Below are 72,089 nucleotides of genomic sequence, written 5' to 3'. Positions count from 1 at the left end.
AACCAATGCCGTCTGGGCCACGCTGGAGCAATCAGAAGTAGGATTCCTCCTTCTTGCTTGAACTTCCTTATTACTCTGGGCAGGAGTGACACCGGCAGCCGAAAGTTCCATGGAATTGCCAGTGCATCCACGAACGCTGCTTGAGGATCCCTTGTCCTTGCTCCGAAGACCGGAACCTTGTGATTGTGTCGAGATGCCATCAGGTCCACATCTGGAAGGCCCCACTTGTCCAGGAGTTGAAACACTTCTGGATGGAGGCTCCACTCTCCGGCGTGTACGTCCTGACTACTAAGAAAGTCCGCTTCCCAGTTTAGGACACCCGGAATGAACACTGCCGATATGGCTGGCAGATGGCGTTCCGCCCACTGAAGAATCCGTGATACTTCCCTCAATGCCATGAGGCTTCGAGTGCCGCCTTGATGATTGATGTACGCCACTGTGGTGGCATTGTCCGACTGTACTTGAACAGGTCTGTTCTATATTAAATGCTGGGCCAAGTTCAATGAGTTGAACACCGCCCACAATTCCAGAATGTTTATCGGGAGGAAAGACTCCTCCTTGGTCCACCGACCCTGAAGAGAGTGTTGCTACAACACCGTGCCCCAACCTCTCAGACTGGCATCCGTCGTCAGAAGGACCCAGTTGAAGATCCAGAAGGGACGACCCCTGCTCAATCGTTGGTCCTGAAGCCACCAGCTCAGTGACAGACGGACCTCCGGAGACAAGGAGATCATTTGAGACCTGATCCGGTGAGGCCGGCCATACCACTTGGCAAGAATCAGCTTCTGCAGAGGGTGGGAATGGAATTGAGCATACTCCACCATGTCGAAAGCCAACACAATGAGACCTAGCACTTGCATTGCTGAATGTATCGACACTTGCAGACGAGATAAGAAGCATTGAATCCTGTCCTGAAGCTTCAGGACTGTCTCCTGAGACAAGAACAACTGCTGATTGTGAGTGTCCAACAACGCCCCAGGTGCACCATGCTCTGAGCAGGGACCAGGGAAAATTTCTTCCAGTTGATGAGCTACCCGTGGGCTTGCAGAAACTGGATAGTCAGATCCAAATTGCGTAGGAAAATTTCTAGGGAATTTGCAAGGATCAACAAGTCGTCCAGGTCCAGGATCCTGAGACCTTGACGGCGGAGTACAGCCGTCATTACCGCCATGACCTTGGTGAAGACTCACGGAGCCGTGGTCAAACCAAAAGGTAACGCCCGAAATTGGTAATGGGGGTTGCCAACCGCAAACCTCAGGTACTGCTGATGCGACACTGCAATGGGAATATGCAGGTAAGCATCCTGTATGTCAAGGGAGACCATATAATCCCCAGGTTCCAAGGCCAGAACATACAAAACTTGGAGACCCTCACAAATTTGTTCAAGGACTTGAGGTTGAGAATGGGCCGGGATGACCCATTCGGTTTCAGGACTAGGAACAGCTGTGAATAGCGGTGAATAGTACCCCTTGCCTCTCTGAGCCAGGAGGGACTGTACCCCGAATGCAGTTTTTGCCTTCACCTGATCCGAAGGGACGTCTGTCAGGCAAAATCAATGAGGGGGACGCTTCTTGAAGGATACGCCGTAACCTCGAGTGACGACTTCCCGTACCCAGGCATCGGAAGTGGTCCTCAACCATTCCTGGGTATACCCTAGAAGTCGGGCCCCCCATCCTGGGATCCCCCAGAGGGAGGCCCGCCCCATCATGCGGCAGGCTTGTCAGTTTTGGAAGCAGGCTGACAGGCAGCCCAGGCCCGTTTGGGTTTGGGCTTATTGGGTTTGGAAGTGCGAACCTGTTTCGGGTACGCCTGACCTTTTGCTTTCCCTGAAGGACGAAAGGAGCGAAATGGAGTACTCTTAGCCTTCGGCACCGAAGGAGCAGTACTAGGTAGACATGCTGTTTTAGCAGAAGCTAAGTCAGTCACTATCTTGTTGAGGTCTTCTTCGAAAAGAATGTCTCCCTTAAAAGGGAGTACCTCTAGGGTTTTCTTAGAGTCCAGATCCACAGACCAGGACCGTAACCAGAGAATCTGGAGAGCCAAAATGGACGTAGTAGAAGCTTTGGCCGCCAGAATACCGGCATCAGATGCCGCCTCCTTAATGTAATGAGAAGCTGTGACAGAATAAGATAGACATTGTCTAGCATGATCAGAAGCGTTGGAAGGCAACTTCGCCTCCAGCTCCTGAGCCCACGCTTTAACAGCCTCTGCAGCCCATGTCGCTGCAATGGTGGGCCTATGCGCAGCACCAGTTAGGGTGTAAATTGCCTTTAAACAACCCTCCACACGCTTATCCGTCGGTTCTTTCAGAGACGTGACGGTAGTTACCGGCAGAGCTGAGGACACCACCAGCCGCGCCAACTGCGAATCCACTGGCGGGGTTGTTTCCCAATTTTTACTTAGCTCCGCTGCGAGTGGGTAGCGAGCCAGCATCTTCTTGTGAGGCGTGAATTTCTTTCCTGGATTTTCCCAGGACTCCTGATGTATGTCAACTAAATTGTCAGAATGAGGTAAAACTTGTTTAACCACTGTCTGACGTTTAAACCTGTCCGGTTTCTTAGGGGCAGCATCAGGCTCCGGGTCATCTGTAATTTTAAGAATGGTCCTGATAGCCTCCAACAAGTCAAGAACATCCACCTGTGAAACAGATTCCCCATCAGAAGCGTCGGGATCAGAATCTGTGGAGTTAGTATAAATGCCATCCACATCAGACGAGGAGTCTGGGACGTTGGTGGATTGTGAGGAAGTAATAGCCCGCTTAGAGGACCCCTTGGTCTTAGGCGGGCGAGGGTTAGACTTTTGAGTAGTCAGTGATTGGTTCAATTGCTGTAACTGAGCAGACAGTTGATCTGCCCATGGCGGGGACCATAAGCGGTTGTACCGGCACAGAAGGTCCCATAGGGGGCGTTAGTCTAGTTACCAGCGTATTCAATAGCGTGGAGAAGGTAGCCCAAGGTGGGTAAATTTGAACCCCAGTTGCTACAGTCCCACTTGGGGGTAAGGATTCCCCAGAACCTGAACCCTCAGCTGCTATTTTTTCCTCAAATGTGTCTGCAGCATCACCACCACGCAATGTGGGATCAGCCCCAGCACCATTGCCTTTGTAGCTGACATATCCGAAAGCTCAATGCAAGGCAACACAGTACAATATCAGCAGCACAATAACTGACAAGAACCCCCTGTGTAGTGTATCAGCACAAACAGGGAATTCAAGAGGTATATCGTGACTAAAAATCACAGAGAAAAATACACACTGAGTATATCCTGTGAACTACCTATATTAATTGATAAACCTGACGCACTTAGCCCCCTCAGGTTACAGAATGTAGGGATAGCAATCTGAGTGAGATACACGAAATGGAGGTCACACAGCAGCTATACACACACACACACACACACACACACACACACACACACACACACACACAGTCACATTGTACAATGCAGAAATTATGACATGCAATAAAACTGCACTGGAGTAGCAATACACAGTAGTACTATGTATAGCTATACACTCAATAGATATAACGATGCACAGTAAAGACTGGATGTATATCACAGGGTACTTGTACTACATAACCCTGACTAAATGCACTCTTTCTTAACTAACACTGTCAGCAGACATGTAGAATACTTAAGTGTCCTGTAAAATGCTGACATGCAGGTGGCTTTACAGAGGAGGATTTGCCCAAACAGTCCCAGGATCAGCTCAGCTTGTCATAATGGCGCCCAAACGCTGACAGGGAGTGAGGGAGAGAGAGAGATGCAGCTCCAGGGCGGGAACATTTACTCTAAATGGCGCCCTGGGACTGGGGGAGGGGCTACAGGTCAAAGCCTTAGCTTCACCACCGGGTACTGTGGGCTTATATAAATGGTTTATGAGAGAAAACCGACCTGTGCCCTTGCCTTGGTGGTCTAGTGGGGTCCCTGTACTACCACAGTGTCCACGCCAGCACGCGCGGCATCGCAATTTACAGTGGGTCCCGCCGGGGGGACCCACTTACCTCCTCCCTGAGTGCGGCCACGCAATCCAGGAGAACAGCGGTTGTGTGTGACTAACAGGAAGAAAACCGGAGTCTCCGCTGTAAGTACCTGGCAACCAGGGTGCGGGAGTTTACAGCGCCGCTGGGGGAGGTGATGGAGCTGCAGCAGGAGTTGTCTGACTGACATCTAACACAGACAATGCCTCTGCTGCAGCCCTTGAAGTCTTAATTTTTCTTTTAAAAGATTCTTCTCAGGGCTGGAGCAGCCCCCCTGTTGTATGCCTGCTTACTGCATGGCACCAACTACAAAACGGAGTTCCTGTGCATGGAGGCAGGGTTATAGAGGAGGCGGCGCTAGACATTCTGGGAAGGTCAAAGCTTTGAGCCTGTTGGTGCCTCGGATCAAGATCTTACTCTACACCCCAATGTCATTCCCTGTGGAGCGCAGTGTACCCCGCAGCAGAAATGTCCCTAATAGCCTCAATCACAAGTTGCATCCCCTTAGCAAGGGATGCATCTCCCCCTGCATATCCCCATCACCGTCCCCTGTATCAGAGTCGGTATCTGTGTCAGCGTGCATTATCTGGGCAATAGCACGCTTTTTAGGGTATACCAGTGGGGTCTTAGATGAGGTAGTGGGAGCTGAACATGACAAAATCTCAACAGACTTTCTCTGACGTCCTAGTGGATGCTGGGAACTCCGTAAGGACCATGGGGATTAGCGGCTCCGCAGGAGACTGGGCACAAAAGTAAAGCTTTAGGACTACCTGGTGTGCACTGGCTCCTCCCCCTATGACCCTCCTCCAAGCCTCAGTTAGATTTTTGTGCCCGGCCGAGAAGGGTGCACACTAGGGGCTCTCCTGAGCTTCTTAGTGAAAGTTTAGTTTTAGGTTTTTTATTCTCAGTGAGACCTGCTGGCAACTGGCTCACTGCATCGAGGGACTAAGGGGAGAAGAAGCGAACTCACCTGCGTGCAGAGTGGATTGGGCTTCTTAGGCTACTGGACACCATTAGCTCCAGAGGGACCGAACACAGGCCCAGCCTCGGAGCTCGGTCCCAGAGCCGCGCCGCCGGCCCCCTTACAGAGCCAGAAGCAAGAAGAGGTCCGGAAAAATCGGCGGCAGAAGACATCCTGTCTTCACCAAGGTAGCGCACAGCACTGCAGCTGTGCGCCATTGCTCCTCAGCACACTTCACACTTCGGTCACTGAGGGTGCAGGGCGCTAGGGGGGGGCGCCCTGAGCAGCAATAAAAACACCTTGGCTGGCGAAAATACATCACATATAGCCCCCAGGGCTATATGGATGAATTTTAACCCCTGCCAGATTCCACAGAAAAACGGGAGAAAAGGCCGCCGAGAAGGGGGCGGAGCCTATCTCCTCAGCACACTGGCGCCATTTTCTCTCACAGCTCCGTTGGAGGGAAGCTCCCTGGCTCTCCCCTGCAGTTACTACACTACAGAAAGGGGTTAAAAAAGAGAGGGGGGCACTAATTAGGCGCAGTATAACAATACAGCAGCTATAAGGGGAAAAACACTTATATAAGGTTATCCCTATATATATATATATATATAGCGCTCTGGTGTGTGCTGGCATACTCTCCCTCTGTCTCCCCAAAGGGCTAGTGGGGTCCTGTCCTCTATCAGAGCATTCCCTGTGTGTGTGCTGTGTGTCGGTACGTTGTGTCGACATGTATGAGGAGGAAAATGAGGTGGAGGCGGAGCAATTGCCTGTAACAGAGATGTCACCCCCTAGGGAGTCGACACCTGAGTGGATGAGCTTATGGAAGGAATTATGTGATAGTGTCAGCTCTTTACAAAAGATTGATGACATGAGACAGCCGGCGACTCAGTCTGTGCCTGTCCAGGTGTCTCAAAAGCCATCTGGGGCTCTAAAACGCCCGTTACCGCAGATGGCAGATACAGACGCCGACACGGATACTGACTCCAGTGTCGACGATTAAGAGACGAATGTGACTTCCAGTAGGGCCACACGTTACATGATTGAGGCTATGGAAAATGTTTTTACACATTTCTGATAATACCAGTACCACTAAAATGGGTATTATGTTGGGTGAGAAAAAACTGCCTGTAGTTTTTCCTGCATCTGAGGAATTAAATGAAGTGTGTGATGATGCGTGGGTTTCCCCCGATAAAAAACTGATAATTCCTAAAAAGTTATTGGCATCATACCCTTTCCCGCCAGAGGATAGGGCACGTTGGGAAACACCCCTTAGGGTGAATAAAGCGCTCACACGCTTGTCTAAACAGGTGGCACTACCGTCCCCGGATACGGCCGCCCTTAAGGAACCTACTGACAGAAAGCAGTAAAATATCCTAAAATGTATATACACTCACACGGGTGTGATACTGCGACCAGCAATCGCCTCAGCCTGGATGTGCAGTGCTGGGGTGGCTTGGTCGGATTCCCTGACTGACAATATTGATACGCTAGATAGGGACAGTATATTACTAACTATAGAGCATTTAAAAGATGCATTTCTATATATGCGTGATGCACAGAGGGATATTCGCCGACTGGCATCAAGAGTAGTGCGCTGTCCATTTCTGCCAGAAGAAGGTTATGGACAAGACAGTGGTCAGGTGATGCTGATTCCAAAAGGCATATGGAAGTATCGCCTTATAAAAGGGAGGAGTTATTTGGGGTAGGTCTAACAGACCTGGTGGCCACGGCAACGGCTGGAAAATCCACATTTTTACCCCAGGTAGCTTCTCAACCTAAGAAGACGCCGTATTATCAGGCGCAGTCCTTTCGGCCCCATAAAGCGGGCAAAAGGCGCCTCATTTCTGCCCCGTGGCAGAGGGAGAGGAAAAAAGGCTGCAGCAAACAGCCAATTTCCACAAAAGCCCTCTCCCGCCTCCGCAAAGTCCTCAGCATGACGCTGGGGCTTTACAAGCGGTCTCAGGCACGGTGGGGGCCCGTCTCAAGAAATTCGAGACGTCTTCCCCTCGCAGTTTCATAAAGTCTGCTTTACCGACGTCTCCCTCAGACAGGGAGACAGTATTGCAAGCCATTCACTGGCTGTATTCCCAGCAGGTGATAATCAAGGCACCCCTCCTGCAACAGGGAAAGGGGTACTATTCCACACTATTTGTGGTACCGAAGCCGGACGGCTCGGTGAGACCAATTTTAAATCTAAAATCCTTGAACACTTACATACAAAGGTTCAAATTCAAGATGGAGTCACTCAGAGCAGTGATTGCAAACCTGGATATATGGTCTCTCTGGACAGCAAGGATGCTTACCTACATGTCCCAATTTACCCTTCTCCAAGGGTACCTTTGGTTTGTGGTACAGAACTGTCACTATCAGTTTCAGACGCTGCCGTTTGGATGGTCCACGGCACCACGGGTCTTTACCAAGGTAATGGCCGAAATGATGATACTCCTTCGAAAGAAGGGAGTTTTTAGTTATCCCTTACTTGGACGATCTCCTGATAAGGGCAAGATCCAGGGAACAGTTGGAAGTCGGGGTAGCACTATCTCAGATAGTGCTGCGGTAGCACGGTTGGATTCTCAATATTCCAAAATCGCAGCTGATCCTGACGACACGCCATCTTTTCCTAGGGATGATCCTGGACACAGTCCAGAAAAAGGTGTTTTCTCCCGGAGGAGAAAGCCAGGGAGTTATCCGAACTAGTCAGAAACCTCCTAAAACCAGGCCAAGTGTCAGTGCATCAGTGCACAAGGGTCCTGGGAAAAATGGTGGCTTCCTACGAAGCAATTCCATTTGGCAGATTCCACGCAAGAACTTTCCAGTGGGATCTGCTGGACAAATGGTCCGGATCGCATCTTCAGATGCATCAGCGGATAACCCTGTCACCAAAGACAGGGGTGTCTCTCCTGTGGTGGTTGCAGAGTGCTCATCTTCTAGAGGGCCGCAGATTCAGCATTCAGGACTGGGTCCTGGTGACCACGGATGCCAGCCTGCGAGGCTGGAGAGCAGTCACACAGGGAAGAAATTTCCAGGGCTTGTGGTCAAGCCTGGAGACATCACTTCACATAAATAATTTGGAGATAAGGGCCATTTACAATGCCCTAAGCCAAGCAAGACCTCTGCTTCAAGGTCAGCCGGTGCTGATCCAGTCGGACAACATCACGGCAGTCGCCCACGTAAACAGACAGGGCGGCACAAGAAGCAGGAGGGCAATGGCAGAAGCTGCAAGGATTTTTCGCTGGGCGGAAAATCATGTGATAGCACTGTCAGCAGTGTTCATTCCGGGAGTGGACAACTGGGAAGCAGACTTCCTCAGCAGGCACGACCTCCACCCGGGAGAGTGGGGACTTCACCCAGAAGTCTTCCACATGATTGTAAACCATTGGGAAAAACCAAAGGTGGACATGATGGCGTCCCGCCTAAACAAAAAATTGGACAGGTATTGCTCCAGGTCAAGGGACCCTCAGGCAATAGCTGTGGACGCTCTGGTAACACCGTGGGTGTACCAGTCAGTGTATGTGTTCCCTCCTCTTCCTCTCATACCAAAAGTACTGAGAATTATAAGACGGAGGGGAGTAAGAACTATACTCGTGGCTCCGGATTGGCCAAGAAGGACTTGGTACCCGGAACTTCAAGAGATGCTCACGGAGGACCCGTGGCCTCTACCTCTAAGAAGGGACCTGCTCCAGCAAGGACCCTGTCTATTCCAAGACTTACCGCGGCTGCGTTTGACGGCAGGGCGGTTGAACGCCGGATCCTGAAGGAAAAAGGCATTCCGGATGACGTCATCCCTACCCTGATCAAGCCAGGAAGGATGTAACCGCAAAGCATTATCACCGCATTTGGCGAAAATATGTTGCGGGGTGCGAGGCCAGTAAGGCCCCGATGGAGGAATTTTCAACTAGGTCGATTCCTGCATTTCCTGTAAACAGGAGTGTCTATGGGCCTAAAATTGGGGTCCATTAAGGTTCAAATTTCGGCCCTGTCAATTTTCTTCCAGAAAGAACTAGTTTCAGTTCCTGAAGTTCAGACGTTTGTAAAAGGGGTACTGCATATACAGCCTCCTTTTGTGCCTCCAGTGGCACCTTGGGATCTCAATGTAGTTTTGGGGTTCCTAAAGTCACATTGGTTGAACCACTTGAATCTGTGGAGTTAAAATATCTCACATGGAAAGTGGTCATGTTGTTGGCCCTGGCCTCAGCCAGGCGCGTGTCAGAATTGGCGGGCTTTATCCTGTAAGCCCTTATCTGATCTTCCATTCAGACAGGGCGGAATTGAGGACTCGTCCTCATTTTCTCCCTAAGGTGGTTTCAGTGTTTCATCTGAACCAACCTATTGTGGTACCTGCGGCTACTAGTGACTTGGAGGACTCCAAGTTGTTGGACGTAGTCAGGGCCTTGAAAATATATGTTTCCAGGACGGCTGGAGTCAGAAAATCTGACTCGCTGTTTATCCTGTATGCACCCAACAAGCTGGGTGCTCCTGCTTCTAAGCAGACTATTGCTCGTTGGATTTGTAGTACAATTCAGCCTGCACATTCTGTGGCAGGCCTGCCACAGCCAAAATCTGTAAAAGCCCATTCCACAAGGAAGGGGGGCTCATCTTGGGCGGCTGCAGCACCGAATGAGCAAACACAAGGTCCTCCTCAGCCAGGGTATCAAACTTGTAGAACTTTGCAAAAGTGTTTGAACCTGACCAAGTATCAGCTCGGCATAGTTGCAATGCCGAGACCCCTTGGGCAGCCGCCCAAGAAGAGCCCACCTTCCTAGTGGAATGGGCTTTAACTGATTTTGGCAGCGGCAATCCAGCCGCAGAATGAGCCTGCTGAATCGTGTTACAGATCCAGCTAGCAATAGTTTGCTTTGAAGCAGGAGCACCCAGCTTGTTGGATGCATACAGGATAAACAGCGACTCCGTTTTCCTGACTCTAGCCGTTCTGGCTACATAAACCTTCAAAGCCCTGACCACATCCAGTAACTCGGAATCCTCCAAGTCACGAGTAGCCACAGGCACCACAATAGGTTGGTTCATATGAAAAGATGACACCACTTTTGGCAGAAATTGTGGACGGGTCCGCAATTCTGCTCTATCTATATGGAAAACCAGATAGGGGCTTTTATGTGACAAAGCCGCTAAATCTGACACACGCCTAGCCGAAGCCAAGGATAATAGCATGACCACCTTCCACGTGAGATATTTTAACTCCACCGTTTTAAGTGGTTCAAACCAGTGTGATTTCAGTAAAATCAACACCACGTTAAGATCCCAAGGTGCCACTGGAGGCACAAAAGGAGGCTGAATATGCAGCACTCCCTTTACAACGTCTGAACTTCTGGTAGAGAAGCCAACTCTTTTTGAAAGAAAATGGATAGGGCCGAATTCTGGACCTTAATTGAGCCAAATTTTAGGCCCAAATTCACTCCTGACTGTAGGAAGTGAAGGAAATGGCCCAGCTGGAATTCCTCTGTAGGAGCATTCCTGGCCTCACACCAAGAAACATATTTTCGCCATATACGGTGATAATGTTTAGCTGTCACGTCCTTCCTAGCCTTTATCAGCGTAGGAATGACCTCGTCCGGAATGCCCTTTTCTGCTAGGATTCGGCGTTCAACCGCCATGCCGTCAAACGCAGCCGCGGTAAGACTTGGAACAGACAGGGCCCCTGTTGCAACAGGTCCTGTCTTAGAGGAAGAGGCCACGGGTCCTCTGTGAGCATTTCTTGCAGATCTGGATACCAGGTCCTTCGTGGCCAATCTGGAACAATGAGGATTGTTCTCACTCCTTCTTTTCTTATTATCCTCAGCACCTTGGGAATGAGAGGAAGAGGAGGAAATACATAGACCGACTGGAACACCCACGATGTCACCAGGGCATCTACCGCTATTGCCTGAGGGTCTCTTGACCTGGCGCAATACCTCTGTAGTTTTTTGTTGAGGCGGGATGCCATCATGTCCACCTGTGGCAGTTCCCACCGATATGTGATCTGTGTGAAGACTTCCTGATGAAGTCCCCACTCTCCCGGGTGGAGGTCGTGTCTGCTGAGGAAGTCTGCTTCCCAGTTGTCCACTCCCTGGATGAACACTGCTGACAGAGCGCTTATGCCATCGCCACTCTGCTCCTTGTGCCGCCTTGGCGGTTCACCTGAGCCACTGCGGTGATGTAGTCTGACTGAATCAGAACCAGTTGGTCGCGAAGCAAGTGCTCCGCTTGACGTAGGACGTTGTCTACGGCCCTTAGTTCCAGGATGTTGATGTGAAGGCAAGTCTCTTGACTTGACCACAGACCTTGGAATTTTCTTCCCTGTGTGACTGCTCCCCACCCTCGGAGGCTAGCGTCCGTAGTCACCAGGACCCAGTCCTGAATTCCGAATCTGCGTCCCTCTAGAAGGTGAGAACTCTGCAGCCACCACAGGAGTGACACCCCGGCCCTGGGGGACAGGGTGATTAACCGATGCATCTGAAGATGTGATCCGGACCACTTGTCCAGTAAGTCCCATTGGAAGGTCCTCGCATGGAACCTGCCGAAGGGAATGGCCTCGTATGAGGCCACCATCCTTCCCAGGACTCGAGTGAAGTGATGCACTGACACCTGTTTTGGTTTTAATAGATTCCTGACCAGTGTCATGAGCTCCTGGGCTCTCTCTATCGGGAGATAAACCCTTTTCTGGTCTGTGTCCAGAATCATGCCTAGGAAAGGCAGATGAGCCGTAGGAACCAACTGCGACTTTGGAATATATAGAATCCAGCCGTGTTGCCGTTACACTTCCAGAGAAAGTGATACGCTGTTCAGCAACTGCTCTCTTGATCTCGCTTTTATGAGATCGTCCAAGTACGGGATAATTGTGACACCTTGCTTCCTCAGGAGCACCATCATTTCCGCCATTACCTTGGTGAAGATTCTCGGGGCCGTGGAGAGACCAAACGGCAACGTCTGAAATTGGTAATGACAATCCTGTACCGCAAATCTGAGGTACGCCTGATGAGGTGGATAAATGGGGACATGAAGGTATGCATCCTTTATGTCCAGAGACACCATAAAATCTCCCCCTTTCAGGCTTGCGATGACCGCTCTTAGCGATTCCATCTTGAACTTGAACCTTTTCAGGTATATGTTCAGGGATTTTAAATTCAATATGGGTCTGACCGAACCGTCCGGTTTCGGGACTACAAACATGGTCGAATAATAACCCCTTTCCTTGTTGAAGGAGGAGAACCTTGACCACCACCTGTTGAAGATACAATTTGTGAATTGCAGTTAACACTATTTCCCTCTCGTGGGGGGAAGCCGGCAGGGCCGTCGGTGAAGGGGCATCTCCTCAAAGTCCAGCTTGTATCCCTGAGACACAATATCTATTGCCCAGGGATCCAACAGGGAGTGAACCCACTTGTGGCTGAACCTACGAAGACGTGCCCCCACCGGGCCTAGCTCCGCCTGTGGAGCCCCAGCGACATGCGGTGGATTTTGTAGAGGCCGGGGAGGACTTCTGTTCCTGGGAACTAGCTGTGTTGTGCAGCTTCTTTCCTCTGCCCCTGCCTCTGGCAAGAAAGGACGCACCTCGGACTTTCTTGTTTCTTTGTGTTCGAAAGGCTGCATTTGATAATGTCGTGCTTTCCTAGGCTGTACAGGAATATAAGGCAAAATATCAGAATTACCAGCTATAGCTGTGGAGACCAGGTCCGAGATCCCTTCTCCACACAATCCTCAGCCTTCCATATGCCTCTTAAGTCGGCATCACCTGTCCATTGCATATTCTACAGGACACGTCAAGCAGAAATCGACATAGCGTTGACTCTAGAACCCAGTAGACTAATGTCTCTTTGGGCATGTTTTATATATATATATCTCTTAAGACAGCATCTTGAATATATATATCTCTATATATACATATATATATATATATATATACATACTAGGGTCTCAATCTCTGCTGATAAGGTACCTGTCCACGCTGCTACAGTGCTATAAACCCATGCCGACACAATCGCCGGTCTGAGTAGTGTACCAGAATGTGCACGCTATCTGCAGGATCCCTGAGGATAGCTGTTAAGTCAGGGCTACCTTTTGGGCAAACGTGACACCCTAGGGGAAGATTCCCATCGTATCCTGGCCCTAGTAGGGAAAGGATACTCCCTGAGAATTCTTTGTGGGAAACTGCAGTCTCTTGTCTGGAGATTCCCGCTCTTTTTCATCATGAGAGGAGGGAAATTTACCTCAGCTTTCTTCCCCTTAAACATGTGTACCCTGCTTTCTGGAATCAGTATGATCCTGGTTGTTGTTCAATATCTCCAGGTAATAAATTATTATTAGCACGGATTGCGGCAGCTTCAAAAAAGACCATACTGTCTCAGTGGATACACAAAACCCCTATACCCATAACTCTTCTACTCCCTAGACTGACATATCTTTACCAAATGGACTGGATAGAATGCTCTCTTAGAGCGGAATCCAACTCTTCCAAGTTCTTTGCGATATGGCTGCTCTATGTGGTTACTCTGCCACAACCAATTCGTGATAGCATGCGTAAAATAGTTAAATATACTACATGGTACAATACAGAGATACTTACGAGGGGATCACCGCCCTTCTAACCTTAACTTTATTGTTTTCATGATCACCTTTTTGTTTGGCTTACTTATACTGTCAATGTCACAGAGAGACTGCCGTCTCCTACTATGTGTTTTGTGATACCCTCTATATCCTTTTAATGTCATTCCTTAACTATTGTACGTGATTGCTCTTGAACAAATGTAATATCGTACATTCCTGCACATCCTTAGCTCTGATATTGTCATTGATAATGTTATTGCTGTGCAGTTATCGTGAAAAATGTGTGTGTTACACCTATTTTTTCTTCTTCCCCTAATAAACATATTTAAAAAAAAACCAAAACATGTGTACCCTTGTGTCAGGGACAGATGAGTCATCAGTGATATGCAAATCATCTTTTATTACAATAATCATATATTGAATACTTTTCTGCCATTTTGGCTGTAACTTTGCATTATCGTAGTCGACACTGGAGTCAGACTCCGTGTCGATATCAGTGTCTATTATTTTGGATAGTGATCATTGAGAGACTCTGAAGGTCTCTGCGACATAGGGACAGACATGGGTAGATTCCCTGTCTGTTGTCTAATCTTTTGTGCAATAAATTCACCTTAGCACTTAATTACACATATCCAAACAGGTGTCAGCGTTGTCGACGGAGACACCCCTCACACACACATTTGCTCCATCTCCTCCTTAGGGGAGCCTTTTACCTCAGACATGTCGACACACACGTACCGACACACCACACACTCAGGGAATGCTCATCTGAAGACAATTCCCCCATAAGGCCCTTTGGGGAGACAGAGAGAGAGTATGCCAGCACACACCCAAGCGCTATTAACCCAGGAATAACACAGTAACTTAATGTTAACCCAGTAGCTGTTGTTTATATTGATTTTTGCGCCTAATTATGTGCCCCCCCCTCTCTTTTTACCCTCTTCTACCGTGTAACTGCAGGGGAGAGGCTGGGGAGCTTTCTCTCAGCGGTGCTGTGGAGAAAAAACATGGCGCTGGTGAGTGCTGAGGAAGAAGCCCCGCCCCCTTGACGGCGGGCTTCTGTCCCACTTAAATATACATTAACTTGGCGGGGGCTCATACATATATACAGTGCCCAACTGTATATATGCTAAACTTTTGCCAAAGAGGTCCCAATTGCTGCCCAGGGCGCCACCCCCCCTGCGCCCTTACAGTGACCGGAGTATGTGAGGTGTGTGTGGGAGCAATGGCGCACAGCTGCAGTGCTGTGCGCACACTCAGTGAAGACAGGAGTCTTCTGCCGCCGATTTCGAAGTCTTCTTGCTTCTTATGCTCACCCGGCTTCTGTCTTCCGGCTCTGCGAGGGGGACGGCGGCGCGGCTCAGGGATCGGACGACGAGGGTGAGATCCTGTGTACGATCCCTCTGGAGCTAATGGTGTCCAGTAGCCTAAGAAGCAGGACCTATCTTCAGAGAGTAGGGCTGCTTCTCTCCCCTCAGTCCCACGATGCAGGGAGTCTGTTGCCAGCAGAGCTCCCTGAAAATAAAAAACCTAACAAAATACTTTCTTACAGCAAGCTCAGGAGAGCTCACTGAACAGCACCCAGCTCGTCCGGGCACCGATTCAAACTGAGGTCTGGAGGAGGGACATAGAGGGAGGAGCCAGAGCACACCAGAATCTAAATTCTTTCTTAAAGTGCCCATGTCTCCTGCGGAGCCCGTCTATTCCCCATGGTCCTTACGGAGTCCCCAGCATCCACTAGGACGTTAGAGAAATAGATTCCGTTCAACATCCCAAATAAAAGAATTGGCAAACGAGGGTGCCACAGAAGATCCCATGGCACATCCCGTCTGCTGTCTGAAATAATGACTATTGACATAAAAAAATTATGTGTGAGCGTGAACTTAAGCAAATCCAGAAAGAAGTCTATGTCAGGTCCTGTATACAATGCATTCCCAGTGATCAGATGTCTGACCGCCTGTTGCCCTGCGCTATGAGGAATGCACCTATACAGGCTTGTGACATCAATAGTTGCCATGGTGATATCAGAAGGTACCTTGTCAATTAACAAAAATTTCCTTAAAAGCATACTGGAGTCCTGGAGTATGGTGAGTATACATATGGGGGTATAGTTACTAAGGTCTCGATTTTGACCGATTTGGTGTTTTTTCGTCAAAGTGTCATCTCGGGAATTTACTAAACTAAAATCTCGGCAGTGATGAGGGCATTCGTATTTTTTTGGAAGTCAAAGAAAAAAAATACGAATGAATACATCATCGGTCAAATACGCCTGTTATTTGATACAACTCGGTAATTTACTAAAAATTCTAATTCACAAACACTGCCGGCAATAGCCAAACATTGCCGTGAAAAAATACAAATCGTAAAAAAAAAGCAGTTTTAAAATAGACCTGCTTTTTTTTACCGTGTTCTGATAGGCATCCGTGCATGTTTATCAGTGGGAAGAGGTGTGAAAGGGTTAAAAATCAGAAAAAACATTGCGTGGGGTCCCCCCTCCTAAGCATAACCAGCTCGGGCTCTTTGAGCCGGTCCTGGTTGTAAAAATATGGGGGGGGGAAATTGACTGGGGATCCCCCATATTTGAACAACCAGCACCGGGCTCTGCGCCTGGTCCTGGTGCCAAAAATACGGGGGACAAAAAGCGTAGGGGTACCCCGTATTTTTAACACCAGCACCGGGCTCCACTAGTCAGAGAGATAATGCCACAGCTGGGGGACACTTTTATATAGGTCCCTGCGGCCCTGGCATTAAATCACTAACTAATCACCCCTGGCTGGGGTACCCTGGAGGAGTGGGAACCCCTTAAATCAAGGGGTCCCCCCCCTCCAGCCACCCATGGGCCAGGGGTGTAGCCCGAGGCTGTCCCCCCCCCCCCCCCCATCCAAGGGCGGCAGATGGGGGGCTGATAGCCAAGTGTAAAAAATAAGATTTTACTTACCGGTAAATCTATTTCTCGTAGTCCGTAGTGGATGCTGGGGACTCCGTAAGGACCATGGGGATAGACGGGCTCCGCAGGAGACATGGGCACTTTAAGAAAGAATTTAAGTTCTGGTGTGCACTGGCTCCTCCCTCTATGCCCCTCCTCCAGACCTCAGTTAGAGAAACTGTGCCCAGAAGAGCTGACAGTACAAGGAAAGGATTTCGGTAATCCAGGGCAAGATTCATACCAGCCACACCAATCACACCGTATAACATGTGATAACAACCAGTTAACAGTATGACAAATAACAGAGCATCAGGTCCAACCCTGATGCAACCATAACGTAACCCTTATTGAAGCAATAACTATATACAAGTATTGCAGAAGTAGTCCGCACTTGGGACGGGCGCCCAGCATCCACTACGGACTACGAGAAATAGATTTACCGGTAAGTAAAATCTTATTTTTTCTAACGTCCTAGTGGATGCTGGGGACTCCGTAAGGACCATGGGGATTATACCAGAGCTCCCAAACGGGCGGGAGAGTGCGGATGACTCTGCAGCACCGATTGAGCAAACACAAGGTTCTCCTCAGCCAGAGTATCAAACTTGTAGAACTTTGCAAAAGTGTTTGAACCTGACCAAGTAGCCAGTCGGCAAAGCTGTAATGCCGAGACCCCTCGGGCAGCCGCCCAAGAAGAGCCCACCTTCCTAGTGGAATGGGCCTTAACTGATTTTGGCAGCGGCAATCCAGCCGCAGAATGAGCCTGCTGAATCGTGTTACAGACCCAGCGAGCAATAGTTTGCTTTGAAGCAGGAGCACCAAGCTTGTTGGAAGCATACAGGATAAACAAAGACTCTGTTTTCCTGACCCTAGCCGTTCTGGCTACATAAACCTTCAAAGCCCTGACCACATCAAGTAACTCGGAATCCTCCAAGTCAGTAGTAGCCACAGGCACCACAAAAGGTTGGTTTATATGAAAGGATGAAACCACTTTTGGCAGAAATTGTGGACGGGTCCGCAATTCTGCTCTATCCGCATGAAAAACCAGATAGGGGCTTTTATGTGACAAAGCCGCCAACTCTGACATACACCTAGCCGAAGCCAAGGCTAATAGCATGACCACCTTCCACGTGAGATATTTCAACGCCACCGTTTTGAGTGGTTCAAACCAGTGGGATTTCAGGAAACTCAACACCACGTTAAGATCCCAAGGTGCCACTGGAGGCACAAAAGGGGGCTGAATATGCAGCACTCCCTTTACAACGTCTGAACTTCAGGTAGAGAAGCCAACTCTTTTTGAAAGAAAATGGATAGGGCCGAAATCTGGACCTTAATGGAACCCAATTTTAGGCCCAAAGTCACTCCGGACTGTAGGAAGTGAAGGAAACGGCCCAGCTGGAATTCCTCCATAGGAGCATTCCTGGCCTCACACCAAGCAACATATTTTCGCCATATACGGTGGTAATGTTGAGCTGTCACGTCCTTCCTAGCCTTTATCAGCGTAGGAATGACCTCATCCGGAATGCCTTTCTCTGCTAGGATCCGGCGTTCAACCGCTATGCCGTCAAACGCAGCCGCGGTAAGTCTTGGAACAGACAGGGCCCCTGTTGCAACAAGTCCTGTCTTAGAGGAAGAGGCCACGGGTCCTCTGTGAGCATTTCTTGCAGATCTGGATACCAAGTCCTTCGTGGCCAATCTGGAACAATGAGTATTGTTCTCACTCCTCTTTTTCTTATTATCCTCAGCACCTTGGGTATGAGAGGAAGAGGAGGAAACACATAGACCGACTGGAACACCCACGGTGTCACCAGGGCGTCTACAGCTACCGCCTGAAGGTCTCTTGACCTGGCGCAATACCTCTGTAGTTTTTTGTTGAGGCGGGATGCCATCATGTCCACCTGTGGCAGTTCCCACCGACTTGTAATCTGTGCGAAGACTTCCTGATGAAGTCCCCACTCTCCCGGGTGGAGGTCGTGTCTGCTGAGGAAGTCTGCTTCCCAGTTGTCCACTCCCGGGATGAACACTGCTGACAGTGCGCTTACGTGATTCTCCGCCCAGCGAAGAATTCTGGTGGCTTCCGCCATCGCCACTCTGCTCCTTGTGCCGCCTTGGCGGTTTACATGAGCCACTGCGGTGATGTTGTCTGACTGAATCAGAACCGGTTGGTCGCGAAGCAGGGTCTCCGCTTGACGTAGGGCGTTGTATATGGCCCTTAATTCCAGGATGTTGATGTGAAGGCAAGTCTCTTGACTTGACCACAGACCTTGGAAATTTCTTCCCTGTGTGACTGCACCCCAACCTCGGAGGCTTGCGTCCGTGGTCACCAGGACCCAGTCCTGAATGCCGAATCTGCGGCCCTCGAGAAGGTGAGAACTCTGCAGCCACCACAGGAGTGACACCCCGGCCCTGGGGGATAGGGTGATTAACCGATGCATCTGAAGATGTGATCCGGACCACTTGTCCAGTAAGTCCCATTGAAAAGTCCTCGCATGGAACCTGCCGAAGGGAATGGCCTCGTATGATGCCACCATCTTTCCCAGGACACGAGTGCAGTGATGCACTGACACCTGTTTTGGTTTTAATAGGTTCCTGACCAGTGTCATGAGTTCCTGAGCTTTCTCCATCGGGAGATAAACCCTTTTCTGGTCTGTGTCCAGAATCATGCCCAGGAAAGGCAGACGAGTCGTAGGAACCAACTGCGACTTTGGAATATTTAGAATCCAGCCGTGTTGCCGTAACACTTCCAGAGAAAGTGCTACGCTGATCAGCAACTGCTCTCTTGATCTCCCTTTTATGAGGAGATCGTCCAAGTATGGGATAATTGTGACTCCTTGCTTCCGCAGGAGCACCATCATTTCCGCCATTACCTTGGTAAATATTCTCGGTGCCGTGGAGAGACCAAACGGCAACGTCTGAAATTGGTAATGACAATCCTGTACCGCAAATCTGAGGTACGCCTGATGAGGTGGATAAATGGGGACATGAAGGTATGCATCCTTTATGTCCAGAGATACCATAAAATCCCCCCCTTCCAGGCTTGCGATGACCGCTCTCAGCGATTCCATCTTGAACTTGAACCTTTTCAGGTATATGTTCAGGGATTTTAAATTCAATATGGGTCTGACCGAACCGTCCGGTTTCGGGACTACAAACATGGTCGAATAATAACCCCTTCCTTGTTGAAGGAGGGGAACCTTGACCACCACCTGTTGAAGATACAATTTGTGAATTGCAGTTAACACTATTTTCCTCTCGTGGGGGGAAGCTGGCAGGGCCGATTTGAGGTATCGGTGAGGGGGCATCTCCTCGAATTCCAGCTTGTATCCCTGAGACACAATCTCTATTGCCCAGGGATCCAACTGGGAGTGAACCCACTTGTGGCTGAAATTTCGAAGACGTGCCCCCACCGGGCCTAGCTCCGCTTGCGGAGCCCCAGCGTCATGCGGTGGATTTTGTAGAGGCCGGGGAGGACTTCTGTTCCTGGAACTAGCTGTGTTGTGCAGCTTCTTTCCTCTGCCCCTGCCTCTGGCATGAAAGGACGCACCTCGGACTTTCTTGTTTTTCTGTGATCGAAAGGACTGCATTTGATAATACGGTGCTCTCTTAGGCTGTGAGGAAACATATGGCAAAAAATTTGACTTTCCAGCAGTAGCTGTGGAGACCAGGTCCGAGAGAACCTCCCCAAACAATTCCTCACCCTTGTAAGGTAAAACCTCCATATGCCTTTTTGAGTCGGCACCTGTCCATTGCCGAGTCCACAGGACCCTTCTGGCAGAAATTGACATAGCATTTATTCTAGAACCCAGTAGACTAATGTCTCTTTGAGCATCTCTCATATATAGGACAGAGTCTTTAATATGCCCCACGGTCAACAATATAGTATCCTTGTCTAAGGTATCAATTTCCTCAGACACGGTATCCGTCCATGCTGCTACAGCACTACACACCCAGGCCGACGCGATCGCCGGCCTCAGTAAGGTACCTGAATGTGTATAAATGGACTTCAGGGTAACCTCCTGTTTGCGATCCGCAGCATTTTTGAGGGTAGCCGTATCCTGTGACGGCAGGGCTACCTTCTTGGATAAGCGTGTTAAAGCTTTGTCCACCTTAGGGGAGGATTCCCAGCGTAACCTGTCGTTGGCGGGAAAGGATACGCCATAAGAATCCTTTTGGAAATCTGCAGTTTTTTATCTGGAGATTCCCAAGCCTTTTCACATAACTCAGTTAGCTCGTGTGAGGGGGGAAAGGTTACCTCCGGTTTCTTTTCCCCATACATATGTACCTCTTGTCAGGGACTGGGATTTCCTCTGTGATGTACAACACATCCTTAATTGCTATAATCATATAACGGATGGATTTAGCCAATTATGGCTGTAACTTTGCATCATCGTAATCGACACTGGAGTCAGAATCCATGTCGGTATCTGTGTCAACAATTTGGGATAGTGGGCGCTTCTGAGACCCTGACGGCCTCTGCGACGTAGGACCAGGCACGGGTTTTCTAACCTTTTATGCAAGGAATTAACATTATCATTTAAAACCTTCCACATATCCATCCAATCAGGTGTCAGCGCCGTCGGCGGAGACACCACATTCACTTGCTCCCGCTCTGCTTCCACATAGCCTTCCTCATCAGACATGTCGACACAAGCGTACCGACACACCACACACACACAGGGAATGCCCTTTTTGAGGACAGTTCCCCCACAAGGCCCTTAGGAGAGACAGAGAGTATGCCAGCACACACCCCAGCGCTATCAACCCAGGAATAATAAGAATTTACTTACCGATAATTCTATTTCTCGGAGTCCGTAGTGGATGCTGGGGTTCCTGAAAGGACCATGGGGAATAGCGGCTCCGCAGGAGACAGGGCACAAAAAGTAAAGCTTTACGATCAGGTGGTGTGTACTGGCTCCTCCCCCTATGACCCTCCTCCAAGCCTCAGTTAGGATACTGTGCCCGGACGAGCGTACACAATAAGGAAGGATTTTGAATCCCGGGTAAGACTCATACCAGCCACACCAATCACACTGTACAACCTGTGATCTGAACCCAGTTAACAGCATGATAACAGCGGAGCCTCTGAAAAGATGGCTCACAACAATAATAACCCGATTTTTGTAACTATGTACAAGTAATGCAGATAATCCGCACTTGGGATGGGCGCCCAGCATCCACTACGGACTCCGAGAAATAGAATTATCGGTAAGTAAATTCTTATTTTCTCTATCGTCCTAGTGGATGCTGGGGTTCCTGAAAGGACCATGGGGATTATACCAAAGCTCCCCAACGGGCGGGAGAGTGCGGATGACTCTGCAGCACCGAATGAGAGAACTCCAGGTCCTCCTTAGCCAGGGTATCAAATTTGTAGGATTTTACAAACGTGTTTGCCCCTGACTAAATAGCCGCTCGGCAAAGTTGTAAAGCCGAGACCCCTCGGGCAGCCGCCCAAGATGAGCCCACCTTCCTTGTGGAATGGGCATTTACATATTTTGGCTGTGGCAGGCCTGCCACAGAATGTGCAAGCTGAATTGTATTACACATCCAACTAGCAATAGTCTGCTTAGAAGCAAGAGCACCCAGTTTGTTGGGTGCATACAGGATAACAGCAAGTCAGTTTTCCTGACTCCAGCCGTCCTGGAACCTATATTTTCAGGGCCCTGACAACATCCAGCAACTTGGAGTCCTCCAAGTCCCCAGTAGGCGCAAGGCACCACAATAAGCTGGTTCAGGTGAAACACTGACACCACCTTAGGGAGAGAACTGGGGACGAGTCCGCAGCTCTGCCCTGTCCAAATGGACAAACAGATATGGCTTTTTTGAGAAAAAAACCACCAATTTGACACTCGCCTGGTCCAGGCCAGGGCCAAGAGCATGGTCACTTTTCATGTGAGATGCTTCAAATCCACAGATTTGACTGGTTTTAAACCAATGTGATTTGAGGAATCCCAGAACTACGTTGAGATCCCACAGTGCCACTGGAGGCACCAAAGGGGGTTGTATATGCAATACTCCCTTGACAAACTTCTGGACTTCAGGAACTGAAGCCAATTCTTTCTGGAAGAAAATCGACAGGGCCGAAATTTGAACCTTAATGGACCCCAATTTGAGGCCCATAGACACTCCTGTTTGCAGGAAATGCAGGAATCGACCGAGTTGAAATTTCTTCGTGGGGCCTTTCTGGCCTCACACCACGCAACATATTTTTGCCACATGTGGTGATAATGTTGTGCGGTCACCTCCTCTCTGGCTTTGACCAGGGTAGGAATGACCTCTTCCGGAATGCCTTTTTCCCTTAGGATCCGGCGTTCCACCGCCGTGCCGTCAAACGCAGCTGCGGTAAGTCTTGGAACAGACATGGTACTTGCTGAAACAAGTCCCTTCTTAGCGGCAGAGGCCATAAATCCTCTGTGAGCATCTCTTGAAGTTCCGGGTACCAAGTCCTTCTTGGCCAATCCGGAGCCATGAGTATAGTTCTTACTCCTCTACGTCTTATAATTCTCAGTACCTTAGGTATGAGAAGCAGAGGATGGAACACATACACCGACTGGTACACCCACGGAGTTACCAGAACGTCCACAGCTATTGCCTGAGGGTCTCTTAACCTGGCGCAATACCTGTCCCGTTTTTTGTTCAGACGGGACGCCATCATGTCCACCTTTGGTATTTCCCAACGGTTTACAATCATGTGGAAAACTTCCCGATGAAGTTTCCACTCTGCCGGGTGGAGGTCGTGCCTGCTGAGGAAGTCTGCTTCCCAGTTTCCATTCCCGGAATGAAACACTGCTGACAGTGCTATCACATGATTTTCCGCCCAGCGAAAAGTCCTTGCAGTTTTTGCCATTGCCCTCCTGCTTCTTGTGCCGCCCTGTCTATTTACGTGGGCGACTGCCGTGATGTTTTCCCCACTGGATTAATACCGGCTGACCTTGAAGCAGAGGTCTTGCTAAGCTTAGAGCATTATAAATTTACCCTTAGCTCCAGTATATTTATGTGGAGAAAAGTCTCCAGACTTGATCACACTCCCTGGAAATTTTTTCCTTGTGTGACTGCTCCCCAGCCTCTCGGGCTGGCCTCCGTGGTCACCAGCATCCAATCCTGAATGCCGAATCTGCGGCCCTCTAGAAGATGAGCACTCTGTAACCACCACAGGAGAGACACCCTTGTCCTTGGATATAGGGTTATCCGCTGATGCATCTGAAGATGCGATCCGGACCATTTGTCCAGCAGATCCCACTGAAAAGTTCTTGCGTGAAATCTGCCGAATGGAATTGCTTCGTAGGAAGCCACCATTTTTACCAGGACCCTTGTGCAATGATGCACTGACACTTTTCCTGGTTTTAGGAGGTTCTTGACTAGCTCGGATAACTCCCTGGCTTTCTCTTCCGGGAGAAACACCTTTTTCTGGACTGTGTCCAGAATCATCCCTAGGCACAGCAGATGTGTCGTCAGGATCAGCTGCGATTTTGGAATATTTAGAATCCACCCGTGCTGTTGTAGCAGTATCCGAGATAGTGCTACTCCGACCTCCAACTGTTCCCTGGACTTTGCCCTTATCAGGAGATCGTCCAAGTAAGGGGTAATTAAGACGCCTTTTCTTCGAAGAAGAATCATCATTTCGGCCATTACCTTGGTAAAGACCCGGGGTGCCGTGGACAATCCAAACGGCAGCGTCTGAAACTGATAGTGACAGTTCTATACCACGAACCTGAGGTACCCTTAGTGAGAAGGGCAAATTTGGGACATGGAGGTAAGCATCCCTGATGTCCCGGGACACTATATAGTCCCCTTCTTCCTGGTTCGTTATCACTGCTCTGAGTGACTCCATCTTGATTTGAACCTTTGTTAAGTGTTCAAATTTTTTAGATTTAGAATAGGTCTCACCTAGCCTTCTGGCTTCAGTACCACAATATAGTGTGGAATAATACCCCTTTCCTTGTTGTAGGAGGGGTAATTTGATTATCACCTGCTGGGAATACAGCTTGTGAATTTTTTCCCATACTGCCTCCTTGTCGGAGGGAGACCTTGGTAAAGCAGACTTCAGGAGCCTGCGAGGGGGAAACGTTTCGACATTCCAATCTGTACCCCTGGGATACTACTTGTAGGATCCAGGGGTCCTGTACGGTCCCAGCGTCATGCTGAGAGCTTGGCAGAAGCGGTGGAAGGCTTCTGTTCCTGGGAATGGGCTGCCTGCTGCAGTCTTCTTCCCTTTCCTCTATCCCTGGGCAAATATGACTCTTATAGGGACGAAAGGACTGAGGCTGAAAAGACGGTGTCTTTTTCTGCAGGGATGTGACTTAGGGTAAAAACGGTGGATTTTCCAGCAGTTGCCGTGGCCACCAGGTCCGATGGACCGACCCCAAATAACTCCTCCCCTTTATACGGCAATACTTCCATGTGCCGTTTGGAATCTGCATCACCTGACCACTGTCGTGTCCATAAACATCTTCTGGCAGATATGGACATCGCACTTACTCTTGATGCCAGAGTGCAAATATCCCTCTGTGCATCTCGCATATATAGAAATGCATCCTTTAAATGCTCTATAGTCAATAAAATACTGTCCCTGTCAAGGGTATCAATATTTTTAGTCAGGGAATCCGACCAAGCCACCCCAGCTCTGCACATCCAGGCTGAGGCGATCGCTGGTCGCAGTATAACACCAGTATGTGTGTATATACTTTTTATGATATTTTCCAGCCTCCTGTCAGCTGGCTCCTTGAGGACGGCCCTATCTATAGACGGTACCGCCACTTGTTTTGATAAGCGTGTGAGCGCCTTATCCACCCTAAGGGGTGTTTCCCAACGCGCCCTAACTTCTGGCGGGAAAGGGTATACCGCCAATAATTTTCTATCGGGGGGATCCCACGCATCATCACACACTTCATTTAATTTATCTGATTCAGGAAAAACTACGGTAGTTTTTTCACATCCCACATAATACCCTCTTTTGTGGTACTTGTAGTATCAGAAATATGTAACCCCTCCTTCATTGCCCTTAACGTGTGGCCCTAATAAGGAATACGTTTGTTTATTCACCGTCGACACTGGATTCAGTGTCCGTGTCTGTGTCGACCGACTAAAATAAACGGGCGTTTTAAAAACCCCTGACGGTGTTTTTGAGACGTCTGGACCGGTACTAATTGTTTGTCGGCCGTCTCATGTCGTCAACCGACCTTGCAGCGTGTTGACATTATCACGTAATTCCCTAAATAAGCCATCCATTCCGGTGTCGACTCCCTAGAGAGTGACATCACCATTACAGGCAATTGCTCCGCCTCCTCACCAACATCGTCCTCATACATGTCGACACACACGTACCGACACACAGCACACACACAGGGAATGCTCTGATAGAGGACAGGACCCACTAGCCCTTTGGAGAGACAGAGGGAGAGTTTGCCAGCACACACCAAAAACGCTATAATTATATAGGGACAACCTTATATAAGTGTTTTCCCTTATAGCATCTTTTTTATATATTTCTAACGCCAAATTAGTGCCCCCCCTCTCTGTTTTAACCCTGTTTCTGTAGTGCAGTGCAGGGGAGAGCCTGGGAGCCTTCCCTCCAGCCTTTCTGTGAGGGAAAATGGCGCTGTGTGCTGAGGAGATAGGCCCCGCCCCTTTTTCGGCGGGCTCGTCTCCCGCTCTTTAACGGATTCTGGCAGGGGTTAAATATCTCCATATAGCCCCCGGAGGCTATATGTGAGGTATTTTTTGCCAAAAATAGGTTTACATTTGCCTCCCAGGGCGCCCCCCTCCCAGCGCCCTGCACCCTCAGTGACTGCCGTGTGAAGTGTGCTGAGAGGAAATGGCGCACAGCTGCAGTGCTGTGCGCTACCTTAAGAAGACTGAGGAGTCTTCTGCCGCCGATTCTGGACCTTCTTCTCGTTTCAGCATCTGCAAGAGGGCCGGCGGCGAGGCTCCGGTGACCATCCAGGCTGTACCTGTGATCGTCCCTCTGGAGCTAATGTCCAGTAGCCAAAGAAGCCAATCCATCCTGCACGCAGGTGAGTTCACTTCTTCTCCCCTAAGTCCCTCGTTGTAGTGATCCTGTTGCCAGCAGGACTCACTGTAAAATAAAAAACCTAAGCTAAACTTTTCTAAGCAGCTCTTTAGGAGAGCCACCTAGATTGCACCCTTCTCGGCCGGGCACAAAAATCTAACTGAGGCTTGGAGGAGGGTCATAGGGGGAGGAGCCAGTACACACCACCTGATCGTAAAGCTTTACTTTTTGTGCCCTGTCTCCTGCGGAGCCGCTATTCCCCATGGTCCTTTCAGGAACCCCAGCATCCACTAGGACGATAGAGAAAACACAGTAACTTAATGTTAACCCAGTAGCTGCTGTTTTATATTGATTTTTGTGCCTAATTATGTGCCCCCCCTCCCTTTTTACCCTCTTCTACCGTGTATCTGCAGGGAAGAGCCTGGGGAGCTTCCTCTCAGCGGAGCTGTGGAGAAAAAATGGCGCTGGTGAGTGCTGAGGAAGAAGCTCCGCGCCCTCGGCGGCGGGCTTCTGTCCCGCTTAAATATGCAATTTTTGCCGGGGGCTCATACATATATACAGTGCCCAGCTGTATATATGTTAAACTTTTGCCAAAAGAGGTCCCAAATGCTGCCCAGGGCGCGCCCCCCCCCCCCCCCCCCCCCCCTGCACCCAAACAGTGACCGGAGTATGTGATGTGTGTGGGAGCAATGGCGCACAGCTGCAGTGCTGTGCGTTACCTCAGTGAAGAATGGAGTCTTCTGCCGCCTGTGAAGTCTTCTTTGCTTCTCATACTCACCCGGCTTCTGTCTTCCGGCTCTGCGAGGAGGGCGGCGGCGCGGCTCTGGGATCGGACGGTGAGATCCTGCGTACGATCCCTCTGGAGCTAATGGTGTCCAGTAGCCTAAGAAGCAGGACCTAGCTTCAGAGAGTAAGGCTGCTTCTCTCCCCACAGTCCCACGATGCAGGGAGTCTGTTGCCAGCAGAGCTCCCTGAAAATAAAAAACCTAACAAAATACTTTCTCTTAGCAATCTCAGGAGAGCTCACTGAAAAGCACCCAGCTCGTCTGGGCACAGTATCAAACTGAGGTCTGAAGGAGGGGCATAGAGGGAGGAGCCAGTGCACACCAGAACCTAAATTCTTTCTTAAAGTGCCCATGTCTCCTGCGGAGCCCGTCTATCCCCATGGTCCTTACGGAGTCCCCAGCATCCATTAGGACGTTAGAGAAATAAGAATATTGTTTTTTTGTAGCAGTACTACAAGTCCCAGCAAGCCTCCCCCGCAAGCTGGTACTTGAAGAACCACAAGTACCAACATGCGGTGGAAAAACGGGCCCGCTGGTACCTGTAGTACTACTACAAAAAAAATACCCAACAAAAAACAGAACACACACACCGTGACAGCAAAACTTTATTACATACATGCACACCTACATACACACATACTTACCTATGTTCACACGAGGCTCGGTCCACTTCTCCATTTAGAATCCACGAGGTGCCTGTGAATAAAATTATACTCACACAATCCAGTGTAGCTTCTGTCCTCTTTGTAATCCACGTACTTGGCAAAAAAACAAACCGTAAAACCCGAACCACGCACTGAAAGGGTCCCATGTGCCTTTCCCCGACTGGCGGGACCCCCCGTGACTCCTGTCAAAGAGGGTCCCTTCAGCCAATCAGGGAGCGCCACGTCGTGGCACTCTCCTGATTGTCTGTGCGCTCCTGAGCTGTCAGTCAGGCTGCGCACCGAAGATACAATGTAGCGCATAGGCGCTCCATTGTATCCAATGGTGGGAACTTTGCGGTCAGCGGTTGACCGCGAGTAACCACCCTCTGTTGTTTTCGGGGGTAAAATTTGTGGCCCAAGACTAGTTAACCCTTGCAAAACTACAGCTACTTATTCAAAATGGCAATTTATAAAATGGTGTTTGTGCCCACTTTGCCAGTGTATTTCATGCCCAAAACAGCATTGGGCCAAGCAAAATACAAGTGGGTCATATGTAAGTGATCACCCTCTGTTGATTTCATGCGTCAAATTTGTGGCCCAAGAATGGTTAACCCTTGCAAAACCACAGCTACTTATTCAAAATGGTACATTATGGTGTTTGTGCCCACTTTGCCAGTGTATTTCATGCCCAAACCAGCGTTGGGCCAGGTAAATACAAGTGGGTCACATGCAAGTGACCACCCTCTGTTGTTTTTGGGGGTCAAATTTGTGGCTCAAGACTAGTTAACCCTTGCAAAACTACAGCTACTTATTCAAAATGGCAATTTATAAAATGGTGTTTGTGCCCACTTTTCCAGTGTATTTCATGCCCAAAACAGCGTTGGGCCAAGCAAAATACAAGTGGGTCATATGTAAGTGACCACCCTCTGTTGATTTCAGGTGTCAAATTTGTGGCCCAAGACTGGGTAACCCTTGCAAAACTACAGCTACTTATTCAAAATGGTAAATGATGGTGTTTGTGCCCACTTTGCCAGTGTATTTCATGCCCAAACCAGCGTTGGGCCAGGCAAAATACAAGTGGGTCACATGTAAGTGACCACCCTCTGTTGTTTTTAGGGGTCAAATTTGTGGCCCAAGACTAGTTAACCCTTGCAAATTTACAGCTACTTATTCAAAATGGTAAAATATGGTGTGTGTGCCCACTTTGCCAGTGTATTTCATGCCCAAACCAGCGTTGGGCCAAGCAAAATACAAGTGGGTCATATGTAAGTGACGACTCTCGGTTGATTTCAGGAGTAAAATTTGTGACCCAAGACTCATTAACCCTTGCAAAACTAAATTTTCTGAATAAGAAGCTGGAGCTCGAATAAGAAGTGAATAAGAAGCTCGCCGAATAAGAAGCTAACTTCAGCATCGTTACAAAAACTAAATTATATAAACGCAGATCTTTAACGCTAGGCGTGCACTGGACTGGGGAATGGCACGCAAGCCTAGGCCCTACACCAGGGGTGGCCAGACTTTTGGAGTCGGTGATCTACTTTGAAAGCTGAAAAGCTTTTGTGATCTACTCATGCGGGACAATTTTGCGTGCCGCAGGCGCGCGCCACAAAAAGGGGTGTGGTATAACAAAAAGGGGGCGTGGTATAAAAGGGGCGTATCCTTGCTGCACTGGGTGTTATGACTGTCTAGCACTAAATCACTCATTGGCCCCCCCACAGGTAAAAACCTCAAACACATATGCCCCCACAGTGCCATGTGCCCACAGTGCCAGATATACTTACTTTAGCTGGCTGGATCCCCGCTGGCTGGACCCTGCTCCCGCTTCCTGCTGCCACTGACTGGATCAACCCAGATCCAGCAGGCGCACAGGCTCCTCACATCGCGTTCCCAATCACGCATTGCGCGGCTGACGTCATCCGCGCAGTGCATCATTGGGAACGCTCCGGGCAGAGGCAGCAGGTTACACTTGGATCGCGATCTACCGGTGAGAGCTCCGCGATCTACCGGTAGATCGCGATCGACGATTGGGCCGCCTCTGCCCTACACACTTGCCGACATCACTGCACGATATGAACGATCTCGTTCATTAATGAACGAGATAACGTTCATATCGTGCAATGTGGTGGCACCAGCGATGAACGATGCGCGGCCCCGCGCTCGTTCATCGCTGGTGCCCCGTCGACTGTGCATGCAGGCCAATATGGACGAACTCGTCCATATTTGCCTGCATTTCAAGTGACTGAGGGAGTGAAGTAACTGCACTCCCCCGGTCACTGTCCCCCCGCCGACGGGTCGCCCGTATCCGCCGTCGGGCAGCTCGGCAGGCGGAACGGCCAATGTGTAGGGCCCAATGACGATAGACTCCTGCCCGGCAATGGAGGCAGTACAAGATCGATTCTCTCGATCGTGTCACAACAGTTCAATTCTGCCGCCGCCGCCCCTTGTTTAGCGCTGAGCTGTCACATGGTGCGGGGACGTAACGCCCCGGCCCAGTCACATGATCACCATGTCATCAAACGTCCTTTAATCCCTTGGAAACTGGCATTTACCGTTCTAGACAGGTAATATTCTGTGTATAATCTGCTGCTGCTGCACCTGATACAGAGATGGTAGAAAATAATAAGGATGCACAGTATACAGTCATTGGTGGTTACTAATTGGTATAGTCAGACCACTGGTTTATAATTATAGCTATTGTGTACTGTAGGTTTTGTGCTATAGAACAAATCATGTTTTTCTCTGTAATGTGTACTGTACAGCTGTTTCTCTTCTTGTGATACCTGTGATGCTTGTGCTCAGAAAGACAGCAGCCTGCACAGTATACACAGTGGCTGTAGCAGCAGGTTTGCTATGGAACACAATGCAGAATGGAGGGAATAGTTGTGGCTATGGCATTGAATATGTGATAAGATCAAGAAAGAAAACATATACTAATAAAATGTAATGTTACAAAATGTCTTTAATGCTGATTCATGTTTACAAAATGTTGAAATTACAGTTCTGTGCTAAATGTAAACAAAAAATATTATTGCAGGGTAGGCTGGGTGCAGTGTCACGCAGATCTAACAATACAATGCAATTCCAACATTAAATGTCACTATACTAAGGGGTACATTTAACAACAAGTGATATCTCGTTATCACCCGTTACGAATGTAAAATGGTGCTCCGGCCAATCTGCTCCTTTTTAAAAATGACAGGAGCAGTGTTGCCAGAGCACCATATAACAAAAATATCAGTCATTGTTAAATCTGCCTCTAGTAATCAGGAATGTTGTGTATGGATTTGCCTCTTGTGATCTTGATGATTAAATAGTAATTAAGTAGTTTAGGATATAGCGCTTAAAAAGCATAAATCACTCAGATGCAATAAGTTGTTAATGTTGTGAAGATGCGCAATACAGAGTCGCAGATTTCACACTATGCCCTGTAGGTAGATGAGAGAGGACCGACTGTTCATATGATGTTTTCCAGAAAAAAAAACCCTAAAACTAGTTGTCAATTTTTAAGTGATCAGAATGAACCTTTTATTAATTAATGCATATCCTAAAAATATTTACATTATTATATAGGTACTCAGCACTGTCATTATATCATTATGATGGCTTCTCTTTGTATCAGTAAGCAGCAGTTTACACACCATGAAATAATTCGAATACATGCATGTTACAAACATTCAAGTTACACTATCAACTTCATATTCCCAATTCCTATAACAAAACATTTATTATACATTAGACAGTAAATAAGAACATCCATACTGTTCATTTTTATCTGGTACATTTGACATTGGATTGTCTAAAGATCCTCCAGTTAATATTACATCAAGGTGACTTTTAAGACATTAAAGAGATATAATATTTTCAAGGAGCTGTGTACATATTTTCTTTCATTTCTCCATTTTAAGTTACCTATAGCCATTAAGCTATATATGGCCAAGAATAGCTATATATACCTTTATACAAGCTGACTTATTTGTGTTAGGGTGTATACACACTAGACGATGTGCCCCTCCGTGAGCGACATCACCTAGTGTGTCCCCCTCCCGGGCTGGGCCGTCGAACGTGGGAATATACACCGTGCGATATCACACAGTGACGTCATGCTGCGGTCGGCTCATACATGCAGTTTTGGAAGATGAGTCCAAATTGAGCTGCATGTACGCCCGACACCGAGGGTCGTTAACGACCCGCGGGGCTGCACATCGGGTGTGGTATTGAAAGTCGACAGTAACTAGGTCGACAATGTCTAGGTCAACCACTATTGGTCGACAGTAACTATGTCGACAGGGTGTCTAGGTCGACAGGGTCTTTAGGTCGACATGTTCTAGGTCGACAGGTCAAAAGGTCGACATGAGTTTTTAATGTTATTTTGGTGTCGTTTTCTTCGTAGAGTGACCGGGAACCCCAATTAGTGCACCGCGTCCCCTCGCATGGCTCGCTTCGCTCGCCATGCTTCGGGCATGGTGCCTTCACTCCGCTACGGCTTCGCTCGGCACAGATTACCGTTCCAATCGTAGTCCACGTTAAGTATGAAAAGGTTCAAAAAAAGAAAAAAATTGTGAAAAACTCATGTCGACCTTTTGACCTGTCGACCTAGAACATGTCGACCTAAAGACCCTGTCGACCTAGTTACTGTCGACCAATAGTGGTCGACCTAGACATTGTCGACCTAGTTACTGTCGACTTTCAGTCCGGATCCCCTGCACATCGGCCATCATCCGCTGCATACACACTGGGCAATATAATAAACGATATCGCTCAGGAGGAGGAAAATTATCAATATTGTTTAGTATATCGCTAAGTGTGTGTGCACCTTTAGTGTGTTTTAGAATCATTCAGAAACTTTATGAATAATCTTGTCTTTTCAAATCCATGTGTAACAACTGTTAACTGTTGTGGAACTTTGCTTTAGTAAGGTATACTCATACCATAAGCTGGCTGCACATGTAATTGATTGAGCCACTATGGGGAATTTGGGTAAATGCTATTAAAAATTATTGGTTCATCTTTCTTCGTGGGTTATGGCAATCGCCCAATGTTTTACAGTGGCTGCTTACGTTAAACAAACTATAATTAGCACAGTTAATGAGATGTGCTATTTGTTAGATCATGGGTCTTTAACCTGCGGCCCTCCAGCTGCTGTGGAACTATACATCCCAGCATGCCCTGACTCAGTTTTAGCATGCCTTAATAGCAACATTGTTGCAGGGCATGCTGGGATGTGTAGTTCAACAGCAGCTGGAGGGCCGCAGGTCGAAGACCCATGTTTAGATAATTGATAATGGTCTGTGTCTGTGATTCTCTTGCAACCATATTAACAACTCCCAGTATAAGTTTCTGCAGCCACACTGGGCAGTGATCCTGTTATGCAGTTTTTAGGCATAGAGACCTGAACGGTGAGAGGGTAGGCAGAGTTAGTATTGTGCCCCACTGTCTTCTTTACTGTACATAGAGTAAACCAGGCTGTATTCATTACCACAGGGATTCAATAAAGCAAGATACATGCAAGTAGGGCTCTGGGAAAAATTAGATAGAAAACGGGGTATCTTGAATAAGTGTTATCTCAGGTAAAGAGTTCGGTACATTGACAATATTGACATGGTTGTAATGTCGACATGTTCATGATGTTGGACTTGCTAGTTTATTGACATTGTTAGAATGTCGACATACTGTTTTTTTGTTTTTTTTCTATCCTAACAGTAACCCTAACCCATATGGAAATGTCAACAATCTGTCAATGTCAATATAGTGAAGGCGTCAATATTAATGAAGTTTACTTTTTTCTTCCATGTCAACATCATGCTTTCGACTTGTTCAACATTGACATAATGACTGCATACCCAGGTATCTATGAAAACAGATGTAGCTGCGTACACCCTTTCTGTGGCGTGGCTGCGCGGTCACACGTGCCGTGGCATACCGCAGGTCAAAGAGCTACGCTGGATTGCATCTATTTGCAGCCCCATGTATTCCATGCATACTAGTCGCAGGCACATTAGCAGCGCAAGCTTTGCCGCAAATAGGATGCATTGCAGCAAAGCAGAGCGTGTGTACATCTGTATACAAATGAGTAACATTACTATACAAAACTGTTACCACTGCATCAGAACATTTTTGTGTACTGCATCTAAATTTAAAGTCACAGGACAACTATTTTTCCCAAAGTAGAAATGTGAAGAGTTGACTTTATATTTCTGTTCTGGAATCTGTTTTAGAATGTCAGCAAAGGGCATAAAAGAATTAGGGAGTATAACATTGCCTTCACATGAGACACAATAATAGTAGTCATCGGCATAGCTTACTCTCTATGTCAGGTTTAGCCAAATACCAGTATCTACTATTGTCAGCAGTTAGAGATTTACACAACTATCATCGTCTTGTTGTAGTTAAAATATTATATTCAAGTTCTGTGAATCAAAAAAATCTGTTTTTATTTTGGTAACCTCCAGTTTCCCATAGCCATGATTCTTAACCTGCAGATATCAGATCATGAGGTGTAACAGGAAAAAGAATTAACCCTTAAAATAATGTTTTTAAAGTTGTTTGAAATATCTAAAATTATACTTGAATGTGTCATAATTGAATACTGTCCAGTTTTGGTGTTCTGTTGTGTTTTGTTAAAGAACTAAAAATGACTTTTGTAGTTGTGGTTAGTCTATATTGTGCAGTAATTCATTTCCAGTCTGTATTTTACTGGGTAAAAGGAAAGATATGTGAAAAGTGATTTTTTGCTTCCTAATTATTATAAATATCATAAAGTTTCTTAATTGTTTTATGGCTGATGCCTAGTGCTAATATTGGTACATAAATTTTTATTTTAACCTCTACTTATTTATTTCCAGATACCTACAAACCCTGAATATTGTTCTGAAAAAAAGAGATTCCAATAAAAGAAAATGTATTGTATCGATCAGATTAAGGAACATAAAAAGAGCCTCTAATTACTGGGTAAATTTATGTAGAGAATGTAAAGGACGTAACATTAATTTTTATTCTCTTGTACTAAACACCACTACCTTCTCCTTGAGAAATAAACTACCCTCAATTTTCTCTTATGTCCTAGGGGATACTGGGAATCCATTTAGTACCATGGGGTATAGACGGGTCCACTAGGAGCCATGGGCACTATAGAAGTTTGATTGTGTGTGCTGGCTCCTTCCTCTATGCCCTTCCTACCAGACTCAGTTTAGAACATAGGTTCTCAAACTCGGTCCTCAGGACCCCACACAGTGCATGTTTTGCAGATAACCCAGCAGGTGCACAGGTGTATTAATTACTCACTGACACATTTTAAAAGGTCTACATGTGGAGCTAATTATTGTGGTTCTGCGAGGAGACCTGCAAAACATGCACTGTGTGGGGTCCTGAGGACCGAGTTTGAGAACCTGTGGTTTAGAAAATGTGCTCGGAGAAGCCGATCACATCTCTGGAAGCTCCTGAAGAGTTTTCTGCATTTATTTCAAAAGTTTGTTACTTTCAGGCAGGTCTGGATGGCACCAGCCTGCCTGCTTCGTGGGACTTGGGGGGGAACGGCCCAACTCCATTAAGGGTTAATGGTCCCGTTCCCTGCTGACAAGACGCTAGCTCTTGAGGGAACTATTTGCAAGCCCCACCACGGCGAGCGTACATTTCCGCAGCACGCCGCCACACCTAACAGAGCCAGAAGAATGAAGAGTGGTGAGTACTAAGCAACAGCTCCTCCAGAGAGACTCCAGATTACCTCAGCAGTACCAGGGAGTCATAGCAGGGGGGGAGCAATTTCTAGTGTACTAAGTCCCTAATCTAGTACTTAGTCTGCGACCCAGCTAAGCTTGGCATTATCGATAAGGGCGCCGTGTGCTGGTTCCATAATCTCTGTGTCTCTCTGGAAGGGCTCTTTGTGGATTAATTGTGCATTTAACCTTTTCTTGTGTGTGTGCTGTCACTACTGCAGTATGCCAGGCAAAGAGTGTATTTCATGTAAGGCACAGTGTTCCTCTTCTCCAGGGCGTACACTAGTGTGTACTCAGTGTAGTATCCCTTCTCAGGCTAGTGGGGCAGAACCAGAATGGCTGGACAGCATTAGGGTAATGATTTCCACCATTTCCACAAAACTATCTCGCAATGAGAAGGAGACACAATACTTAAGGCAGTCTATGGCTGAGTTTATGAAAAAGGACTCAGTAGCCAGACCTACGTCTCAGTCCTCTACCATTTGTCCGCAAAAACGTACTTTGGCCCATATCCTGCATTCTGACTCTGATGATGAAGGATACGGTTTGGAGGTGAGTAGGTAAGAAGAAAAACCCACTCTAAGAAGGCTTTCTTTGTGGTGCACTCTTTTATTGACTTTTGTTAATTTTTGGATATACATTTTAGTATAAATTAGTACTCTGATGATGAAGGGTCAGAAGTGGAGGAAGGTGAGATAGGAGAGGGTACTCTGTCGCAGGGTGTAGAGGCTCTCATTGAGGCTATCAAAGAAGTCATAAATATCCCTGATAAGGTGACAGAGGAATGTGAGGAATCTTGCTTTAATATAAAGAAGAAATCCTTAGCCACTTTTCCTGTGTCAAAGAAACTAAATACCCTGTTTGAAGAACCATGGGTAAATCCAGATAAGAAATTTCAAATCCCTAGACATTTGTTATCACCTTTTCCTACTGAGTATCGGAAAAAATGGGAAAGTCCACCAATAGTGGATGCGTCAGTCTCTCACGTAAAATTGTATTGCCTGTCCCTGGTGCAGCCTCCCTAAAAGATGTGGCTGATCGTAAGATTGAGACTACACTCAAATCTTTGTATACTGCTGCTGGGGTGGCTGTGTGGATTCTGAACCTACCAAAATCTCACCTGGAACCAACGCAGAGGCTTTATTTCCTGGGAATTATACTGGACACAGAGTCTCAGAAAGTGTTCCTTCCCTTGGAAAAGGCAATGGTAATCCAGTCAATGATTCGGGCCGTCTTGAAGCCGACCCGGATCTCAGTACATACGCCTTCTGGGGAAAATGGTGGCTTCTTACGAAGTATGGAAGGTTTCATGCATGGCCCTTCCAGATGGATCTGTTGGACAAGTGGTCTGGATTGCATCTTCACATGCACCAGAGGATCCGCCGGTCGCCAATAGCCAGGATCTCCCTCCTGTGGTGGCTACAAACTTTTCACCTAGTCGAGGGTCGGAGGTTTGGGATTCAGAGTTGGATTATGCTAAACACGGACACAAGCCTCAGAGGTTGGGGCGCAGTCACCCAGGGGGTACAGTTTCAGGGAAGATGGTCAAGTCAGGAAATAATCCTTCCAATAAACATCCTGGAACTCAGGGCTATCTACAACGCCCTTCTGCAGGCCTCATCTCTTCTTCAGAATCAGGCCATTCAGGTCCTGTCGGACAATGTGACGGCGGTGATGTACATAAACTGACAGGGCGGAACGAAAAGCAGAGCCGCAATGTCAGAGGTGTCAAGCAAGAATTCTCCTCTGGGTGGAAAAACACGTTGTGGCGTTATCGGCGATCTTCATTCCGGGAGTAGACAACTGGAAAGCAGACTTCCTCAGCAGACACGACCTACACCCGGGGGAATGGGGCCTCCACCCGGAGGAGTTCCGGAGGTTGACACATCGGTGGGGCTAGCCACAAATCGACATAATGGCTTCTCGACTCAACAAGAAGCTCAAGCAGTATTGTTCCAGATCGAGAGACCCCCAAGCAGTGGCGGTAGACGCTCTGACAACTCCATGGGTCTACCGAATGGTGTACGTGTTTGTCATGCCGCCGTCGCGGCCGCCGTACTTGCCTCTCCGGGGGTGCTGGCTCTCCGGGCGGCCGTCCTTTCTGGCGGTCTCCGGCACCCGGCGCTCGTAGTGTGGACGTCGCGGGTGCGCCCGGCGTCCACTGGGGTACGGGTGACGTCATCGGCGCTTCCCCAATCAGGTGCTGGCGGGAAGTACAAATTCAGACGCCGGGCAGAGCTCCGGCGCCTGAGTATCATCGTTACTGCTGCTGTAGTTGTGATCTCCAGAGCTCCCGTATCCCTGTGGCGTCAGCGCTTCCAGACGAACCTCCAGCACCTCCGTGCCTCCAAGCACCTCTGTGCCTCCAGCACCTCCGTGCCTCCAAGCACCTCCGTGCCTCCAAGCACCTCCGTGCCTCCAGCACCTCCGTGCCTCCAAGCACCTCCGTGCCTCCAAGCACCTCCGTGCCTCCAGCACCTCCGTGCCTCCAAGCACCTCCGTGCCTCCAGCACCTCCGTGCCTCCAAGCACCTCCGTGCCTCCAAGCACCTCCGTGCCTCCAAGCACCTCAGCGTCTCCAAGCGCTTCAGCGCCTTCAAGCACCTCAATGCCTCTAGCACCTCATTGCCTCTAGCACCTCATTGCCTCTAGCACCTCAGCATCGCTCTCAGTGAGCTTATGGTATTCTTCACCAATTCATCAGCACCTTTGCAAGTCTTGTCTTTCAGGAGACCTTCAAGCGTCCACCCGTGCCTTCTGCCTACCGTCCTAATCCTGCATGAGGAAAACCTACATTCGGCCATCTCTACTCTGCGACCCAGTGACGGTTCCTCTTCCCGGTCACCGGATGAAACCCCGAGTCCACAACACTTCCAAACCAGGTCAGTGATAGTGTTTCCTCCACTTCCTCTGATCCCAAGAATTCTAAAAAGAATAAAGAGGGAAAAGGTTCAAGCAATCCTCATTGCTCCGGACTGGCCTCAAAGGGCCTGGTATGCGGATCTTCTCGAGATGCTGATCGAAGATCCGTGGCCTCTGTATCTTCGAGAGGATCTTCTACAACAGGGCCCATTCATCTGTCAAGACTTACCATGGCTACGTTTAATGGCATGTCGGTTGAACGGCTGAGTCTAGCCAGGAGAGGGATTCCTGACAAGGTCATCCCAACTATGATCCAAGCCAGAAAGGGGGTAACGTCAAAACATTACCATCATATCTGGAAGAAATATGTCTCATGGTGTGAGAGCAGACAATATTCTGTGGTGGAATTTCATCTGGGACGTTTCCTGCATTTTCTGAAGTCGGGAGTGGAGGGGGCCTACGTCTAGGCTCCATAAAAGTTCAGATTTCGGCCTTGTCTATTTTCTTTCAGAAACAATTGGCTTCTCTCCCTGAGGTCCAGACATTCTTGAAAGGTGTTCTGCACATCCAACCACCCTTTGTGCCTCTCACGGCACCTTAGGATCTCAATTTGGTGCTGCAGTTCCTCCAATTGGACTGGTTTGAACCGTTACGGGAGATTGACGTAAAGTACCTTACGTGGAAGACCGTCACACTGTTGGCCTTGGCTTCCGCAAGACGTATGTCGGAGCTAGGGGCGTTATCTTTCAAAAACCCCTACTTAATTATCCATGAGGACAGAGCTGAACTCAGAAATCGTCAGCAATTTCTTCCTAAGGTGGTGTCCGCATTTCACACCAACCAACCTATTGTGGTTCCGGCTGCTACGGACGCCTCTGCTGCTTCAAAGTCTTTGGATGTCGTAAGGGCTTTGAAGGTCTATGTGAAGAGAACAGCTCGTCATAGGAAATCGGACTCGCTGTTTGTTCTTTATGATCCCAATAAGATTGGGTGTCCTGCTTCGAAGCCGTCAATTACACGCTGGATCAGGCTCACTATCCAGCATGCTTATTCCACGGCAGGTTTGCCGATTCCAAAATCTGTTCAAACCCACTCTACTAGGTTGGTGGGTTACTCTTGGGCGGCTGCCCGGGGTGTCTCGGCTTTACAGCTCTGCCAAGCAGCTACTTAGTCGGGTTCGAACACGTTTGCTAAGTTTTACAAGTTCGATACCTTGGCCTCTGAGGACCTTCAGTTTGGTCGGTCAGTTCTGCAGGAACCTCAGCATTCTCCCACCCGGTTTGGGAGCTTTGGTACTTCCCCATGGTACTAAATGGATTCCCAGTATCCCCTAGGATATAAGAGAAAATAGGATTTTTATTACCTACCTATTGTGGTGCCAGTGGCTACTGACTCCTCAATTGCTTCAAAAGCCTTGGATGTTGTGAGGGCTTTGAAAATTTATGTGAAGAGGACGGCTCGTCATAGAAAATCTGACTCTCTGTTTGTCCTCTATGATCCCAAGAAAATTGGGTGTCCTGCTTCTAAGCAGTCGATTTCATGCTGGATCAGGTTCACCATCCAGCATGCATATTCTACGGCAGGATTGCTGTGTCCAAAATCTGTTAAGGCCCACTCTACTCGTAAGGTGGGCTCTTCATGGGCGGCTGCCCGGGGTGTCTCGGCTGTACAGCTTTGCCGAGCAGCTACTTGGTCTGGGTCGAACACGTTTGCTAAGTTTTACAAGTTCGATACTTTGGCCTCTGATGACCTCAAGTTTGGTCAAGCAGTCTTGCATGAGCCTCCGCGCTCTCCCTCCCGTTCTGAGAGCTTTGGTACATCCCCATGGTACTAATATGGACCCCAGCATCCTCTAAGACGTAAGAGAAATTAGGATTTTAATTACCTACCGGTAAATCCTTCTCTCGTAGTCCGCAGAGGATGTTGGGCGCCCGCCCGCCCACCGCTTCGTTTTCCTGCATTGGTTTTGTAGTTCAGTATTGCCTGGTTCCTAGGTAAGTTCTGCGTTATTTACTGTTTCTGCCTGTTGTGTGAGCTGGTATGAATCTCACCACTATTTGTGTATTTCCTTCTCTCGAAGTATGTCGTCTCCTCGGGCACACTTTCTAGACTGAGTCTGGTAGGAGGGGCATGGAGGGAGGAGCCAGCACACACTTTTAAACTCTTAAAGTGCCAATGGCTCCTGGTGGACCCGTCTATACCCCTATGGTACTAATATGGACCCCAGCATCATCTACGGACTACGAGAAAAGGATTTACCGGCAGGTAATTAAAATCCTATTTTCACTTCTTAATGCATCAACCCCTTAGCATACAGCAACTGGGAGCTTGTGCTGCAAGCCTAACCTGGAAAACAAAATCACACCAAAAAATTAAACCCCATGTTTAATAATCCTTATTTCTCCTTCATCCACTAGGGAAGTCTATAGTATACACTAGAGCACAGGTTCTCAAACTCTGTCCTCAGGACCCCACACAGTGCATGTATTGCAGGTGTCCTCACAGAATCACAAGTTAAATAATTTGTTCCACCTGTGGACCTTTTAAAATGTGTCAGTGAGTAATTAATACACCTGTGCACCTGCTGGGTTACCTGCAAAACATGCACTGTGTGGGGTCCTGAGGACCAAGTTTGAGAACCTGTGCACTAGAGTATAGCGGGGTGGATGAGTGGAGCCTGGCACTTTAAATTCTTCAGGATTGTAGTTGGCTCCACCCCCTCTGTAGTGCACCAGACTTCAGTTTAGATTTGCGCGTGAGGTAGCCTGGTGCTTATTAGGGCTGTCTCCAGCCATTTTACATTTTCTTTTCTTTTACTTTGATTTTCTATCAAGGCTACAACAGGCAGACCGCAAGCAGCAGCTGTCTGCCTGCACTGTTGGAAACCGGCAGAGGGGACCCGCCACAGCTAACTGAGCCTTGTGTCCACCCTAGCGACATGGTCATTGGACCCTGTGTCTCCTCGTGCATCGGTTGGCTTAGGCAGTGGTGAGTATAACCTACCACCCTTGATAGGTGGTTGGCAGGTACAAGCGCGGGCCCCCCAACTTAGTTAGATATATAGACAGCCATAGCGCTCAGCTATATGAGTGAGCACTATGGTCAGAAGTTTGGCTGAAGGTGATTGTAGTAGCAGCATTAATTTGTCCCACAAAGCCTACCCGCAGCTCACATAAATAGCCCGCAGGTAGTTTTAACATAGCGCTGTGCTTTGTTACAAGCGCTTCAGCGCCCACAAGTTAGAATTATAGCGTTCTCGGGGCTGGAGGTGGAGCTTAGCCATGGTACTGTCCTATCTAACAACCCCTCTTTCATGGCTGCGCTGAGGGTTACCACTGCTAGTTGGACCACATCACACACACATACATAGCTCACCACGCACATTGCCCACACACATACATAGTATACCACACACACAAACACATTGCACACACATACATAGCACACCACACACACACACACATACATAGCTCACCACGCACATTGCACACACATACACATACACCGTATACCACACACACATTGCACACAAATACATAGCACAGCACACACAAAAACACACACTTCTTTCACTGAAAAAATTAAAAAATAAATACAGCTGCCATCATTTCTCAAATATCCCCCCCTGCCGGCACCTGCACCCCCAACATGTGACAGAGCTGCTCCAGGACACACCTGGCGACAGCTCTTCCTCATGGAAACTGCCTAGGAGGGGTTGCGCGCTGGGGATTTCCAGGTACTCAACTCCCCCCCACCCCACGTGCGTGTACTCCTTGTCTAAACTGCTTGTCTGTGCACTAGGCAATCTGACACAACAGCTTGAGACCCTGGTAACAATAAACCCCTTCAGCTCAAGTTTACTTTTTCCGACCGTGTGAGCAGATGAGGATCTTTCTCATTCATCCATAGGGGATACTGGGATGATGATATACAGTGGGGTATAGATGGGTCCTTGGAGCAGGTGCACTTTAAATATTTCAAACTCAGTGTGTGTGCTGACTCCTCCCCTCTATGCCCCCTCCCATCAGACCAGTTTTAGAAAAAGTGCCCTCAGAGCCGGTCACACTCCGGAGGGCTCCAGAGTTTTACTTTCATTTTTACTTTATTTTTAGTTCTCTTTAACAAACACAGGCAGGTTGTTGGCTACTACCTGCCTGCTACGTGGGAACTTTTGTGGGGGACCCGTTCCCACCTATCAGAGGTTTGGCGCCCGGGTCTCGGCTGATAGTACATCAGTCCGGGTTAGCTCACAGGCAGCCATGTGAGGACTTGCTCTGGAGTCGTCTGCAGCTCGCTGCCACCCTTAAGCAGCTGAAAATGACTGCAGTGAGTAGGAGCATCCTGCGCTGCTAGTCGATCAGAGTTGATCGCAGCAGCAAATTTGTTAGCAGTTGGGCAAAACCATGTCCACTGCAGTTTGAACACCCTACCCAAATCTATCTCTCTCTGCACATGTTATATCTGCCCCACCTGCAGTGCACATAGTTTTGCCCAACTGCTTACAAATTTGCTGCTACGATCAACTCTGAATTAGGCCCAGTGTACTAATGATTCAGCCTCACAGTCAGCCGGCAAGTCACCATCCTGGTGTCAGCTCTCATTGGAATAATGTTGGATGTCTCTTAAGATCTGGCAGCTGGCGGAGGGGACAGAGAGGTCTTACACACTCAGCCTATGTAGCCCCTGAACAAAACGGGCACAGGCTTTAAAATAAAATAACAAATAAATAAATAAAATATCTGTGGACAGTTTAGCCTCAGTCAGGGCAGACAAAGCAGAGTTCTCCTCATCTTACTCAATTTGTGTCTCAAACACGTCTGCTTCCAGCAGGGTTACAATTTGATGACATGCCGCCCCAGGTGGAAATGTCCAAATTGAGGTAACTACCACCCCATCTCAGGTGGGAGCCCTCATTTTAGCTGTAAAGGGGATTTTACAGATCTCACTTAAAGTGGAAGATCCACGGCTACTTTCCTATATCAATTTCAAGAAGCGTGGCAACACCCAGTTAAATAAGCTCACATCCAGAAGGATTTTATCTTACCTGCCTATTCCTCCTGATAGTAGGCAATTCTGGGAATATCCACCAGTGGTGGACCCATCAGTCTCCTGCATATCGAGGAAAATTGTACTTCCAGTACCAGGGGCAACCTCATTCAGGGTTTTTTAGACCGAATAATAAAGAACGATCGGGAATAGCCTTTCCATCTACTATAGTGGGCTGCTGGGTTAACAAGGCCATAGAGACAGGGGCATCGAACCTAGCAACAGGGATACAGGAGGACAGACCCCAAGGGGAACTGATCACTCTAACACAATACATACACAGTTGACAGCCTATCCTTTGTGAGGCTTCCAGATAAATAGCACTGCTTAATTTTAAGAAGGTAATTCCACTTTTCTTCCTTTGGCTGCTCCACCTCTGATATCTATTCTGGCCCGTCTCTTTATTTCTTTCAATCCACAAAGGTTTGGAGGGAGGGCCAGAGGCACCGCTAATGCCACCTTAAGCACCAGAGCAAAGGCAGGTAGCTCAATGAATGGAGTGTCCAACTGCAATGCCACAGGCTATGGATTCGGATCCACGGTATGTCTGCATTTCAGCTGCTACAAATGAACAGGTACAGATGACTGCTAAACCGGCAGCATGACGTCCTTCTCTTTCACCTAGGGGATCCCAGGGGCGGAGCGCGTCTCAAGGACTTCAGCCATATCTGGGAAAGCTCCTGCCAGGACACCTGGGTCAGTGATCTCATCGCCCAGGGCTATGAGACATAATTCGACATTACTCTGCTTTGCTGGCTTCTGGAAACAGGGGTGATTTTTGCCACATCAGAGACAAAGAGTTTTGTTTCTTTTCACTTGATTTTATTGGGGAGGGGGTGGAATAACCCAAAGTTCTCTTTTCCAGGGACGTTCTTGGAACTGTAAGCGAATGTCAACACCCTAGGTCGGGCTTTACGTTTATTACGAGGTCAGTCCATACATGTGTGGTCTGACTACGCCACGGCAGTAGCATCAGTTAGCCGCTAGGACAGTACAAGGAACAGAGTGGCAATGCAACAGATAACCATACTGGTTAGGAGCACGGCTTTAGAGTGCTGTGGAATTGGGTTTGGTTTCTTACCATGTTCTCACATTCCAACATGTGGTCTCCTGGTGGGGTTAACTACACATCGACTAAATGGCAGCTCCCCACATGGAAGCTACTGCATTTATTGCTTCTGGACAAGAGATCCAGAGGCTGTAGCAGTAGACGCTCTAACTACTTTCTGGATCTTTCAAAAGGTGTACTTGTCCCACCTGTTCTGCTAATACTGCAAATGTTACAGTAGATAAAGAAAGGGAGTGTTCGGTCACTCCTCGCCTTGGGTTGACGATCCTTAGCCCCTGCTGCGGCAGGATGATCTTCTCCACCAGGAAGCGGCTAAGTGGCTGTTGCATGGAGGGTGCCAGCGCTACCAGGAATTCCTGCATCTGTGATCCTTACTGGGCTCCAAGCCCGAAAGGAAGTCACTTCCAAGCACTGCCACAAAAATTGGATGTTGTATGTCACTTGGGGTGAACGGAGATGGTATCAGCACAGCAGCCTTCCTGGTGGGTCGACTTTTGCATTCCTACAAGCCGGAGTGGACGCTGGTCTTCGACTCGGTTTTTCTTACAGTACCAATTCGGCATTGTCAGTGTCTTTTCAGTGAAGATTGACAGCTCTCCCGGATGTTCAGACTTGTTCGGGGGAGTACTTTGTGTCACGATCGGGGTAATTTCTCATCTGTATTTACCTTCCAAATGCCTCCTGAGACTGTCCCAGCGTTCCAAGCCTGGATTCCATCTGCGCTGTCTGCATGCTGCATCCCTTTGCCTCAAGTGTCTTCATTGTGATTCTGGCAGCATCATGGTTAAAACTCACATGCAAGTTACAAACAGTCTTTCCCTCCAAATTCAAACATGGGCGCAGCCATGTTTGTTTACATCACATGTTACTTTTAAGCCTATCAGATGCACTCTGGTCTCTGCCTAATTATCCAGCAGCTGTACTCTGGTCTCTGCTTAATTGCCCAGCCAATACCTGCTTCCCAGCTGGTATAAATATCCTGCATTAAGGCTGCTTAGGTGTCAATGCTTTGGTTATCAAACCCTGGGATACAAGTCTCTCCTGCTTGTGGTTGTTCTGCTATTGTTCCAGGTATTCCAACTCCTGTGTTCAGCTCCACTAGAGACCCGCACCTGCTACCACCTGACCCGCAGCCTGACTCTGCAGTGTCCCAGCATTGCATCCTGCCACCGGTAGTTACCCGACACCGGCTTCCGGCTTCCATCGGTGCTCTGCCCTGCCAGTCACCATCGGTGTTCCGCCATCGATCTCCAGTCACCATCGGTGTTCCGCCATTGATCTCCAGTCACCATCGGTGTTCCGCCATCGATCTCCAGTCACCATCGGTGTTCCGCCATCGATCTCCAGCCACCATCGGTGTTCCGCCATCGATCTCCAGTCACCATCGGTGTTCCGCCATCGATCTCCAGTCACCATCGGTGTTCCGCCATCGATCTCCAGTCACCATCGGTGTTCTGCCATCGATCTCCAGTCACCATTGGTGTTCCGCCATCGATCTCCAGTCACCATCTGTGTTCCGCCATCGATCGCTAGCTTCATTGGTGTTCCAACATCATCTCACAGTTCACCATCGGTGCTCCTATCAGCTAAACCTCACTTCATCCGTGAGTTCCGTAGCACCCTCACCACCTGGGCCGGTTCCACCCGGCATCCTGGCAGTTCACAAGTACTCACCTCATTCAGCATTCCACCAGCATCTCCAGCTTCCAGTGTGTCATCTGCTGGTCAGTTCCTACTCATACCATCTATACAGCGGATGGCTGTTGGTTGTCTGGACTATTCCATTTCCAGGTCTTCCAAGACTTTACTGAGTTACACCACTCCCAACAGCATCCTACTATACCTATACTTAAGGAACTGTGTTTTCTCCTCTTCGGCTACAACTCCATAATACTGAGTACCACTGTCTTCCGTGAACTGTCAATGTGCAAAGTGAACTGTGTTCAATAAAATATTTTAAACTTTTACAAAGTTGTCTTGGTCACGCCTTCGGGCATCTGTGCTAAAGGTTCACGTACACCTCCGCCCCTACAACTGAGGCTTCCCCTGGTCAGCACCAGCCCTCAGTTGTGACACATTGTCTACAACCCAATTGGTGTCGTCAGCTGCACCGTAGGATCAACACTTCGTTTTTCAGTTTCTATAGTCCTCATTGTTTGACTATAGGAATCTACCATTTGACATATCTCACGGGGCTGACCATACCTCTTTTGCTTTGTTATCTGTTAGATGAGTCTCGGTCTTACAGGCTCTGTAATGTGAGACCTTATATCTCATGTTTTATGTGGACAGAGCAGAGCAGAGCACTTGCCAGCAATTTTTGCCTCAGGTATTTTCGGACTGTCACTGGTGGTCCCTGTATTTATTGTCTCCTCAGTTACCCCATATACTCTTCCTGTGGTGCGGCCGCTCCGGATCTCTGTTGCGAGCAGGCCCATAACAGTCAACCGGACTCCCTGTTTTGTGTTGTATGACGCTGACCAGATTGACTGACCGCCGTCAACGCAGTTGATAGCTCGTTGGATTACGTTCATCTGCTGTCTTCTATTATGGCTCTTTATCCGTTCGGTGGGTCCCTCCTAATCGACTGCCTGGAGCGTCACTTATGCCGTACAGTCCTGTCGGGCTGCTGTTTTAGCATGTACACACGCTTTTGTCAGGTTTTAGAGGTTGATTCCCTGACGGCGTCCAACTCTTACTTTGGACGTTCTGTTTTGCAGGGATCTTAGCACACTCCTGCCCATGATTTTAGCTCTGGGACATCCCCACTGTATATCACCCTCCCAGTATCCCCTATGGATGAATGAGAAAATGGGATTTTGGTACTTACTGGTAAATCCTTTTCTCGAAGTCCATAGGGGATACTGGGCGCCCATCCTGTGCTTTCCTCCCTGCTCAGGAGGTTATGGTTGTGTGTTCAAGTGATAGGGTCATTGTTGTTCTGCCTTCACTTCTGTTCTGTTTTTTTCTGTTCCGTTACGTTTTCTTGTGATCGGTTCCTTCCTCCTCCAGTTATGTTCCGTCTTCTTCGGGCACAGTTTTTCTTGAACTGGTCCGATGGGAGGGGGCATAGAGGGGAAGAGCCAGCACACAAACTCAGTTTGAAAAATATTTAAAGTGTACCTGCTCCAAGGACCCATCTATACCCCACTGTATATCACCATCCCAGTATCCCCTAGGAATTTCGAGAAAAGGATTTACCGGTAAGTACCAAAATCCCATTTTTTTATTTCTGTACGCTGTTTTTATACAGTGAAGCATATAGTGCGAATTATTAGTGTAAACATATATTTCTCCACTGACACCTTTGTTAGTGTTTATACACAGGGCACCTCTTCTACTGAAGCAGCTCCAGTCCAAAGACCAAGATGAAGAGTGGACCTACTATGGCAACACTTGGGTACTCTACCTGAAGGTGTTTGTGTCTGAAATGTTCAGCACAGGTCATTTCATCTACAAGGTAAGCAGACTGCTTCTGGTCAGTTACAGGTATCCATTTTTAGGCGGATACTCTTGCCACAGGACCTTTTTAGTACCATTTGCCAGGTAAACTGTGATTTTCCCCTGCAAGTCTCCTTTTCACACTGCCTCTGTCTGCCTGTCATACAGTATGACGAGTTGCAGGGTTATGAGTTCAAATCTCCCTTATGAAGACTCATACTCCAACTGGGAAGGTACCTCTCCAGCCGCATCTTCCAGCCATGCCTACCGCATCATGCCAGTCCTGGTTAGACCCTACAATAGGTCTAACCACACTGATCTATATTGTGCAGTATAGTTTATTGATAAGGGCTGACTTAGTGGAGCAGGGTGTTAGTGTTTTGCTCCCAGGACGCTGTATGCGTGCGATTTAGTCCCACCCCTGAGCCACTTCCCGAAAGGAGTATGCAATCTGATTGACCCCTTGGCAGTAAGCCACTCCCTGAGGGCTGGTAGAGCAGGGTTAATGTATCAGTGCCCTCTGGCTTGCGTATTCAAAGCTTGTTCCTTTTACTTCTATGGGGCAAGTCAATTGGATCACTCTTACTCGGAAATAATGACTTACTGAGCGCATCATTCTCTTCCCATACTTTTGTTTGGCTTCAGCTTTGGTATCTTCGGAAGGTTGTATTTAAAAAAAAAAAAAAAAAAAAGAACAAACAGTGATTCTTTCCATGTTCCTTCTGTAGTCTAGTCTGCCTGCAACAGGAGTTTGCCATGCAGGAGAAGTTTGTTTCGGTTTTTATGGATTTCTACCTGCTGTACATGACACTTCAGGCATGTCATACATGACACTTCAGGCCTGTCCTTGTTGCTATTGGGCCTTGAAGGCTTTTTTTGTACTGTTTTGACTTCCTCCTTGGTCAGGTGCCATAAACATATTTATTTGTGCGGTGTGCAATATCAGTTGTTTACTTTGCCTCCTTGTTACCATTTTAGTTTCTCCTATCCAGGAGATTAGTGGAACTTGGTGATGGGCTTTTGGCTGTGTACTTCGTCCGCACCTAGGTTTCATTTTAGCTTTACCTCCTATAGCTGTTGTTTTTGGCTGGTGTTCCTAGCTGATGTATTCCAAGTAGTCCACTATTATATGCCTCAGTTGCTCTCTTATGGAGTTTCCAATAGACTCTGTGGATGCTGCTTGGTGGGCAGAATCTTATGTCTACTAACTGCATCTTTTAGTATTCAGTAGACATCTGCCTTTATAGATTCAAAACAACAAAAAAGGAAATGTTGTAAACGGCACTGCCAAGAGATACACTTTAGTAGTATAATCTATTATGCATTTATACAAATTGTAATCATATGATAAATATTATGATATCTATATACATTTCTTGCTGTTATATATCCAGGTATTAACCTGGTATGTACCAAAGGAATATATATAGAAAAAAAAAGAAACAACGCAATAAGTGTATACTTAATAGACACATAAAGATGGGGTGAGATTAGAAATATTTATTGTACCAATAATAAAATCTATAAAAATCTAGTCACATATATAGTGAATAATAAATACATATATGTATAAATAAATCTTAAGCTGGGTAAAAGGTTCAAATGCAAAACACTTAGGTAGTAATGAAACAGTATCTGTCCGTTGGCAAAGCAAAAGTTAATTTACCATATCCACGTAGAGTTCTTATAAGCGGAGATAATTTACCAGGTGGTATATAGAGGTACCTCAGTGAAGTTGCATTGAATGGTATTATAGTTCACCGATATGCAAGGAGTGTCTTCTCCGCATGGGGAGCCGAGTAATAAAGGTAATATGCCAGAATAGATTTTATTCAGCAACATGCAGACTCTCAATTGATTTTTTCTTTAAGACAAGATTTGACTAAGCTATATAGTGAGACACTCACTTGCCCTCGGAACTTCTCCATTGCACTCAAAGAATCCATGTGGACACGGTCTTAAACAAGGAATATCAATTGCAGGTCTGCACAAAGCTACATAAAATCTATCCCTGCATATTACCTTCATTAATCGATTCCTGGACTGCCTTTAAAGAGTAGACTCTCCTACGTGTCCGGTGTTCCCGGATTCTCCAGCGCATCTCCCGTGAATCTACAGCAGTCCTCCTGATAGCTTCAGTTTGACTTAGCAGAGCTTGGTGCTCGACTCTTCTGTAACCGCTTACAGAAAGCCTGTGCTTGTTAGCATGCCAGCTGGAATTTCTTCAGCAGGGCTCATTGGTGTACCACATTACCACATCTTTGTTTACAGGCATGGCTGTTGACGCCGCGTTACGGCAGAGCAACGATATCCCGAAATTATTTGTTCTTTCTATGCTTCGGGTTATGCAACCTGTGTTGGCTGCACACTAGCATCGCATTTGGAAGTTTTATGTCTCTTGGTATGAAGGCCATGGTTTCTCAACTATCTCCTTCCAGCTGTTCCATCTTCTTCTGTTCTTCAGGTGGGAGTGAACACTGGTCTTCGCCTGGGCTCACTCATAGTGCATTTTATTTTCTCTGACGTCCTAGTGGATGCTGGGAACTCCCTAAGGACCATGGGGAATAGCGGCTCCGCAGGAGACTGGGCACAAAAAGTAAAAGCTTTAGACTAGCTGGTGTGCACTGGCTCCTCCCCCTATGACCCTCCTCCAAGCCTCAGTTAGATTTTTGTGCCCGAACGAGAAGGGTGCAAGCTAGGTGGCTCTCCTGAGCTGCTTAGAAGTAAAAGTTTAAATAGGTTTTTTATTTTCAGTGAGTCCTGCTGGCAACAGGCTCACTGCATCGTGGGACTAAGGGGAGAAGAAGCGAACTCACCTGACTGCAGAGTGGATTGGGCTTCTTGGCTACTGGACATTAGCTCCAGAGGGACGATCACAGGTTCAGCCTGGATGGGTCCTGGAGCCGCGCCGCCGGCCCCCTTACAGAGCCAGTAGAGCGAAGAGGTCCGGAGAAAGCGGCGGCAGAAGACGTTCCTGTCTTCAAATAAGGTAGCGCACAGCACTGCAGCTGTGCGCCATTGCTCTCAGCACACTTCACACTCCGGTCACTGAGGGTGCAGGGCGCTGGGGGGGAGCGCCCTGAGACGCAATAAAAACGATATAAAAACCTTATATGGCTAAAAAAAAAATGCATCACATATAGCTCCTGGGCTATATGGATGCATTTATCCCCTGCCAGTTTCCTGAAAAAAGCGGGAGAAAAGGCCGCCGTGAAGGGGGCGGAGCCTTTCTCCTCAGCACACAAGCGCCATTTTCTTTCACAGCTCCGCTGGAAGGACGGCTCCCTGACTCTCCCCTGCAGTCCTGCACTACAGAAACAGGGTAAAACAGAGAGGGGGGCACTATTGGCAGCTAATATATAAATACAGCAGCTATAACAGGGAGTAACACTTATATAAGGTTATCCCTGTATATATATAGCGCTCTGGTGTGTGCTGGCAAACTCTCCCTCTGTCTCCCCAAAGGGCTAGTGGGGTCCTGTCCTCTATCAGAGCATTCCCTGTGTGTGTGCTGGGTGTCGGTACGATTGTGTCGACATGTATGAGGAGGAAAATGATGTGGAAGCAGAGCAATTGCCTGTGTTAGTGATGTCACCCCCTAGGGAGTCGACACCTGACTGGATGGTAGTAATTAAAGAATTACGGGACAATGTCAGCACTTTGCAAAAAACTGTTGACGACATGAGACAGCCGACAAATCAATTAGTGCCTGTTCAGGCGTCTCAGACACCGTCAGGGGCGCTAAAACGCCCGTTACCTCAGATGGTCGACACAGACCCTGACACGGATACTGAATCCAGTGTCGACGGTGACGAGACAAACGTAATGTCCAGTAGGGCCACACGTTACATGATCACGGCAATGAAGGAGGCATTAAACATTTCTGACACTACAAGTACCACAAAAAAGGGTATTATGTGGGGTGTGAAAAAACTACCAGTGGTTTTTCCTGAGTCAGATGAATTAAATGAGGTGTGTGATAAAGCGTGGGTTTCCCCCGATAAAAAACTGCTGATTTCTAATAAATTATTGCCACTATACCCTTTCCCGCCAGAGGTTAGGGCACGTTGGGAAACACCCCCTAGGGTAGATAAGGCGCTCACACGCTTATCAAAACAAGTGGCGTTACCGTCTCCTGATACGGCCGCTCTCAAGGAACCAGCTGATAGAAGGCTGGAAAATATCTTAAAAGGTATATGCACACATACCGGTGTTATTCTGCGACCAGCGATCGCCTCAGCCTGGATGTGCAGCGCTGGAGTGGCTTGGTCGGATTCCCTGACTGAAAATATTGATACCCTGGATAGGGACAGTATATTATTAACTATAGAGCATTTAAAGGATGCATTACTATATATGCGAGATGCACAGAGGGATATTTGCACCCTGGCATCTAGAGTCAGTGCGATGTCCATTTCTGCCAGAAGAACGTTATGGACGCGACAGTGGTCAGGTGATGCGGATTCCAAACGACATATGGAAGTATTGCCGTATAAAGGGGAGGAGTTATTTGGGGTCGGTCTATCGGACCTGGTGGCCACAGCAACGGCTGGAAAATCCACCTTTTTACCCCAGGTCACCTCTCAGCAGAAAAAGACACCGTCTTTTCAAACCCAGTCCTTTCGTCCCTATAAGGGCAAGAGGGAAAAAGGCCGCTCGTTCCTGCCCCGGGGCAGAGGAAGGGGAAAAAGACTGCACCATGCAGCCTCTTCCCAGGAGCAGAAGCCCTCCCCCGCTTCTGCCAAGTCCTCAGCATGACGCTGGGGCTCTGCAAGCAGACTCGGGCACGGTGGGGGGCCGTCTCAAGAATTTCAGCGCGCAGTGGGCTCACTCGCAAGTGGACCCCTGGATCCTGCAGGTAGTATCACAGGGGTACAAATTGGAATTCGAGACGTCTCCCCCTCGCCGGTTCCTGAAGTCTGCTCTACCAACGTCTCCCTCCGACAGGGAGGCAGTATTGGAAGCTATTCACAAGCTGTATTCCCAGCAGGTGATAATCAAGGTACCCCTCCTACAACAGGGAAAGGGGTATTATTCCACGCTGTTTGTGGTAACGAAGCCGGACGGCTCGGTGAGACCAATTTTAAATCTAAAATCTTTGAACACTTACATAAAAAGGTTCAAATTCAAGATGGAGTCACTCAGAGCAGTGATAGCGAACCTGGAAGAAGGGGACTATATGGTATCTCTAGACATCAAGGATGCTTATCTCCATGTCCCAATCTACCCTTCTCACCAAGGGTACCTCAGGTTTGTGATACAAAACTGTCATTATCAGTTTCAGACGCTGCCGTTTGGATTGTCCACGGCACCACGGGTCTTTACCAAGGTAATGGCAGAAATGATGATTCTTCTTCGAAGAAAAGGCGTATTAATTATCCCTTACTTGGACGATCTCCTGATAAGGGCAAGGTCCAGAGAACAGTTAGAGGTCGGAGTAGCACTATCTCAGGTAGTGCTACGTCAGCACGGGTGGATTCTAAATATCCCAAAATCACAGCTGATTCCAACAACACGTCTACTGTTCCTAGGGATGATTCTGGACACAGTCCAGAAAAAGGTGTTTCTCCCAGAGGAGAAGGCCAGGGAGTTATCCGAGCTAGTCAGGAACCTCCTAAAACCAGGACAAGTGTCAGTACATCAGTGCACGAGAGTCCTGGGAAAAATGGTGGCTTCTTACGAAGCGATTCCATTCGGAAGATTCCATGCAAGAACTTGTCAGTGGGATCTGCTGGACAAATGGTCCGGATCGCATCTTCAGATGCATCAGCGGATAACCCTATCTCCAAGGACAAGGGTATCTCTCCTGTGGTGGTTACAGAAGGCTCATCTTCTAGAGGGCCGCAGATTCGGCATTCAGGATTGGATGCTGGTAACCACGGATGCCAGCCTGAGAGGCTGGGGAGCAGTCACACAGGGAAGAAATTTCCAGGGCTTGTGGTCAAGCATGGAAACGTCTCTTCACATAAATATCCTAGAGCTAAGGGCCATTTACAATGCCCTAAGTCAAGCAAGGCCTCTGCTTCAGGGTCAACCGGTATTGATCCAGTCGGACAACATCACGGCTGTCGCCCACGTAAACAGACAGGGCGGCACAAGAAGCAGGAGGGCAATGGCAGAAGCTGCAAGGATTCTCCGCTGGGCGGAAAATCATGTGATAGCACTGTCAGCAGTGTTCATTCCGGGAGTGGACAACTGGGAAGCAGACTTCCTCAGCAGACACGACCTCCACCCGGGGGAGTGGGGACTTCATCCAGAAGTCTTCCAAGTGATTGTAAACCGTTGGGAAAAACCAAAGGTGGACATGATGGCGTCCCGTCTCAACAAGAAACTGGACAGATATTGCGCCAGGTCAAGGGACCCTCAGGCAATAGCGGTGGACGCTCTGGTAACTCCGTGGGTGTTCCAGTCGGTATATGTGTTCCCTCCTCTTCCTCTCATACCAAAAGTACTGAGAATCATAAGAAGGAGAGGAGTAAGAACGATACTCGTGGCTCCGGATTGGCCAAGAAGAACTTGGTACCCGGAGCTGCAAGAGATGCTCACGGAGGACCCGTGGCCTCTACCTCTAAGGAAGGACCTGCTCCAGCAGGGACCTTGTCTGTTCCAAGACTTACCGCGGCTGCGTTTGACGGCATGGCGGTTGAACGCCGGATCCTGAAGGAAAAAGGCATTCCAGATGAAGTCATCCCTACTCTGATCAAGGCCAGGAAGGATGTAACTGCAAAACATTATCATCGCATTTGGCGAAAATATGTTGCGTGGTGTGAGGCCAAGAAGGCCCCTACGGAGGAATTTCAACTGGGTCGTTTCCTACATTTCCTGCAAGCAGGATTGTCTATGGGCCTAAAATTAGGATCCATTAAGGTTCAAATTTCGGCCCTGTCGATCTTCTTCCAGAAAGAACTGGCTTCAGTGCCTGAAGTTCAGACGTTTGTCAAAGGGGTACTGCATATACAGCCTCCTTTTGTGCCTCCAGTGGCACCTTGGGATCTCAATGTAGTTTTAGGGTTCCTAAAATCACATTGGTTTGAACCACTTGCCACAGTGGATTTGAAATATCTCACATGGAAAGTGGTAATGCTGTTGGCCCTGGCTTCAGCCAGGCGCGTATCAGAATTGGCGGCTTTATCCTATAAAAGCCCTTACCTGATATTTCATTCGGATAGGGCGGAATTGAGGACTCGTCCTCAATTTCTCCCTAAGGTGGTTTCAGCGTTTCACATGAATCAACCTATTGTGGTACCTGTGGCTACTAGGGACTTGGAGGACTCCAAGTTGCTGGACGTAGTCAGGGCCCTGAAAATATATGTTTCCAGGACGGCTGGAGTCAGAAAATCTGACTCGCTGTTTATACTGTATGCACCCAACAAGCTGGGTGCTCCTGCTTCTAAGCAGACGATTGCTCGTTGGATTTGTAGTACAATTCAACTTGCACATTCTGTGGCAGGCCTGCCACAGCCAAAATCTGTAAAAGCCCATTCCACAAGGAAGGTGGGCTCATCTTGGGCGGCTGCCCGAGGGGTCTCGGCTTTACAACTTTGCCGAGCAGCTACTTGGTCAGGGGCAAACACGTTTGCTAAATTCTACAAATTTGATACCCTGGCTGAGGAGGACCTGGAGTTCTCTCATTCGGTGCTGCAGAGTCATCCGCACTCTCCCGCCCGTTTGGGAGCTTTGGTATAATCCCCATGGTCCTTACGGAGTTCCCAGCATCCACTAGGACGTCAGAGAAAATAAGAATTTACTTACCGATAATTCTATTTCTCATAGTCCGTAGTGGATGCTGGGCACCCATCCCAAGTGCGGATTGTCTGCAATACTTGTATATAGTTATTGTTACAAACAAATCGGGTTGTTTATTGTTGGAAGCCATCTTTTCAGACGCTCCTACGGTTATCATACTGTTAACTGGGTTCAGATCACGAGTTGTACGGTGTGATTGGTGTGGCTGGTATGAGTCTTACCCGGGATTCAAGATCCTTCCTTATTATGTACACTCGTCCGGGCACAGTATCTTAACTGAGGCTTGGAGGAGGGTCATAGGGGGAGGAGCCAGTGCACACCAGCTAGTCTAAAGCTTTTACTTTTTGTGCCCAGTCTCCTGCGGAGCCGCTATTCCCCATGGTCCTTACGGAGTTCCCAGCATCCACTACGGACTATGAGAAATAGAATTATCGGTAAGTAAATTCTTATTTTAACATCAGTTGAGCCTGCTTCCAGGTTTACAACCTTTCTGCAGCCCCATGTGATCTTACACTTGGTGTTTGTTTTCCTTCAGTCAGAATGTGTTTGAATCCCTAGACTCCATACCTCTCGCTATTATCCTGGAGGACAGTTTTAGTGTTTGCTTTCGCATCAGCTGGGAGGGTGTCAGAGCTTGGCAGTCTGTCCTGTCGCTCTCCCTCCCTCAGTTTCTCATGATGGTCTGACTGAGCTTCGCACACCGCCAGCCATTTGGGCCTGTCTTCCACATTAATCCACTTCTTGTGGTTCTTGTTTTATCGACTGATGATAGAGCTCTTCGAGTCTAGGTTTCTCATACTGCTTCCATGGACAAAATGGATTATGTGTTTATAAAGCCACCTGACAGGGCTGGCCTACTTCCAGGAGCATCTGTCTGGTTATCTGTCGGGCTTCTGTAGTCAATGGTCGGCTTTTCCCTCGTTCTAACTCTGCTCATTATATGCTTTTGGTAGGGACCTCATGGGATGCCAGGTGTGGAGCTTCTGCTTCTCACCTTTGCTGTGCTGCTATTCCACCCACAGTCCATACTTTAATTACGTTCCACTTGTATTTTTGTTACGTTCTACAGTGTTGCTTCCTTTGCGACCACTGTCTCCGGATCTGGTCATAGGGTCCTGCAGGTCTCACCACCTTCCCACCCAGGAGGTCAGCTTTGGGATGTCCCCAATGTATTCTCCAGTATCCCCTAGTGGATTAAGAAGAAAACAGGATTTTGGTACTTACCGATAAATCCCATTCTCTGATTCCACAAGGGACACTAGACACCCTCCCAGCGCTGTTCCATGCTGCAGTGTTCATCCGAGAGTTTACAGCTGCATATTGGTGGAGCGTATTGGTTTGTTATAGCTTTTGTTCTCTTTTTCGGTCTTTGAATTGGTCCTTAGGACCTTTTTCTTAGTTGGTCCCTCCTTCTCCTTTTCTCTCCTTCCTCTGTTGTTTTTGCTCTCCATCTCCACTCAGGCTTGGTTAATCTTAGCTGAAATCTAGTGGGCTGTAGAGGGGGAGGAGCCAACTACAATTCTGAAGTATTTAAAATGCCAGGATCCACTCATCCACCCATCTATACTCCAGTGTATACTTTAGTGTCCCCTATGGAATCGGAGAAAGGGATTTATCGGTAAGTAAAAAACATTTTTTTTTAAACTCTTTTTTTTTTTCCAAGGAGAAAAGTCAAATTCAAAACAATAAAGACCTGCAGCGGCATGAAATGCTGCCCGAGTCTGGCGGCTGCGCGGGATGCCGGGCGAACTCATACATTTTTTAAAGGGCCAGTCACTTACAAGGCATCGTTTTGCCTTGTAAGTGATTGCCCCTTTACAAAAAGTCAGGGTTCGGCCGGCATCTCGCACGGCCGCTGGACTTGGGCGGCATTACATCCCACTGATGGAGAGAATCAGGCAAACATCTCTCAGATTTTCAAGAATTTTGCAATAAAAAACATAAAAAACATAGAGGAGGAGGAGGGGTGTAGGGTTAGAGATACATAAATAATAATAAAATTCAAGAAAGCAATAAGTACATACAGGTGCAAATGTACGAATTACAACGAGGAGGACACGAGGGCGGCATACAGGGCACGTCAGGAAAGAACATTATATTCACCACCGACTACTGGTTAAGGTGAAGGAGGGGATGAAGAATGGGTCATATTGAGGAGCCAAGGGCCCCAAATAAGATCAAATTTATGGGGACAGTCATGGAGATAGTATGTAATCTTTTCCATACTTGCTATAAACCAAACATAATTGATTAGAGCAGTAACTGCAGGGGTGTAAGTGGACTTCCATTTCCTAGCAATTACAGATTTAGCTGCAGCCAGAATGTGGGAAAACTATTTGTTCAGAGAGGAATCAACATCTGGGAATGGACGAGCAAGTAAGAACACAAATAGGTCCAAGGAGAGCAGAAAGGCCTGAGAGGGAAGGGAACGTCCCATCAATATCTATAGAAGCCCATGATCCATTGATGCAGAGGTCAGATACTAGGCGTATCCCTGCCTTATGCCAAATGCAGAGGAGAAACTCCAGGAGGAAAGGCAGGGTTATTCCAGAGCGGAACAAGGGGAAGAGAAAGGAGAGGACAGCTTATTCCGAGAAATAGAGGAGTCCCATAGAGACAGATAGAAATTAAGGGAGGACAGAAGATAACTAGGGAACATCTGTGAACTTTACTCAATCCCCATATGGAAGCCAAAGAGCGGACACTTAGAAAGTTAGTCTCCAAATCAACCCAAGAGATATAGCCTGGAGGGGCATAGGTAGTAGCTATCTGGTTTAGATGGCTCGCTAAATAGTAAAATTTAACATCAGGGAATCCCCCTCTCACCTCCATCTCTAGGGAGTTTGAGACTATTCAAAGTGATCCTGGGGGTCCTATCGTTCCAAACAAATCTTAAAAAAGGGGATTGAATATCTTTGAGAACCTTGTTTGGGACCCTAATAGGTAACAAAATCCTGTTTTTTTGTGGAATTAGGTTTTTACTAGAAGTTGTTTGTTTTCTGTGACTCCATTGAACTTTGCATTTTGTTTGTTTGACACAGCCTCTGTCACAAGTCCGTCTTTCTTTCCACCTGGGATCGTGTATACAGGTACATCATGCTATCCCCTCCGGAGATGGGTGATAATGCACTCAGATTCCATGGCGTAAGATGACCACAATAAAAAGAAAGAGCTGTGCTAACTAATGTACAGGACAGTGACATAATGCAAGGTAAAACAGCAACATTGTTTATACTGTACTATAATTATGATATGTGGGAACAATTCCATCTTAATGGAGTAGATTCATTGTTTATATGTCCACATTTTACAAATAATAAAACTTATTTATTTTACAAATACTGTGAATTGTGCTTATCCTTTTTTGACAGTGATTTTTTTTATGTATTTTTGTTTGAATATAAAGGGTGTATGTATCTAAAATGTCAAATTAAAAGAATGAAAAATGGCACCCTCTTATTCTTCTAATTACTTGTACTTAATTTACATTGACTATCAACTTATGAATCACTTTACAATGTACTAAAGCAGTGATGAATCGATCCAGATATATAACAGTGGTTAAACTTTTAAAATATAGGCTTTGTTCAACATAAAAGCTTTACAGTACTTTTGCTTAATTCAGTTCTTATAGCAAAAAATAATTCAAATATGCAAATCATGGCTATCCAGCATGTTTGATTTCTCTGATATGCCGCTTCAGATGAAAAATGATTGTGATTGCCAAATCAGGGATTTTTAACATGCAGACTTTCCTTGATTCTCTGACATATCGGCGATCATCGATGGACGCCTATTGGCGTTTTGATCAGCGGATCATGGAATCAGTACCTTGGTGTATGTGTAATGCGGACCAATCATTCAAATCCTCTCAATTCACAAACGTGCAGTAATAGATACACAAATGTGCATTAATAAAGGGGTCTGTCAGTGGCGCACACAAGGGGGGTTTCCGAGTACCCGGAAACCCCCCCTGATGAGCCAACATTTGTATTTTTGAGATGGAGACAGCAGTGTCTCCGTCTTAGTAAAAGCCGACCACGGCAGCGGAGCTGCTGCAGCAGAGAGCTATGTAGCTCTCTGTATAGAGAGTGTCCTGGGGGGAGCTGCTGGCTGAGCATGCTCAGCCATAGCAGCACCCTCCGTCCACACAGTGCCACCAGTCTGCTTCCGCCTCCCAGCCCCTGATGGACGGTACAGTACTATATATTAAAATATGTAGTGTATACAGCATGTGAAGTTTGTGTGAATGTATGTATGTGTGTTTCTGTGTGTGCTTGTGTATGTATGTTTGCATGTACTGTATATATGTGTGTCTGTATGAATGAATGCACACACACACACGCGTGTGTGTGTGTGTGTGTGTGTGTGTGTGTGTGTGTGTGTGTATATTCACTGCTCAAAAAAATATAGGGAACAATAAAATAACACATCCTAGATCTGAATGAATGAAATATTCTTATTAAATACTTTGTTCTTTACATAGTTGAATGTGCTGACAACAAAATCACACAAAAATTATCAATGGAAATCGAATTTATTAACCCATGGAGGTCTGGATTTGGAGTCACCCTCAATATTAAAGTGGAAAAACACACTACAGGCTGATCCAACTTTGATGTAATGTCCTTAAAACAAGTCAAAATGAGGCTCAGTAGTGTGTGTGGCCTCAACGTGCCTGTATGACCTCCCTACAACCCACACAAGTGGCTCAGGTAGTGCAGATCATCCAGGATGGCACTTCAATGCGAGCTGTGGCAAGAAGGTTTGCTGTGTCTGTCAGCATAGTGTGCAGAGCATGGAGGCGCTACCAGGAGACAGGCCAGTACATCAGGAGATGTGGAGGAGGCCATAGGAGGGCAGCAACCCAGCAGCAGGACCGCTACCTCTGCCTTTGTGCAAGGAGGAACAGGAGGAACACTGCCAGAGCCCTGCAAAATGACCTCCAGCAAGCCACAAATGTGCATGTGTCTACTGAAACGATCAGAAACAGACTCCATCAGGGTGGTATGAGGGCCCGACGTCCACAGGTGGGGGATGTGCTTACAGCCCAACACCGTGCAGGACGTTTGGCATTTGCCAGAGAACACCAAGATTGGCAAATTCGCCACTGGCGCCCTGTGCTCTTCACAGATGAAAGCAGGTTCTCACTGAGCACATGTGACAGACGTAACAGTCTGGAGACGCCAAGGAGAACGTTCTGCTGCCTGCAACATCCTCCAGCATGACCGGTTTGGCAGTGGGTCAGTAATGGTGTGGGGTGGCATTTCTTTGGGGAGCCGCACAGCCCTCCATGTGCTCGCCAGAGGTAGCCTGACTGCCATTAGGTACCGAGATGAGATCCTCAGACCCCTTGTGAGACCATATGCTGGTGCGGTTAGCCCTGGGTTCCTCCTAATGCAAGACAATGCTAGACCTCATGTGGTTGGAGTGTGTCAGCAGTTCCTGCAAGACGAAGGCATTGATGCTATGGACTGGCCTGCCCGTTCCCCAGACCTGAATCCAATTGAGCACATCTGGGACATCATGTCTCGCTCCATCCACCAAAGCCACGTTGCACCACAGACTGTGCAGGAGTTGGCGGATGCTTTAGTCCAGGTCTGGGAGGAGATCTCTCAGGTGACCATCCGCCACCTCATCAGGAGCATGCCCAGGCATTGTAGGGAGGTCATACAGGCACGTGGAGGCCACACACACTACTGTGCCTCATTTTGACTTGTTTTAAGGACATTACATCAAAGTTGGATCAGCCTGTAGTGTGTTTTTCCACTTTAATATTGAGGGTGACTCCAAATCCTGACCTCCATGGGTTAATACATTTGATTTCCATTGATAATTTTTGTGTGATTTTGTTGTCAGCACATTCAACTATGTAAAGAACAAAGTATTTAATAAGAATATTTAATTCATTCAGATCTAGGATGTGTTATTTTAGTGTCCCCTTTATTTTTTTGAGCAGTGTATATATATATATATATATATATATATATATATATCTATCTATCATACACACGGAAACCCCGCTGACTAGATCCTCTGTCTATCTATGTTGGCACTGGTAAACATGTGGAAAAAGCAGTTTCTGCATGATTATTACTAATTTAACTTAAATAACTATTTAGTAAGCCTGTAATACAGGAGATATAGCAGATTTCTGCTGCACTAATGACAGGCACATTACACTTTTGCTATTTATTAAGCATTTTTTTGAACTTGACCCCGAAAAACCAAGCCTATTCATATGTTTTTAGGGCTGTAACACACTGGGCGGTTTCTCCCAGATGGCAAAAAGCCGGACAAACTTTGTCCGGCTTTTTGACATCCGGGAGAAACCGGCAGAGTCTGTCACACAGGGCGGCTTTGAGCCGTGTGTGATGCTGTGCGCATGCGCAGCATCAGACAAGGCTTGGAAAAAAAACGTTGTGTGTGAAAGCTCCCCCTTCACACACACAGTTCACTGCCTGCAAAGACGGCCCGGCGCCCGCCCGGCAGCCGGACCTTCCAGTGGTGAGACTCGGCTGCAACCCGGCAGCCGGGCGGGGGCCGTGCAGTGTGAAGGGACCCTAGCCCTCACACTGTTAACTACAATGCCGGCACGGGAAAAAGCCGTCCGGCTTTTTCCCGGCCGGCAAAAGCTGGGTAGTGTGTTTTAGCCCTTAGCAGGCTCTACCTAATGGATTTAGATGCCTCCTCCAGCTCTCACAAGGCAGATGCATGACCTTATGTTGCAATGTGCAGTTGGCAGAACGCCTCAGTGTATACATTTGCCGCTCTGTAGCTTTTAGAATTCTCTAGGATAGCTGTTCATCAAGAAGCTCTTACAGTACTGGTTGGACTGTCAATAACTGCCTTCCCATAATATATTAGTATTTACACATCCTCTGTTCCTACTAATGTCTTGGCATTTTAGAAGTTGAACAGTCTATCCAAACATACTATTCACATTTAAAGCTTTTAAGTATTCAGTTAGTATAGTTTACATCCTGCTGATATAGCTTGAAAGGCTATATACCTTGCTAAATACAAAGTGTAAGGTAATTCTTGATTTTAAAATGTTATCTTGTATTTATGTTTAGTTTATTTTCTAGTACTATTGTCAGAATTAAAAATGATATTCTTATTAGCTGTTGGTTTCCTATATCTAGTATGATTTATACCTCTTTAATACATTATAATGTATGTGATAGTCTTTCTGTGGCTCTGACTGTAGATGTAATGTAAAATATTGCCTTTGTTTGTCTTGTACTGGCGCAGCCCCTAGTGTTCACTGTAGGGGTTGGGTATGCATGACCGGCGGTCTCCATACCGGCGCTGGGATCCCGGCCTTTAGGTGCCCGCCAGGGGTGGGGGGGAATAGTCCCTGTTAGTCGGCATGCCAACTGTCGGGACTGTAAGGGGGCGGGATTCCTGACTGACGGTCACGTAACTACCTCCCCACTGTAGAACCCTGCACCTAATCAGTGAGGAGGGCATATATTCATTTTGAAGGGCAAAATGATGTGCGTTGTGTCGCTACAGTTACAGTAACCGTAGTGATACATCACATCTAAAATTTTGCCCTTCAAAATTAAAATATGCCCTCCTCAATGAATAGGTGCAGGGTGGCTAGAGTGAACACTAAGCCCTGGTGAATCTAGTAGTGAGTATGGTCTAATGATTGAACCTAAATACATTCTTTCTGGCTTTAGCAATTTAAATTGGATGCCATTCATTTCTGTTACTATTACTGCTTTCCATTTTCCAATAGACTGGGCAGTGGAAGATATTGGGACCCACCTTGAAGATGAGCCTTGCAATTTCACTTCTGATATAGATCCAGCCATTACTGAGGCGTCCAATATTTCAAGGAGGTTCTCAAACAGTTGTTCAGGAAAAGAGATGGAGAAATCATCCACTCCTAATGAAAAGCACAAGACGAATGAAGTCACTCCCATGCCCTATACATGCGCAGAGTCTCAAGAAAGTTTTGCTTATAGTTCAAATCTTGTGATACGAAAGAGAGCCAATCAAGGAGACAAACAGTACAATTGTAGCACTTGTGGAAAAACCTTTGCTCGCAGCTCTAACCTTGTAATGCATCAGATTATACACACTGGTGAAAAACCATATGTATGTAGTATATGTGAAAAAAGTTTTACTCATAGTTCACATCTTGTTAGACATAAAAGGGTTCATACGGGAGCAAAACCATATATCTGCACAGACTGTGGAAAAAGCTTCAACCAAAGTTCTAATCTGGTAACTCACCAAAGAACGCATACTGGGGAGCGGCCATTTTCATGCACTGAATGTGGCAAAAGTTTTACTGACTATTCTGCTCTAGTTAGGCATGTGAGAGTTCACACTGGTGAAAAACCCTACTCCTGTACAACATGTGGGAAAGGATTTTCTGACCGTTCCAATCTTATTGTTCATCAGAGGACACACACAGGAGAGCGTCCTTATGTGTGTATTGAATGTGGAAAAGGCTTTACCGATAGCTCTTCTCTCGCAAAGCACAGGAGAACCCACGATACAAAGAAGCTATATATATGCTCTGAATGTGGCAGGAGCTTCCTTGATTACGCCTCTCTCGTTAAGCATCAGAAAACTGAAAAAGCATCAGATCCTCCAAAAGCGTAGTCTACACCACAGTTTGAAACTATAATTCAGTCTTGGAACAGAACAGGACATAATACACATATGCTGAATGAACTACCTGATGTTTGTTGCTGCTCCTTCTAGCATAATTTTAAAAATAAGTTGTATTTTATTTCTATTTATTTGCTGTCAGAGGTTTACTAAAATCATAAAAAGAGAACATTGTATTCTCTAAACTTTTTTTTAAATCTGTTACTTAAAGAGAGGTAGGGTGTCCTATTATAGAGGAGTGGTGAAAAGTGTGGTCAAATACATTTTATAGAAATTATCAAACAAGCCCAAACCTCTGGATAAATGTGGGATGGATGTTGAGAAACAACTTGTATGCCTCCTTGTGGTGTTCAGGGAAGGTGCATTCAAATAAATATTCCACAGTCTATGGATTTTATTGGTAACAATCCCATTTGGTGCATCAAGAGAGATACAATCTGCTTTCCCTCAACCTGTTGCTGGGTATCAAGAGCCCTAATCTGGTGCTGGGGCGAGAATGGAAGATTATTTTAGCCTTTATGTGCAATCTACTGAGATGGGGTCTCTGCTCTGTGATGGGAGGCATGGTAGTTTACCAATCCCCAGCAAAGTCCTTATGAAATGTGATACCATTTATAGTAAAATAGTCACATGCCTTTGAATTGTGGGCTGGGTAATAGCTATCCACAAAATATATTTAAACAAGGGAGCGCTAAGAACAGGGTCAATTTAAATCACACATTTATTACAATCCACATATAAACAGCAATTAAAATCAAGGATAATATCCGGATATTAAAACAATATAGTGCACTCTTTGTTTAGTCCCATGCCCTGAGCTCGAATTAGTAATTGTCTATTCACACAGATAGGTCCGTACAATCTCCACTGGTACGTATTAATTGTGTCCAATTGTAACCATGCTGTCTTGATAATTAATTGGCTTTAAACAAGGCAACCTTCTTATTATTTGTATCCAGCAAAAATGTATCAGTCACTGGAAGGCTCCTTAATAGATAGCAGTAGGGGGAGAGCGCTGTGTAGTAAATGGATGCACAGCGGTATGCTACGACCCCTATGTCCCAGCCGCAGCACGTCTTTTGAAAGGTTACTCACAGCCGCCTCTGCTTCCCTCGGGGTGCAGACCATTTTGCACTCGGTCCTGCTGTTGCTTTATCCCCGGTCAGGTTTCCATTGCGCTGCGTGCGGTAGTGGGATCCGTTCGTGAAAGAGCTCCGGGCACCGGAATCCAAGTAGTGAACGCCCCCCTTACGCGTTTCTCCGCCCACGGGGCCAGCGGTTTCCTCAGAGAGTTATCCCAGCAGTATAACCAGTCCCTTTTTATGCTGGGATAAGCCAATCATTATACTGATTGATTAAATTACACTCTGCTGTTATAAATACATGGAACTTACTTAATATAATTGTTTAAAAGCATTTAAATCATATATAAAAAGTGTCAACAGTTTCTTATGGTGGTACAAACACCATTCAACAATCATATATGCATATGTTCGATTTAAACAAAACGAATCATTTTGATTTAACCTAATTGAACCCAATTATCTAAAACTGACCAGGAGAAAGTCAAATAAATGTTGGAAGCTCATTCTCAAGTGAACCGCTCTTGTGGCTCAGAGGGAACTTCACCAGCTCATAAATTACACAGCCTCCAAAACCACAGGATCAATTCCATCATATACCTAATTTTCTATCGGAATCATATTTCGGATATTTATAGCTTAATTAATTTTTATTATTATTATTCGGTTTTCACACCTCCATCATCCACTACAAATATCTCTTCAATGATTCAATAGATACCTAATGATATTTGTATCTCATCATTCCATTGTTATAATGTTAAGAGATTATTCACCCCTTTTTTTTTTTTTTTAAGTTATAATTAGGGAATTATTGAATCCAGGTAAAACAGAAATATAATTATCACTATCTGCAAACTAAAGTACATTTTAGTATACAGTTTTCTCCTATTGGCAGAGATTTTAACCATAAAGGAGCCGGAGTCTATTAGAACGAAAGAAGGAAGGAGAGGGGAAAAAGGAAGGAGAGGGGAAAAAGATAACAATACCCCAAAAAAATTATGCATGGAGTCTAACAGCCACCGATGTTATTCAATTCGATATTCTCGTTGAGGCCATCTGGGGTGAGGGTCCCCAACGAGAAAATCCAGAACGCCTCTCTTGTGCACAGGCGATTAAATCTATCACCTCCTCTTGGGGTAGGTGCTATAAATTCAATGCCCTGCACCTTAAGTACATTAACGTCCCCAGCATGACAACATACTACATGTTTTGAGAGGCTGTGCTTGTAATTTTTCTTTATTACATTTCTTCTATGTTCAAGGAACCTTGTGTTCAAGCTCCTAGTGGTCCTTCCCACATATTGCTTACCACAGGTACAGCTAATCAAATATATGACAAATGTCTGTTGACAATTAATGATTGTTTCTATCTCAAACTTCTGTCCTGAAGTGAAAGACTCAAAAGATGCACTTCTGTTAACAACATGTGGGCAAGTCAAACAATTCTTTCTACCACATTTATAACAACCTCTTAGTGTTGTCAGCCAATTAACAGAAAGGGACGTAGCTTTTCTCTGTCCTTGGTAGAAACTTGGCGAGATATAATTCTTAACATTCTTCGCTTTCCGAAAAACTACTTTTATTGACTCCCCTAGGCATGGGCACAGTGTGGCATCCAGTTTAAGGATTTCAAAGTTCTTGGTTAACACATTCTTAATTTCCTTAGAGCAGGTATTATATTTAGTTATAAATGGAAGTATCTTATCATCATTCACAAATACATCAGCGGGTTTAGTCCTAACATCCTTAGTGTTGGACAAAAGAGAACCCCTGTCTCTAAATGCCGCTTTCTCTAATGACCTCTCCAGTAATCCCACCGGGTAATCTTGATCTAAAAAGGCATTAGTTAATATAGCAGCATGTTCTTGGAAACCACTCAGTTCAGTACAATTCCTCCTCATCCTTAGATATTGTCCAGCTGGTATATTATCTTTCCATTTCTGACTGTGACAGCTATTATAATTCAAATAGCCGTTACAATCAACATCCTTCCTATAAGTATTAGTTTCTATCCTACCTTCCCTGACCGAGAGGGCAATATCCAGATAATTTGTGTGTGTAGGGTGACAAGAATGTGTAAATTTAAGTCCAAAAGTGTTAGAATTAATATAAGACATAAAAGCAGAAACACTAGAGACCCCGTCCCAAATAATAAAAAGATCATCTATGTACCGACCATACAGCACCAGGTTCGCCCTATATGGACCCCCCCAGAGGTATTCCTCTTCGAAGAGGCCCATATATAAATTAGCAAAGCTAGGGGCGAACCTGGTGCCCATGGCGGTACCGTGCACTTGAAGATAAAACTGTGAATCAAATAAAAAATAGTTGTGAGCTGGGGCGTGGCCTGGAGGCTGAATCGATAGGCAGCACATGTTCAGAGCTCTGCTGAAACTGAGGTGATTTACCATCAAAAACTACTTTCTGCCTCAGAAGTTCCTCTCCAAACTTGCTCCCCCTGACGGAGGGAACACTCAGCGGTGGTGGGATAGTGTTGCGGAATCGGGGAGCCGGTTTACCGGCTCCTGCGGGTTGCGGCCTACCCACCACTCCGAAGCCGGGGCCTAAATTTTGGATGGTCCAGCGGCGGACCGTACGGAGCCTCTGCCCCAGCCCCACAGTGTTATCCAGCGCCCTGAAGTGGATCCCCTGGGAGCCGACACACGCTTCCCCAGACTGACGCTGCATCAGAGGTGGCAGAGGAGAAGGGGAATCGGCCGGTGCACAGACGCCGGGGACCCGGAGCTCCGGGAGCGGCGGCCATTTTGGTTTTCGGACCCTGAGGCAGAGCGGCGGTCCAGGGACTCTGCGGCCTTCATTACACCCTGAGGTGAGCTGCTCCCCCAACACACCATCTCCCCCACCGTTATCCGCACTCGACGCCAGCTGGAGGCTGCTGCGGGACACTCCGTGCTGAACGCCGGAGGGGAACGCGGCAGCGCAGCACCACAGCACCTACACCTGCTGCCTCGTCACTGACGCCTGGCGGTGGGGCCCCTACAACCCTCGACCCTCCTCCGATTTGACCTGTCGAGTGGCCCTCGACCCGCGGTCCTCACCTGGTCGCTGGGGCGCCTTATTCATCTATTCTCACGGATACTGGCGTCTGCCCTCCCCCCCCCCCCCCTGCTTCTGGGCACAACTGGTCTGAACAGGATGCCATCTTCTCGCACCACAGGGGCTCTATATATGATCTAATGCCCCCCCCAGCAGTAAACTTTCTTATAACCTACTGAAGTTTTCTGATATTACCTCACTGTGCTGGATTTCTCTGTATTACATTCTACAAAGCCCGAGGGCGCCATCTCCTGGCCTCTGTCGGCGACTACATCTCCATTACACTCCAGTCTTCTATGATACTACCTAGCAAGGAAATGTGCTGCTGAAGGCCTGTGGGAGCGACCCTGGGGGTCTTCTTCATGTGAATTCCCCACTTCTGCTTCATGATGGATCGCTAACTACTTATGCTATTACTAAGCTCGGCCCTGTGACCTCTTTTAGTTCCGGGACTGTCACACACCATGCCTAAGTCCAAATCCAAGTCCAAGAAAACGACGTCTTCTGCGGAAATCTCTTCATTTATTTCTAAGATGAAATCTAGTTCCACCAAATTACCGGCCGTCCCTACTCCCGCCCCGGTTTCAGATTCTGAGGAAGACTCATCTGCCCCAGACCCTTCCATGAAAGATTGCATTTCCTCCATCCTGGCGGAGATGAAATCGCTGAAACAGGCTTTTCATTCAGAGATCCATAAAGCCATCTCCGGGCTTAAGGCGGAGATATCTGATCTTGGAACCCGCACTAATGACGTTGAACAGAAAATTGACGAAGTCATCTCATTCCAGCAGGAACTGGAACACTCAGTCCACGTTATGCAGGAAGATATCTATCTGCTCCAAGACCAACAGGAAGACGCAGATAATCGCGCTCGACGTAATAACTTGCGTATTAAATACATTCCGGAATCGGTGGAACCGACACAACTGGAAGATTTCCTCCTCAGATTCTTCCAACAACTGCTCCCGGACGTCCCACGCGAACAATTCCTCCTGGACAGGGCTCACCGGTCCTTGCGCCAAAAACCCTCAACTTCGTCTCCCCCAAGAGACGTAGTTCTCCAATGTCACTATTTCAAAACCAAAGAAAAAATTCTAACAGTGGCACGGAATAGAGACCTTTGTCTGTTCGATTCGCATAAGCTAATGGTGTTTCAGGACTTATCCCCTACCACTCTTAAGAGACGCTTCGACTTGCGGGAGTACACCCAAATCCTCAGGGACAATCAAATCCGCTACAGATGGGGTTACCCTTTTGCCCTCATCGTACAACTAGATGGGAAGAGACTGCTAGCACGCTCTAAGGAGGAGGCTCACCGGCTTCTTCTGAAACTTAACCTTTCTCCCCCGGAGTCCGATAAACCTGACTCCCCACGAGATGCACCTGCTCTTCAACGCACACCAGTCTCACCCCTCCCGTAGCGAGCACCTCGACGCCTGTGGCTGACAGTCCCGGCAAAAACCTCAACGAGAAATGACCCTCCGTGATCATCTCTTCACAGCTGCACTGACGGGTTATTACATGTCATTTATATTGTTGTGCATATTAGTTAAGAGGTTTACGGGCTCCTTTTTTCTACTATGTTCATCTCACTGATTATATGCTCTATTTGCCCATAAGACTTAAAATTAGTTCTCTTTGGCTATCTAACGTTATGTCCCCTTGGGTCGCCCCCCCCCTCCCCTCCCCCCACTTGATTGCTTGGTGGGCCCCTTGATACTCGGGGCCATGCCCCCCATCGAGCCATTATAATCAGTTTTGAGCATAGGGGAGAACTCCTTTCCCTTAATACCCCATACGGGAGCTCAAACATTCGGACCCGTACGATCTGTACAATGGGTCATTGGCTCGGTGCGTTACACATGTTCATTTTATTTCATTTTACATTGTTCTTTATGTTTCTATCTTCCTTTTTTCCTTTTCTTTCTCTATTCCTCACTCTTCTTCTTCCCCTCGTTCCCCAGGGAGATCATCTATGGGCTCTTAGAGCCATTGGAGTTTTACTTCCACCTGTACTGTCATGTCTGTTAACGTAATATCCTATAATGTGAAGGGTCTCAATAGTCCCCAAAAGAGGACCAAATTTTCTCTATCGTCCTAGTGGATGCTGGGGTTCCTGAAAGGACCATGGGGAACAGCGGCTCCGCAGGAGACAGGGCACAAAAAGTAAAGCTTTAGTATCAGGTGGTGTGCACTGGCTCCTCCCCCTATGACCCCCCTCCAAGCCAGTTAGATTTTTGTGCCCGGCCGAGAAGGGTGCAATCTAGGTGGCTCTCCTAAAGAGCTGCTTAGAAAAAGTTTAGCTTAGGTTTTTTATTTTACAGTGAGTCCTGCTGGCAACAGGATCACTGCAACGAGGGACTGAGGGGAGAAGAAGTGAACTCACCTGCGTGCAGGATGGATTGGCTTCTTGGCTACTGGACATCAGCTCCAGAGGGACGATCACAGGTACAGCCTGGATGGTCACCGGAGCCTTGCCGCCGGCCCCCTTGCAGATGCTGAAGTAAGAAGAGGTCCAGAATCGGCGGCAGAAGACTCCTCAGTCTTCTAAAGGTAGCGCACAGCACTGCAGCTGTGCGCCATTTTCCTCTCAGCACACTTCACACGGCAGTCACTGAGGGTGCAGGGCGCTGGGAGGGGGGCGCCCTGGGAGGCAAATGAAAACCTAATTTGGCTAAAAATACCTCACATATAGCCTCCGGAGGCTATATGGAGATATTTAACCCCTGCCAGAATCCGTTAAAAGCGGGAGACGAGGCCACCGAAAAAGGGGCGGGGCCTATCTCCTCAGCACACAGCGCCATTTTCCCTCACAGAAAGGCTGGAGGGAAGGCTCCCAGGCTCTCCCCTGCACTGCACTACAGAAACAGGGTTAAAACAGAGAGGGGGGGCACTAATTTGGCGTTAGAAATATATAAAACAGATGCTATAAGGGAAAACACTTATGTAAGGTTGTCCCTATATAATTATAGCGTTTTTGGTGTGTGCTGGCAAACTCTCCCTCTGTCTCTCCAAAGGGCTAGTGGGTCCTGTCCTCTATCAGAGCATTCCCTGTGTGTGTGCTGTGTGTCGGTACGTGTGTGTCGACATGTATGAGGACGATGTTGGTGAGGAGGCGGAGCAATTGCCTGTAATGGTGATGTCACTCTCTAGGGAGTCGACACCGGAATGGATGGCTTATTTAGGGAATTACGTGATAATGTCAACACGCTGCAAGGTCGGTTGACGACATGAGACGGCCGACAAACAATTAGTACCGGTCCAGACGTCTCAAAAACACCGTCAGGGGTTTTAAAACGCCCGTTTACTTTAGTCGGTCGACACAGACACAGACAGGGACACTGAATCCAGTGTCGACGGTGAATAAACAAACGTATTCCTTATTAGGGCCACACGTTAAAGGCAATGAAGGAGGTGTTACATATTTCTGATACTACAAGTACCACAAAAGAGGGTATTATGTGGGATGTGAAAAAACTACAGTAGTTTTTCCTGAATCAGATAAATTAAATAAAGTGTGTGATGATGCGTGGGTTCCCCCCGATAGAAAACTATGGGCGGTATACCTTTTCCCGCCAGAAGTTAGGGCGCGTTGGGAA

At 47.4% G+C, this 72,089-nt stretch overlaps 1 protein-coding gene across 5 annotated transcripts; it reads left to right on the top strand.

Moving 5' to 3' along the window:
* The first annotated feature begins 30,300 nt into the window (after positions 1–30,300).
* Positions 30,301–64,412, top strand: LOC134909211 (zinc finger protein 239-like). 5 transcript variants are annotated; one of them, XM_063915894.1, is made up of 5 exons: positions 30,301–30,404; positions 34,686–34,791; positions 47,846–47,991; positions 58,808–58,929; positions 63,466–64,412. In XM_063915894.1, exons 4-5 carry the CDS (start codon positions 58,923–58,925, stop codon positions 64,338–64,340), a joined length of 882 nt encoding a protein of 293 aa, XP_063771964.1. In that variant the 5' UTR covers positions 30,301–30,404; positions 34,686–34,791; positions 47,846–47,991; positions 58,808–58,922; the 3' UTR covers positions 64,341–64,412. The 5 variants fall into 5 exon arrangements, with proteins under 5 accessions (XP_063771964.1, XP_063771936.1, XP_063771970.1 ...); XM_063915884.1 differs by lacking the exon at positions 47,846–47,991 and adding an exon at positions 33,688–33,768 and having other exon boundaries at positions 30,318–30,404; XM_063915873.1 differs by lacking the exon at positions 47,846–47,991 and adding an exon at positions 33,544–33,687 and having other exon boundaries at positions 30,331–30,404.
* Positions 64,413–72,089: the final 7,677 nt, after the last annotated feature.

This window comes from Pseudophryne corroboree, chromosome 1 (assembly GCF_028390025.1).
Source record: "Pseudophryne corroboree isolate aPseCor3 chromosome 1, aPseCor3.hap2, whole genome shotgun sequence".
Lineage (NCBI taxonomy): Eukaryota > Metazoa > Chordata > Amphibia > Anura > Myobatrachidae > Pseudophryne > Pseudophryne corroboree.
The sequence above is the reverse complement of the archived record's forward strand: the minus strand, read 5'-3'. Positions and strand labels throughout refer to the sequence as shown.